This window comes from Rhinoderma darwinii, chromosome 5 (genome assembly GCF_050947455.1).
Source record: "Rhinoderma darwinii isolate aRhiDar2 chromosome 5, aRhiDar2.hap1, whole genome shotgun sequence".
Classification (NCBI taxonomy): Eukaryota; Metazoa; Chordata; class Amphibia; order Anura; family Rhinodermatidae; genus Rhinoderma; species Rhinoderma darwinii.
Window position 1 is genome coordinate 270,284,738 of NC_134691.1, and position 72,089 is coordinate 270,356,826.

At 43.0% G+C, this 72,089-nt stretch overlaps 1 protein-coding gene across 1 annotated transcript; it reads left to right on the forward strand.

Moving 5' to 3' along the window:
- Positions 1 to 5,298: 5,298 nt before the first annotated feature.
- MTURN (maturin, neural progenitor differentiation regulator homolog) lies at positions 5,299 to 29,644 on the forward strand. Its single transcript, XM_075827135.1, has 3 exons — positions 5,299 to 5,725; positions 12,615 to 12,737; positions 23,638 to 29,644. The coding sequence occupies exons 1-3, from the start codon at positions 5,564 to 5,566 to the stop codon at positions 23,746 to 23,748; spliced, it is 396 nt and encodes a 131-aa protein (XP_075683250.1). The 5' UTR covers positions 5,299 to 5,563; the 3' UTR covers positions 23,749 to 29,644.
- The last annotated feature ends 42,445 nt before the right edge of the window (positions 29,645 to 72,089 follow it).

Here is a 72,089-nt window from a genome sequence, read left to right on the forward strand (position 1 = left end):
GGACTCTCCCATTATTCCCCTCCATCTCCCCTTATAGAATTTCCCCTTTTGGACTTTTCCATGCGCAGGAGGCGTGGCTGGTGTTGATTGACAGTTGGTAAGAAAAAGCAGTTGGAGGTTGGAGTCAGCCATTTACAGATGGGGTATCCAGGGTCCTGAGTAAAGAAAGAAAGCAGAGTATTTACCATCAACCAATAGACTTTATCACAGCGAGTGGTATGTGCACTGTGCCCCTCTGTGTCTCCCTCAAATAAACACGCTGTTTTAACTGTTAGGCTGGGTTCACACGACCTATTTTCAGACGTAAACGAGGCGTATAATGCCTCGTTTTACGTCTGAAAATACGTCTCCAGTACGTCGGCAAACATCTGCCCATTCATTTGAATGGGTTTGCCGACGTACTGTGCAGACAACCTGTCATTTACGCGTCGTCGTTTGACAGCTGTCAAACGACGACGCGTAAATGGACTGCCTCGGCAAAGAAGTGCAGGGCACTTCTTTGCCACGTAATTTGAGCTGTTCTTCATTGAACTCAATGAAGCACAGCTCAAGATTTACGAGCGTCTCAGACGCCTCGCAAAATGCGAGGAGGAGCATTTCCGTGTGAAACGAGGCAGCTGTTTTCTCTTGAAAACAGTCTGTCTTTTCACACGTAAATGACAGCTAGCGTGTGCACATACCCTTAAACTATTTTCTGCGTCCGCCTGGATTATTTCACCCACAACGGCGATACCAAACAACCGGTATCACCACATTTGGTGGCAGCGGTGGGATAATAATCCAGCCCATAAAACGGGGAAGCGGCAGGGGACAAGTACTCCCGGTACCATCCAGCGCTTCGCAGCCAGATAGTCAAAAACAGCAGAAGGAGTGCACACGGGATACGACGCATGCTTTGACCCCAGAAATGTCTTCCGACAGCCAAGGTGTTCCAGTGGAACCCAGCAGCAGCCCCTACCTCAAAAACACAAAGAGGACATTGCAGGAGCTTTGCCAAGGTTGATGGATCCAGTTCGAGTTGACTGAGGTAAAGGCCAGGCTGGCAAGCAAGCTCATTGTGTGGGACAGAGCGCACCACGAGTTGAGTGATGAAGAGAATGACGAGAAAGAGGGGAACGGCTCCAGTGACCGATATGACAGTCGGGGGTCATTACACAGAACCCCCTCTTCGGACACCGCCACTCTCATAGGTGAGATGCTACCCTCCCTGGGCCCTAATTGTACCGAGCACGAGAGAGCCTGCGTAATGGAGTCGGTGCTCCGGATCCCTTCCAGTGGGTAGCCATAGATACCCTGACGCCGTGGCTCTCTCATCCCTGACTGCAGAGCACGTCGCCCAAGGTCTGATGGACATATTCAGTAGGGTAGGGTTCCCAACCAATGCTCCCAATTCCATGGGGAACTGATGCAGTCCCTCTGGAATCGGTTCGGGGTACGTCCACTAAGGACTACCGCCTATCACCCCCAAACGAACGGACTGTACGAAAGGTTCAATGGAACCCTCAAACAATTGCTGCTCCGGTATGTCCACGCGGAGGGGTAAGGACTGGGAACGATCTCTGCAGCAGCTACTCTTCGCTTATAGAGAGGTGCCGCAGGAGTCTACCGGGTTCTCCCCATTCAAAATGATATACGCGAGGAAGGTCCGAGGGCACTTGGCCTTAGTCCGGGAAGGTTGGGAGGGATCTTTCTCAAGCCCGGAGGCCCCAGTAGTAGAATATGTGCACAACCTGCGGAAACGCCTGGCCAAATTGCTGGATTTGGCCCATGAGAATTTACGTGTCGCTCAGGGATGCCAGAGGCAAGGTTACGATCAGCGAGCCAGGCCCTGCGAGTTAGAAGTGGGAACGAAGGTATTAGTTCTGGTGCCCGGAAAGCGTAACTAGCTGCAAGCCAACTGGTCAGGACCCTTCTCAGTAGTTGGACAGCACGGGGAAACTAACTACTCAATAGACCTAGACCAAGAAAGAACCAGGATACACCTGTATCATATTAAAAGATTAAAAGCTTACGTGGAGCGGGAAGTCACTGCCATGGCCGTCTGTTGTCCGCCCATAAATTACCCCGATGCCGATCACATCCCTGACCTGCTAGCCGAACCCCGACAAGGTCAGGAAGTAGCAGAAGTACAGCTAGGGTCCCAATTGTCCCCCGCTCAGAGCAGACAGATGGGGGAGGTGTTGGATGCATAGGAACCCCTGTTCACCACGCATCCAGGCCGTACCTCCTTGGTCTCCTATCAGGTTGACACTGGGGCTCCCGCAGTGTTAGATATGATGCGAAAGGAGGAGGATGAGATGCTGGAGATGGGGATCATTGTACCATCTCACAGCCCTTGGGCGGCTGGCATCGTGCTGGTCCCCAAGAAGGACAAAACCATGAGGTTCTGTGTCGACTATCGGAGGCTGAACGAGGTAACCGTTACGGATGCCTATCCCATGCCCTGGATCGACGAGCTGCTTGATAGGCTGGGGGGGGGGGGCACTCTACGTGTCTACTCTGGACCTCAGCAAGGGCTACTGGCAGATTCCCCTGACCAGAGAGGCCCAAGAGCGCTCCGCCTTCATCACCCCGTTTGGCCTGTTCGAATTTACAGCATGCCGTTTGGGATGAAGAATGCGCCCGCGATCTTTCAGAGAATGGTCGACCGGATTCTCGTGGGGTGTCAAGGCTATGCCCAGACGTACCTGGACGACATAGCCATCTTCAGTGAGACCTGGGAGGAACACTTAGTTCATGTGGTGCAAATTTTAGAGCGCATCAGGCTCGCAGGCCCTGACAAATGCCAAATGGGAATGGCTGAGGTTTCCTATTTAGGTCACCGGGTAGGAAGTGGGCGCATCTGCCCTGAGCCGGCCAAAGTGGAAGCCATTCTCCAGTGGCCCCGGCCAACTAACCAGAAACAGGTCAGGCATTCCTAGGGACCACAGGGTATTATCGAAAATGTATACCTCACTACAGCTCCCTGGCCAAACCCCTGACAGACCTCACAGCCAAAATGTTCAACAAGAATATGCCCTGGACCACTGACTGTGACCAGGCTTTTGAGAGTATTGGCCGCCCCTGACTTCCATCGGCGGTTGCTAGTACAAACAGATAGATGCCTCTGATGTTGGACTGGGAGCAATAGTAAGCCAGGTTGACCAAGCCGGTCACAAGCACCCATTGCCTGCCTCTCCCGTAAGTTGCTGGACCGAGAGTGGGCTTACGCTGCAATTGAGAAAGAGTGCCTGGCCATTGTGTGGGCCCTCATAAAACTGCAACCCTCGTTTATGGGAGAGAATTCACTGTCATTACGGATCATAATCCTCTTAGTTGGCTGCACCAGACTGCAGGAGACAATGCTCGGTTGTTGCGATGGAGTTTGGCTCTGCAATCCAATAATTTTGTTGTTTTCCCCAAGAAGGGCCGAGACCACGGAAACGCTGACGGTCTCACCCGGCAACAGGGCACTGATAGGCGTAGAACCTCATTACCGGGCCCCCAGGTGACCGTCGACCCGACAGAGGTCCCTTTATTCCCCTCTCTTTCCCCTCCTGGACTCTCCCATTATTCCCCTCCATCTCCCCTTATAGAATATCCCCTTTTGGACTGTTCCGTGCGTAGGAGGCGTGGCTGGTGTTGCATGACAGTTGGTAAGAAAAAGCAGTTGGAGGTTGGAGTCAGCCATTTACAGATGGGGTATCCAGGGTCCAGAGTAAAGAAAGAACGCAGAGTATTTACCATCAACCAATAGACTATCACAGCGAGTGGTATGTGCACTGTGCCCCTCTGTGTCTCCCTCAAATAAACACGCTGTTTTAACTGTTAAACTATTTTCTGCGTCTGCCTGGATTATTTCACCCACAACAGCGATACCAAACAACCGGTATCACCACAGGCTGTATGGCACTATCGTCAAGGGGAGGTGGGGGGGGGGGGGCTGTATGGCAATGTCTACAAGGAGGAGGTGGGGGGCACTGTATACAAGAGGGAGGTGGGGGGCTTTATGGCATTGTCTACAAGGGGGAGGTGGGGGCTGTATGGCACTGTCTACAAGGAGGAGGTGGGGGATTACGGCACTCTCTACAGGGAGGCTGTATGGCACAATCTACAGGGGGACACTATCTACAAGAGGGGGCTGTGTGTGGCAGCCAGGGGAGGGGGCATTATATTGTGTGGAGATCACAAAGCAGACATTATATTGTGTAGGGCCACTACAGGGGGGCAATATACTGTGTGTGGCACTTAGGGGGCATTATACTGTGTGGGCACAATTAGAGGACAAAATACTGTATCCTTGAAGGATAAATATTGTTAATATACTATATAGGACCTTATACTGTGGGGGAGCATTATACTTTTTAATGGGGCATTGTTTTATGATGGTGTGGGCGCTGAAAAATAATTTTGCATGGGGCGCCACCTATCCTAAGGCCGGCCCTGGATGTTTTCCCCTAGTACATATGGAGTCCAACGGAGCATGAAATTTTTTTCTGCCAGATTCGTGTGGAATCTGTCAGAAACACCTCTGCCGTCTTATGGCTCCTAACTACTCAGAGGCTGTATGGAGTCGCCATACTTCTGTGTCCATGAGCCATACGTCAGTACACCATTGCCAGTTTATCCAACCTTAGGGAACCTGTCATCCCCATTATGCTTCCCTCACTGTGGGCACCATAATGTAGTGACGGACACGCAAATTTCAGCGGTCTGTCACTTATGTGCTATTTGAACCCTTTTATGAGGACTTACATTCAGAGCCAATGATGAGTTCTACATATTCATGAGCGGACACTACCTCTGCCCACTTTCTGCTGATTGACAGATGCCACTAATACTATGCCTAGGGAGACATCTGTCAATCAGCGGAGAGTGGGCGTAGCTAGTGGCAGCTCATGAATACGCTGGACTCCTTTTTGGCGTTGCTGCCTGTGCTATGAATGTAAGTTGTCAGAAAAGAGTTCACATTAGCACATAAGGGCGGGTAGCATAATGTGGATGACGGGTTCCCTTTAAGTGTTTTATATACGACTATATAAGGTAATTGCCCTTTATAGATTCCATAAAGCAGCTTCAAATGTGGCGTTTCCCTTTAAATGCAGCATTAGTTCATATGAAGATGCCTGCGGCATGCGTGCGATATTCATTATTATTAGCGGGTCTCAGCCGGGCCTGTTGGGCACTGACGCCCCGTTTTTTGGGTCCTGCACATAGGTGGAGACAGTAGGACGCCGCCATCCATCGCAAGGTTATTACCTCGAGGATGCTGCATCTTTTATCCTCTCAGCAGCGTAGAACCTGGTTGGGCACCGCCTTAATGACGTCACGAAGGCTGACAACTCAGCTGTTCACAAGGCAGGGCCTGCTGTGACGTCACTGACCTGCATTATCTTCGTCACACGGTTACAGCCCAACCCGCAGCTGTGTTCTGAGCGGCCGGGGAGGTGAACAATAACCCAGCATCCGCTGCAACGCCGCGGCCTTCCCTGCCCCCATTCTCCTCACACCCTCCATGAACAGCATGTAAACAATGCATACATAGGCTGTCACCTGGGAGATCGCAGCGTGGGCATAGGCCAGGATGGATTTTCAGCAGCTGGCAGACGTCGCCGATAAATGGTGCTCGAACACCCCTTTCGACCTGATCGCCACCGAGGAAACGGAGCGCAGGATGGATTTCTACGCCGACCCCGGGGTCTCCTTCTACGTGCTGTGTCCTGACAATGGCTGCGGGGACAATTTTGTGAGTGTCGTGCGGTGTGTGCTGTGTGGTGTGCCAGGTACCCTGCCCAGCAGTTCTAACAAGGGCCTGGTGCCCGAGGTGGGCATGACACAGGGTGTGCTGAGGAGATTAACCTTGTGTGAGGGTGGTATCGCTACTTATAGGTGGGCATTGGTTATGTATACTGGGCCTAGTGTTTACATTATGGGAGCTGGCATATGCAGTCGAGTCTGGTGCACTGCAGGCAGCACGGGAGGCTGGCCAGCCGACAGCCAGGCCTGGTATTGTCTTGTCGGTCTGTGGACACAACATACCACCGGCCATCATCATTTCTCCATACGTGGAAGCATTTACTTTACGTTGTTCTGCTTTGCCTCCACCCTTGGATTCAACAGCTGCCCCCCCTTGGCATGAAAACAATTCTGGCCACTGCCCTGCTCTCCCTTTATTGATGAAACACTTTAACAATTACAATAAATGCCCAGCACAGTGTCAACACAACTATGGGCAGAGTATGGTGGCTTCTCATGTAGAATTATTAATGGTGTAATATATTCCCATATTTACACACCAGGCACACTCACATACTGGCGTTTGTTACACATGTGCTTGATGATCAAGAGTGGATGGCATGGGGATCGGTGGCACCCTGGCGCAGAGGTGTGGCATGCACTTAGCAGTACATTTTGTTTCTATTCATAATTAAAGGGCTGTTAACTCCTTCATGCCCAGAGGTTGGTTGATATAAATATGGAGAACAAGGAGTGTTCATTATTGGAGTATCGGATGTGTATATAAAGGTTGGGCTTGCTCATCTCATTTATCTGTTTCACATCGCAATGTTGGTTTTCGCTACTTTTGGGTCAGCTATTCATACCCTTCCACAGGGCTTATAGTCGGTCATGCATAACTAAAGTTAAAGGGACACTCCAGCCAAAACAAAACTTCCCCATGTGTACCATTATGTTATTCCATGTGCCAGTCTCTCACCTGTCATTTTTCTTGCTGCTTCTATCTCTATATATCAGACTGGGATGGTTGCTTAGCAGCAGTGTGAACCAGGCTCGGTGACATGCTTTCTCTACTTGATTCTATGTGTCACCCAACACAGGCTTCAGTAGTTTCTGTACCACACTAGTTTTGCACAGGGGGGGGCAGAAACTCCTATCATCCGCTGCCACTGATACTTAGACAAGCTCCTGTCACACGGGTATAATGTAGAAGAATATAGTGCAGCCTCCCTGTCTGTATACTTATAGTTTCACAGTGTCCCCCATCATGCAGAATTGGTATGGTCTTTAGCTAGTCATGTGATGCTGTGCTGAAGCATCATGGGATTAATAGCAAAACAGAGAGGAAAAGAAAGCTGTGGAATTCTAAGAATCGAAGATGGAGTTTTTTTTAAAGCACAGGCAAGGCAGCAGTTCAAAAAGTAAGTCCAGTATACATAAAAGAAGTGTAGGGTATGGTATACAGTCAGGTGGGGAATGCAGACATGGAAAGTTGTGTTACCACTGAAAGACTTCTTTAAAGGGTATTGACCTGAGTTGCCATCTTGTGTAAAGTTCTTTTTTCGAGAGAATCTGTAAGGGAACTTCTCGGGAGTATTGATCATGCTGCTGGTAATGTCGGAGGTCGGGAGACTCCATGCCATGTGTAAGATGTTGGTCAGTTTCTTTGTTGTTCTTATGAAGAGGCTGGTCATGTGCATATAACGCAAGGTCTGATTTTTGGTCCTTTTACTCATATCCCCCAACTGTCCTGGATTCAGCGGGACAGTCCCGGATTCCGGGCGCTGTCTTGCTGTCCCGGGCGGTCGGGGGTATGTCCCGCTGTCAACTGTATCTGTATCCTCAGGACGCAGAAACAGTTTAACCCAATTCTGAAGCAGGGCACCATCCGCTCCCTGCTTCAGAATTAGTTCAGAGCAGAGGGAGCTTCTCCGCTTGCCAATGACTCCCCGGGCACAGCGATACTTTATGCGCTGTGCTCGTGGAAGCCCTTGACGTCACTGTCCATATATGGACAGTGACGTCAGTGGCTACTCCTTGAGCCGAATCCTTGTTGCTGATCTGGCAGGGGATTCCGCTCCTAGAGGAAACCCCTGGGGTCACTGTCCATATATGGACATTGACGTCAGGGGCTCCTCCTGGAGCGGAATCCCCGGCCAGAGTCTACTACGGGGATTCCGCTCAAGGAGTAGCCACTGATGTCACTGTCCATATATGGACAGTGACATCAGGGCTTTCCTCTATGAGCGGAATCCCCAGCCTATGCTCTGGCTGGGGATTCCGCTCCTAGAGGGAGTCCCAATGGAGTGATCTACGGGGGGGGGGGGGGGGGGGGGGTGGCTCTATCTTCAAGGGCGGTGTGGCACAATCTAAATGGACAATGTGGCACTAAATAGGGGCACTATCTACAGGGGACACTGGTGCCATCTACATTTGCACTGTCTACATGGGCACTGTCACTACCAAGGCACTGGCACTAGGGGCAGCTAAGGGGGCATTATACTGTATGGGGTCATCTGTGTGGGCATTATACTGTATGGGGCACCTATGGGGGCATTATGCTGCACGGGGCAGCAAATGAGCATTATGCTATATGGGCGAATTTGTTTGGGCATTATACTGCATGGGGGCATCTGTATGGGCATTATACTGCATGGGGGAGTCTGTGGGCATTATACTGTATGGGGGCATCTATGGGTCAGTATACTGTATGGGGGCATTATTCTGTGTGGGGGCAGATTTTTGGTATTCTACTGTGGCACTATGGGAGCATGATACTGTGTGGGCTGAACCAGGTGTGTATGGGTGTGGATTGGGTGGGATTACAGGCGTGGCTTAAAAGAAAAGAAAAATCGCCGTGCTCCGCATTGGTTGTCACTCTTTGTGATACTTGAAAGTTGGGAGGTATGCTTTTACCTGCGCCAGGAGAAGGAGCTCCAGGTCACAGCACAGAGTTAATTCATTTTTAAATGAAGCCCCTTCCTGTACCAGGATGCACATCTATGACACAAGTCCGGGTAGTTACCACATTGAGACGTACATTTGGTTTGCGGAGATCACACCGCACCATGTTACTGCCCTCGCAATCACCAGCAGGAAAGTGTCTGACTTTGTCAGTCAAAGCGTGGCTGACATCATAAGGGGAACCCCAGTGATGCAATCTCCAGGGCTTCACTATATGTACAAGCAACATGAGGTCGTCCTGCTAGATGGCTTGTTATAAAGGCCTATTTGGTGTGCCCTAAGATTATAAACTAATACATTGGCATATCAACATATGCCGGTACAATATAGGTAAAAAGTAAACATCCAAAGGGAAAAAAAATCTAATAACATAGTAATTGTTTATGTAAAAATTGTGGTTTTTTTTTTTTGTTTTTTTTTATAGTGTATTCGGTATAGTTCACACAACAACAAATAACATACGCTTAGGCCCTGTTTACACTGCCGACACAGCTTTCCTTTCTAAATGATCCATGACGGATCCATTTTGTAATAGATCTTAATGAATCCCATTGACTTTGAATAGAACAAAAAGGAAAGAACCTATCTCTCTATATACTCTGTACGTCATTGTTCGATCCTTTGGGGTGCACTCACATGTGTCGTACTTTCTCTCTATTTCACAATGTAATCCTATGGGAAAAATATTCTGCAATGCAAGAACTAGAGAACTCTGTCGGAGTTGCAGAATAATTTTCCCATAAGCATATATTGTAGTTTTCTAGGAGATACAAAGCAAGTACATCACGTGTGACTGCACAATAACAGAGTTTTTAAAGGTGACTCTGGTTAATAGCCAAACCAGTTACACCCATCTGTGGCCAGCACTGTTCTGGAACTGTTGATCCTTATCAGTATAGGGTTCAGGTTGAGTGAGATGCTCTTGGAAGGCACTGATTCTCCTTGCGAAGATCCAGCTGGTGGGAGTCTTAGGTCCCATTCACACTGAGTTTTTTTTGCCGCGGTTTTTGCGAAAAATCACGCATGTCTGAATAGCCCCATTGAGTTGCATAGGTCCATGTGCTGTCCATTGTTTTCACGCACAGCACATGGACGTATACAACGTTCGTGTGAAGCAGGCCTTACACTGATGGGTCAGAGGCTCAGTGGTCGCTCTGCCCTAGCCAGCGGGTCACTTTCATATTAGTTGCGAACTATAGAGGGGTCCATAGCTCAGCAACAGGGGACGCACAAGTACAGGACAAACACCGCTGGACTCCGACACAGCGACTATTAGGTGGGACTACTAACTCACTTTGTAGGACCTAGTGACCGGTCCTCTTTTTAATACATTTCTTCCTTTGTGTTGATGGAGAAACCTGTCTCATGACACAAAAATGGCTGATGCTTTTTTTCCCAAATGTAGTTCGTGTGTAAAGGCCCTTTTACGCAGGCCAATGATCAGATGAACTAACGTTCATACAAACGCTCGTTTCCAATTATTGCCCTGCGTAAACGGCAAAGATCAGCCGATGAATGAGTGTTTGCTCCTTCATCGGCTGACCGCATCTTTTATGCGGCCAAAATGGTGGTTGCTAGTCACCAGCACATTTCCCACAGACGTTGAATGTAGCGTTAGTGCACGTTCGTGACCAACGTTCCATTTAAACAGGGGACACGGGACCCTCGTTCTCGTGATTGGTTGCGGTCTCCCAGTCATCATACAGTTTTCACCTATCCTGTGGATAGGTGATACATTTTTTTTTGTACCCTTTTAAAGCTCCTTCTAGTGGTGACTGCAAGCCGACAGAGTTCATTTATAAAATGATGTGTGGGATTTTGAACTCTGTATTAATAAACAGATCTCCAACCGCTATAAAGATATATTATGAAATAATAAACACACAATGTTGAATTTTTTTGGGGAAAAAAATGGCTTCCAGGGCATTCATTTTATGGTCAAGTTCTTGTGGTGAAGAGAAAGTATGCAGCACACTTTTTTTAAATCCTGAGGTTGAAGCAAAAACGCAACTTTCCTGGATGTTCTATACAGTCGAGTCATGTTATTGTGACCACCACCTACTTTCGATGTCGGCAGCGCATAGCCCATGAAGGAAGTGGTGTGTCGTGGGTATATAAGGTGTGTGATAGGTTGTCTGGACACATATCACTCGTTGTTGCCATGGGTAAAAGGGGCGATTTATCAGGGTTGCAATGAGGGATGATTATTGGCTTTTGGGCCAAGGGTGGCATATTTCTCATACAGCGCAGTTTGTGAACTGTTCGCATGCTGCTGTGGTGAAAGTGTATCGTGAGTGGACAAATGGCACCATTGTGAATGACCGACGTGGAAACTGCGGAGCAACACGTGCCATTGATGTGAGAGGTGAGCGTGTGCTACGAAGGTGCGCAAGGGCCGAACGTGATGCTACAGTGGAGCAGCTCACCGTGAAAATCAACCAGGGGGCTACCAGATGTCTGTCTAAAACTACAGTTCTGCGAACCCTACTGTGTATGGGACTCCAAAGCAGACGAATGGTCACTGCTCCTATGCTATCAAAGGTGCGTCGGGGAAAAAAAAGGCTTTAATTTGCATGGCAGTATCAGAATTAGACCACTGATGATTGGCAAAGGGTTGCCTTCTCCGATGAGTCATGTTTTTAGCTTCATCGAATGGATGGACATTGGTGTGTCAGGCGCGAAACATCAGAGAACAAACACCCTGCAACCATTGCTGGAAGAACACAAGCTGGTGGCGGCAACGTTATGGTCTGGGGAATATTTTCATGGCATTCTCTGGGCCCACTCATCCATGTGGACGGCACTCTGAACCGATTTGGGTATCAATCCATCGTTGCAGATCATGTCTACCCATACATGCTGTTTGTCTTCCCTGGGGCAGATGGAACATTCCAGCAAGACAATGCGATGTATCACACGGCTAGAAACGTCTGACAGTGGCTGGAAGAGCACGACCAAGACTTCCAAGTACTTCCCTGGCCCCCTAATTCACCAGACTTGAACCCAATTTAGTATCGTTGGGACCACCTCGGTCGTCTTGTTCGCACTATGGACGCACACACGCACTCTACAGCAAATGTGGGATGCACTGCGGTCAGCATGGCTCCAGATACCGGAGACAACCCACCAGCACCTGAGTCACTCCCACCCCGTCTAGTTGCTGTTCGTGCTGCACACGGCGGTTACTCTGGATATTAGCTGGGGGTCATAATAATTGGACTCGACTGTGTAGATCATGCTGAAGATTTTATAAACCACGGCGTTCTTTTACTTCTATGCAGATTTTTCCGTGGCGTGTGGGGTTCTCTAAACACCATTCGAATGCATTATACTGCACATTGTGGTGGATTTTACTACGAAATTCCACATGTAAATAGCCTATGTATTTCCGGTTATCTGTAAAATTGTATTGAAGTACAGTTTTTTTGATGTAGTGAAGTAAGGAATTAGCAAAAAAAAAATGATTAAAAATAACCGTTGCTGTCCAGTAGAGGTAACCAGCTGTGCCAGCGCTTGATCTCATTTTGTACGATGTCGGATGATGAATGCTCCATTATTAGTTTGACAAAAGCCTTAGACACACAAAGATCATCTCCTTTAGCTGTGCGAGCAAAACCCTATAATCAAGTACCACACAAATGTCATTGTTGGGGCCTAGCTTCATTGGTGTAATTATCCAGTCATAACCACGGACCACAATGGCACATTCTCTGTACTTAGTGCCTATGTAGGCAGAAGTACTGACAGTCCAATGGGTAAAAATAAACATCCTCTCGTGTTCTTAAAAAATGTGATGAGATGCAGTAACCGGAGAGCGGCGGCGAATGACCTTTCACCTCTGCCATGTTGTCTGCCTTTACTGTGTTACATAATGTATTTTATTGTTGCTGGAGTATAATAGTTCATTGGTATTATTTCCTTTTATTGCCTTGCAGCATGTGTGGAGTGAAAGTGAAGACTGCTTGCCTTTCCTGCAGCTCGCTCAGGATTACATTTCTTCTTGTGGGAAGAAAACGCTTCATGAAGTACTGGAGAAAGTCTTCAAGTCTTTTAGGCCAGTAAGTTCAATGTTTTGTTGTGTGTTTTTTTTTTTTTTTTTTTTTTCTTTTTCCTTTCCTTTTTTTTGCTCCGTAAATCTGACTACTATACATTGTATGTGTAAATAACAAATACAAAAAATAAATGTTTAAAAAAACGAAGTAAAATATATATAAAAAAATTATATACATTTTAGTATCACCATAATTATCGACACGCAGAAAAAAGTAAATTTCATTTATAGCGTACGGTGAACGCTGTAAACAAAAAAATTTAATAAAAAACATTGTTTGAATTGCTTGTGTTTAGTCACCTTACTTGCCAAAAAAATTGAATAAATAGCGCATGTACCCCAAAATGGTGTTAATGAAAACTTCAGATTGTCCCGCAACAAACAAGCTCTAACACTGCTCCGTTGGAGAAAAAATAAAAAAGTTCTGTCTCTGAGAATATGGCGACACAAAATGTGCAGTGTGTTCCAAAAGGGGGATAAGATTGGGCACCATTTATCAGTGCGACGCTACCCACACATCTGCGGATTATTTATTTACTGCATTATTATACCCTGATGTACCCCACAGTTTACGTATACCCTGATGTACTCCGCACTGATTACATGTACCTCCACATTATAAACGAAAATACTAGCAATACCCCAAACAGAACAACTACCGAGCGAAATCTGCTCTGCAAAAGCCAAATGGCACTCCCTCCCTTCTGAACCCTACAGTGTGCCCAAACAGCTGTTTATGTCCACATATATGGCATCGCCATACCCGGAAGAACCCGCTTAACAGTTTGAGATATTTGTCTGCACTGGCACAAACTGGGCACCACATATTGGGCACTAAAATAGTAGATCAGTGGAAAATTGCAATTTTCACTTTGCACCATCCGCTGAGCGTTCATTTCCAATAAATAAAAAAATAATCCCTGTGGGGTCAAAATGCACACTACACCCCTTAAAAAATGCCTTGAGGGGTGCAGTTTGCAAAATAGAGGTCACTACTTGGGGGTTTGTTCTATAATTTGACATCAGAGCCCTGCAATTGTGGGTCAATTCTGTTAAAATCACCAAAGTAGACCTCAAATGCACATGTTGCTCTTCACTTCTGAGCCCTGTCATATGTCCAGACAAATGATAAATGCCTTGTAGTTTCCAAAATGGGGTCACTTCACAGGGGTTTCTATTGTACTCTGGTACCTCAGGGGCTCTGCAAAGGCGGCATGGCGCTCGTACACCAATCCAGCAATATCTGCGCTCTAAAAGCCAAATGGCGCTCCTTCCATTTTGAGCTCTGCCAAGTGGGGTGTTTTAAAGGGTTTCAAATATATGGGCCCCTCAAAGCCACTTCAGAACTGAACTGGTCCCTGAAAAAATAGCCTTTTGAAATTTTCTTGAAAATGTCAGAAATTGCTGCTAACGTCTTAGAAAAATAAAAGGACAATCGAAAAATGATGCCAATCTAAAGTAGACATATGGGAAGTGTTAATTAGTAATACCACCCAAAATAGTTACTATAGGTTTTTTCAAGCCGATACATTTAAATTTAGAAAAATCATAATTTTGGCAAATTTTCTCAATATTTGTGTTCTTCACAAATAAGCATTGAATTTATAGAACAAATTTTTCCACTATGTCACGAGAAAACGGCCAAGTTACGTCTAAAAACGCATCGTGTGATCATACCCTTATTTGGCGATTCCAAAACACAAATCCTCTTCTGTTTCAACTATTCAGTTGACTTATTTCTGGTCTTTGGGTTGTCTTGTTGATTTACCCAACATCTCTTCAGCTTGAGGTCATGGACTGCTGCCCTTACTTTCTCCTGTAAAATGTTTGGACACTCCTTTCAAGTCATTGTTCCCTCAATGATTGCAAGGCATCAAGGCCCTAAGGCAGAAAAGCAGCCCCAAACCAAGACGCTCCCTCCACCAGGCTTTGCAGTTAGGATAAGGTTTTGGTGCTATTGGTGTTCGGTGTTCTTTTTCCTCCAAACATAGTGTTGTGCATTTTGAGACATACAGAAAAAGTGTTTTTGGGCAGCAGCTGCTCCCTTTGGGACAGCAGCTGCTGCCAGAGGTTTTTGCAGTTTGTAGAGTCTTCAGTAAGTCTTTTGCTGTTACCCTTGGGTTATTTCTCACCTTTTTCAGGATTGTCCCTTTTGCTCTTGGAGTAATCTTAACAGAATGCCCACTTCCAGGGAGGGTAGCAGCAGTCGTGAATTTTTTCCATTTGTAGACTATTTGTCTAACCAAGAGTTAATGTACACCCAAGTCTGTAGTAGCCTTTTCTAGTTTCATGCGTCTCCATAACATGTCTTCTTCAAGAAAGATTGGTTAGTATGAACCATGGCAAGAGACAAACAACTTTCATTTGTCAGTGACCAGGCTTTGTGTAATTTTACTTAATGGTAAAAAGCACCTGTGAAGCCCACACTTCCAATCTGACCCCCTTAATTATAACACCTTTTATCTCGTGGAGAAGTAATTAACACAGAGGTTCACTTAGTTTATCTCCCAGCACACTGGATGTTTGCTAAATGTGGCAGATATATTTTGCTTGCTAAGCCTTGGTTCTCTCTAGTTGTGTGTGTGTGTGTGTGTGTGTGTGTGTGTGTGTGTATATATATATGTTACTTGCATAAGCTTTATTATTTGCGTGTGCCAGACAGAACTGCATTTTGCACCATGCTCAACATGGTAATCTGTATTTGTAGGAAATTGTCGTAATTTTGTCTTGTCTTGTTTTAGTTGTAACATGTTTTGGGCGTTTTTTTTTTTCTTACATTTTCTGGTGCAAATATCTTGCGCAAACTAAACCGGCTCCAAGGTGTTTTAAAGTTAGACAGAAATGCCTAAATATGCGCCATTTATCATGCAGCAGGCGCAAATTTTCAAACTGCTTGGCAAAATGTATGCAGTTTAAGGCTCATATAGATGATTTGAGGTTTTTCTGTCTAGACTTGCAGGTAGAAAATCTGCAGCTGAAGTCTGTTGTGGGTAAGATTTAAAAAAAAGTCTCATCCACATTCTGCTGAACATTTTCGGTATGGAAATAAGAAGAGCAAGCTGCGCATTTTCAAATCTTGCAACTCATTCTGCTCTGGATGTTCACTTTGGATTTCACTCTTAAAGGCGATGTACAACTGTAGATAGATAATATTTTATATATTTTTTTTATGTCTGTCCGTGTGATTGGAGCAACTTTAAAAATACTTTTTTATTAAATTACTTTTACTTTTTGAGATACGGCTGCTTTGTATCCTGTATACAGAGCAGCTGTATCTAGAGCAGAAACCTGTATCTGTCAGGTCTGCGGGACTGATGGGTTCAGTGCCAGCAGGTCCTGCGTGGCTCTGACAGGCAGGATCCACCTGTAATCGATAACATCTAAGTTATAAACTTCTATGTGATCGATAGGAGCTCGATCCTGCGTGTCAGAGTATTTTGAAAGTTGAACCAATCACACTGATAAAAAAAATTCTATCTATCCAATCTATCCTCCAGAGTAGAATGAGTTGCAAGGTTTGAAAATGCGCAGCAGAATGTGGATGAGATTTTTTTAAATCTTATCCACTTGCCCGCAACAGACTTCAGCTGCAGATTTTCTACCTGCAAGTCTAGTATGTGTATATGTATTAGAGATGCATCGAAACTTCGATACTGTTTCGATATTTTGCATCCCCAAACGGTTCGATACCGCTATTTCATGGATTTCGATACATAGCTGCGCAGCCGCACAGCTCAGTATAGTAACACATGCATGTATGTGAGCGGGGCTGCGGCTGTGTAATACAGTCATTGCCCCGCTCCTGAGAAGCGCGCGGGGTCAGGATGATGCGATGCGGCCGGCGCTGCACTAATGAACCGCCGCTCATTAGTGCAGCGCCGGCCGCATCACCTCATGCTGACCGTGCATGCATTTCCTGTCAGGAGCGGGGCAATGGCTGTATTACAGAGCCGCAGCCCTGCTGGCGGAGATCAGAGAAACCTCCTCTCCGCCGCTATTCCCGTAAATGCTGTGATCACAGCGGACTGCAGCATTCAGGGGAAAATGAGAAGGGGGGATGCCCCTTGGATCGCATCACAGGAATTCCTGTGACGCGATTGAGGGATATACCATATATGGGCAGACAGCCTAGGGTCCATTGAAGGACCCCAGGGCTGTCTTACCATATTTCCTGTTAGGGCATACTTAGGTATGTCCTAACCACTGCCTGTGTACTATCCGTACACAGGCTGATGTACTGGCATATTGATATATGCCAGTACATTAAAGTTTAAAAAGAAAGTAAAAACAAAGTAATATTAAATTTAAAAAAAATACACATACACATTTTTTACAATAAACATTAAAATAAGTCGCAATACATAAAATATAGACATTCAGTATCGGCGCGACCGTAATAACCTGCACAACAATTTTTTTGCATCATTTATGATGTATACGCTGTAAAAGAATAAAATAAAAACTGCTTTCTATCACTTATTGTGGGGCACGAGGTGCGATGAATTTAACCTCCATGTGCCTCACATTAATAGTAATTAACCCCATCATGTACCTCACACATTAACCCATTATGACTGAGAAACATGATGGAATTAATTACTATTCATGTGAGGCACATTCAAAATTCATCATCGCACCTCGCGCCTCACATCAGAAAACGGAAGAACTTTTTTTTTTATTACTGTTGGCAAAGTATCGAAATCGCAATGCTACACGAAGTATCGGTATCTAAGTCCAAATTCTGGTATCGTGACATCCCTAATATATGTGTGTGTGTGTGTGTGTGTGTGTGTATATATATATATACACATACACACACTATGTGTTTTATCTCAAAGGTGTATGTAGAAGGGGTGAAATCCGCCGCAAAATTTGCATGCAACAGGTGTGGATTATGCTGCAGAAAATCCACTACGTGCATGGGTACCCTAACTATTAGGATTTGTTCACATGTGGGCTCGCTTTACCGTTTCTCTATTCTGTCATAGAAACAGAAACACAGAAGTGCCCAATCCGTCACATGACTGAAACCAACGGCGCTCAATGGAACCCATGGACTATAGTGGAGTCCTTTTGGGTTTCCGTCATTTAGCTGGACAAAAAGGTGCTACAATGGAGGCTCCGAACAGCCTCAGACACAGATGAGAACATAGCCCTGGACAGTATTAGTAAATCTGTGCACAATAAAAGACATGAACAGTCCTTACAGAACAGGAGCAGCTGCAGTCCCTCCATAAGAAATTGCCACGCAGAAACTATTAAACCCCCACCGTGTTCTGTGCCAGGAGCAATAAAGAAAAGTGCCAGTTTTTGCTACTTCTTGGCTATAGTGCAGAATGGAGAGAAATGGGGCTGTTCAGATGATAAGTCCCCTATTCTTTATAATCAGACACAGTGCTCAGTATACAGTAGCCTGATCACCACACAGTACCCACACCAATTAAATAAGGCGAGGGTAAGGCTAGCCAGACATTAGATTAAAGATGGCTGAATGTGCCTATTTCAGACTGTCCCCCGCCTTGCTGGATCCTATGCGACTACAGGAGATAACCTTCTGTCACTGCAGCTTATTCCTCCTTCATCTAAAGGAGCCAAGCGTGAATGTCGATGGAGAGGTCAGTGAAGAGAGCCGTTCACCGGCAAGTGCTTAGCCAACGTCTATGTATGGCCAATTTAAGACTTAGTTGAAATTCTTGCTAATGTAATCCCTATTGTGAATTATCAGAGATTCTATTAATTGTGTCTGCATTTTCAGGATTGCACGCTGAAGTAATTTCCATCCGATTAAAGGGCTATTCCCAAAGTAATCGCATCTTGCCAGGATACACCATCACTTTCTGATCGGTAGGGGTCCAACCTCTGGGACCCAATTATGTTACAAGGAAAAAAAGTGCTTTAGCACGGCATGCCTTTGACCGTTTTTTTCAGGAACTGCGATGCTACTGGCTGTGCAGAGAAATTAACATATCTCAGAGTAAAGAAATGAAAGTCACTGTGATGTTTTATGAATCATCTTAAGATGTGAAGTACCTATTTTATCAAAAAGGTTTGCTGTTTACTCACTGTGGTTCTCCCTAGTCACAGGAGTGCCTATTATTCTGCTTCTAGTTCTGATTCCTTCCTACAGCCAATCCAGGCTCTGTAATTCTTGGCTGGAGATAAACCCATGTACAATACTTCATCCCAAACCCTTTTATCAATGTCTGGCCTATTCATAGTGATATCTGAGGCTCGGCCGCACTAGTCTAGATCTTTGACCGAGACTCAATACATGTGATGAATGTAGATGGATCTTGTCAACATCTTAATGATCATATTACATTATCCCTGAGTATGACAAAGAAATAAATAATTTCGCTAAAGCTTTGCCCACAAAACACTGATTAAGGCACACTTATTATATTACTGGAATTTGTTACACACCTGATTCTGCAGTGCCATGCGTTTTTCACTAGGCACCGTGCTTTATAACCGTTTTATCTTTTACAGAGGAGTTCCACTTACATTTAATTCCTGGCATAACTTTGGACCCTCCGATTAGAAAATAAAGCTTTGTAGAAAACCACAGAAATCAACAATGCTGTGTTACAAATTCTGTGTTGAAGATTTACGTTGCTCTCTACAAAGTGCATGGGATCTTAGGTCAAGGCCTCATGCACACGGCCGCCGACGCCCGGGGGCCACATTTTCGGGCCGTGCTCCCATACAGCGTATGGGAGCACGGCCCGTAAAACGCAAAAGATAGAACATGTTCTTTCTTTAGCGGTACAGTTCTACGGCATGGACACCTATCCGTAGCGATACGGAATGTGTCCGCGGCCAATAGAACCGAGTGGGTCCTACGGTCGCCAATTACGGAGATTTTTTTTTTTACGGTCGTCTGCATGGGGCCTATCCGTGTGGTTCAGAGCTCAGATGCTCCCCTGTTATTGTCTTATGTCTATTTTACATATCAAAAGATAAACTTATACCAAATATACCTTTAAATAATGCAGACCGTCATGCACTTTGAAAATATGTTCTGAATTAGGCAAAGGCGGATCATTCAGCTTTTGGCCAGATTTATGAAGCCCAGTATGTCCTAACATTTTTGTTAACTTGCATGGCCCCATTTTAGGGATCCCCTACATTTCTCAGCTGAAGCCTGTGCTGGCCTTGGTAAAATGACAACTGAGCAGCACTGTCAGGGAGTTGGCAGTTTGAGTAAAACCAGCATTTAGATGGCTATGATATGGCTTAATTCATATGTATATGTATATATTATATATGTAATATATTATACAGTACTGTGCAAATGTGTTAGCCAGTTGTGGAAAAATGCTGCAAAGCAAGAATGCTTTCAAAAATAGAAATGTATCTAAAATCAAACCAACATTTGGTGTGACCAACCTCGGCAGGCAGGTTATTCCACACATATTGGAGAACTAACCACAGATCTTCTGCGGATGTAGGCTGCCTCAAATCCTTCTGTCTCTGCATGTAATCCCAGACAGACTCGATGATGTTGAGATCAGGACTCTGAGGGGCCATATCATCACTTCCAGGGCTCCTTGTTCTTCTTTACACTGAAGATAGTTCTTAATGACATTGGCTGTATGTTTGGGGTCGTTGAATAAATTTGGAGCCAATCAGACGCCTCTCTGATGGCATTGCATGATGGATAAGTATCTGCCTGTATTTCTCCGCATTGAGGACACCATTAATCCTGACCAAATCTCCAAACTTACAAGGAGCCTCCACCATGCTTCACTGTTGCCTGCAGACACTCATTATTGTACCACCCTACAGCCCTTCGGCGATAAAATTGCCTTCTGTTAGGGTATTTTCACACACAGTGGTTTCAGACGTAATTAGGGCCATTTACACCTGAAAAAAAGGCACCTTTACGCCTCCAAACATCTGCCCATTGCTTCCAATGGGATTTACGGTGTTCTGTTCCCACGAGGCTTAATTTTACGCGTCGCTGTCAAAATACAGCGCGTAAAAAGACGACCGTGAAAAAGAAGTGCAGGACACTTCTTGGGATGTTTTTGGAGACGTTTTTCGACTCCATTGAAAAACCGCTCCAATAACGGCCGTAAAATACGCCGTGAAAAAAGCGAGTTGTTACAAAAACTTCTGAAAATCAGGAGCTGTTTTCGCTTGAAAACAGCTCCGTTATTTCAGACGTTTTTTGATAAGCGTGTGAACATACCCTTACAGCCAAATATTTAACAGTTTTACTCATCGGTCCAGAGCACCTGCTGCCATTTTTTTTCTGCACCCTAGTTCCTATAATTTCATGCATAGTTGAGTCGCTTGGCCTTGTTTTCGTGTTGAAGGTATGGCTTTTTGGCCACCATTGTTCCATGAAGACTACTTCTGGCCATACTTCTGAACAGTAGATTAGTATACTTGGGTCCCACTGGTTTCTACCCGTTCTGAGCTGATGGCACTGCTGAACATTTTCCGATTTCGAAGGGAAGTATTCATGATGTGTCTTTGATCTGTTGCACTAAGTTTCCTTGGTCGACCACTGCGTCTACGGTCTTCAATGTTGCCCGTTTCTTTGTGCTTCTTCAAAAGAGCTTGAACAGCACATCTTGTAACCCCAGTCTGCTTTTGAAATTTTGCCTAGGAGAGGCCTTGCTGATGCAGTATAACTACCTTGTGTCTTGTTGCTGTGCTCAGTCTTGCCATGGTGGATCTTTACATGAAACGGTTTTCCACAACCTCACCTTTTTGTAGCAGAGTTTGGCTGTTTCTCACCCAGTTTTAAGCCTCCTCCACAGCTGTTTCGGTTAGGGTATGTTCACACGGCGGGGGTCCGTAACGGCTGAAATTACGGGGATGTTTCAGCCTGAAAACATCCCCGTAATTTCAGCCGTACCGGCATGTGCAGGCGCTTGAACGCCGCGTCAATTACGGACGTAATTAGCGCTGCTATTCATTGGAGTCAATGAATAGCGGCTCCAATTACGGCCAAAGAAGTGACAGGTCACTTCTTCTACGCGGGCGTCTATTTACGCGCCGTCATTTGACAGCGGCGCGTAAATATACGCCTCGTGTGAACAGACAAACGTCTGCCCATTGCTTTCAATGGGCAGATGTTTGTCAGCGCTATTGAGGCGCTATTTTCAGACGTAATTCGGGGCAAAAACGCCCGAATTACGTCCGTAAATAGGCCGTGTGAACATACCCTCACAGTTAATGACAGTGTTTCAACCTACATATGAAAATGATGATCATTATAACCTGTTTGGTATAATTAGTTAGTCATACTCCTGACCGTAATCCTACAAAATCCATGACTTTGTGAAAGTGTACCTAGAATAATTGATGCTGTTTTTGAAGGCAAAGGGTGGTCACACAAAATATTGATTTGATTTAGATTTCTCTTCTGTTCATTCAGTTTGTATTTTGTTAGGCCTCATGCACACGACCGTAAAAATCGCCCGTAATTGCCGACCGTAATTACGGTCCGGATTACGGACCCATTCACTTCTATTGACCACAGACACCTTTCCGTATATTTACGGGAAGGTGTCTGGGCCGTAGTAGAAGTGTCCTGCAAAAGACAGGACATGTCCATTGCTTTGCTTTTTATGGGCCGTGCTCCTATACTTTTGTATGGGAACACGGCCCAAAAATGTGAATGACTATCTGCGGCCGGCCGTGGCCGTGTGCATGGGGCCTTAATTGATGAAAAAAAATATATTAACACTTCTATTTTTGAAAGCATTCTTACTTTGCAGCATTTTTCCACAACTGCCTAAGACTTTTGCACAGTACTGTATATTTATATTCGTGCCAAGAAGGGGATCGGGTTCCCCCGAAGGCAAAGCAGGGAAATCTTTCCCTACTTCGTCCTGATGAGAACCGATTTTGTTCTTGGCACCAAATATATGCAACCCTATGGAGCTGTATTATGGACGTTGATGTGCAGTCTGAGGGTATGTTCACACGGGCTATTTTCAGCCGTTTTTTGAGCCGTAAACGCCGTAAAATTGATTTCAATCGGGAATACTGCGTTCCGTTCCCACATTTTTTATGCCTCCATTTTTAAAAACGGACGCTTAAAAAAAACGCCTCGTAAAAAGAAGTGCATGTCACTTCTTGAGACGTTTTTGGAGCCGTTTTTCATTCACAATAGAAAAACAACTCCTAAGACGCCGCAAAAAAACCAAGTTGCTTAAAAAACGGCTGAGAATCAGGGGCTGTTTTCCCTTGAAAACGGCTCCATATTTTCAGCCGTTTTTGTTAAGCGTGTGATTGTAATTCTGATACAAGCTAGCGGGTGGCTCGTGACAACGCACCTCTGGTGTCATGGCGAGTACTGTAGGCCAAAAGATGATAGCAGTGGATCTCCAGAATTGCACCATCTATGTAAGTGAGACTTTGGGTGCAAGAAGAAATATGGCCAAAAGCTGAATTTTTAGATTTTGCCTGAATCTACAGTATACTTAACCTATAAGTTACATCTTTCTTCCATTGATCTATTTGAAACGAGATGGAGAAATTCCATAACCACATTTTTATACATATGGCTTTAGTATGGGGTCATGCGTGATTAGCATGTTAACACTACAGTAATCCAGTTTCCCTGTTCTCCATATGTCTACTTTTTGTTGACTGTCTGCATGTCACATTGTTGCAGAAAGAAAAGAACCTCAGAACAGCTGTCACCCCACAGCTGTTTCTTTCCCTTTCTTCTGTCATGTGACACACACCATTTCTGCTGGATGTTCACTCCGATTAACCCTGCTAGGCAGGGGAGAGCTGGAGACCCAAGCCTGCTATTGTCAATGTAGAATAGTCAGATTTGCTGCTGGCCATGTATGTTACATATCTGCTATTAGACCAGAGCTATTAATAATTTGTGTACTGGGACCTGGTCTCTAATGGGGTCAATCTTTTATTTCCTACAGCTACTCGGCCTCCCAGATGTGGATGATGACACTTTTGAAGAATACAATGCAGATGTGGAGGAAGAAGAACCTGAAGCAGATCACCAGCAGATGGGGGTCAGCCAGCAGTAGAATACCTAGGATATTCCCTATAGAAAGGAAAAACAAACCAACATAATGTAATAGTAAACACATTTGACAAAAATGCAGAAACCCTCACAGCGAGCAGAGCATCAGGCTTGCCGACAGCAGCGTTTCCATGGGAGTTTTGTTGCTTTCCATCATTTCTGATTCTAGAATCTCTATCATTGTTTTGAGGCTGTTGGGCTCATTTTGGAATGGATCTGACTAATAGGAATTGAAAGTTCTGATAACTGATTCAATATTACTGGATAGGGACCCCCATAGGGAATTGGTTGTACACAAAATAGCCCAAACTTCGTATTCATGATCGGTTTTTATCTAAGCATAGTGAGCACTGAATATTATTTCTATTTTAAGGAAGACCAAATAGAAACCTCTCACATTTTGGTGAATATTCCCACCTCCGTAGTGTATAATAGGCATTTTGCAGGCCCCATTATTAGTGATTAAGTGCTTGTATTTTAGTAATTAACATCACGATCAGCCAGAGCACTATGGGTGCTGACCATATCCGTACAGGTGCAGGGGTGTCACATAGTGTTTTATATGGCCAGCTCACCTATATCCCCTAACTAAAAGATTGATCAATTTTGGTAAAAGTTATAGCATTTTTGTGGTCTTACCCCCACTAAGAAGCAATAGAAAAACATTGACGTACTAAGTAATAACTGTTCCCTCTCAGATGAGCAAATCAAAATATTACCATATAAAGTTTATGGTGGGAAATGGATTCCTACTTTAACTCTTTCTGTGTTCCTGAACTTAGAGGGGTTATTGTTTAAGGCCTAGTTAATGAGCTCTCTTTAACACTGTGTGTATGGCAAGGGAACTTTTTATTTTGTTTTGTTCTGATGATACATTATACATCATAGAGGCCAATGACTATTGCATCCCACAAATTATTTATTGTATTGCAAATGATGTATACGTTATTTATTATTGCTCATTAGTTCAAGAATGGACAATACTAAAAAGTACAAAACATTCAAATATTTGCACATGCAGAAGTCCCTTCAAAATGCCAAGTGAAATCGTACAATTGGATTAGTTCACTTCTTCCTTAAGTATTCACATTCTGATGAGGAGCGGCAAGGAAATACTGGTTAGCAATTAGAGGCGCCATACACTTTTTTTTTTTAACCACTTCTCGCTTAGCGAGCCTATACACATTGTTGAGTTTTGTTTCATGTACACACATATACATTCTGCTGTTACTTAAACCTCATGGCTTCGTGTGAGTAGTGTCATCCCTCCATGATGTACTTGTTTCGAGTGGGGCACTGCATTGCACCGGAAGAGGGAATGGTGATGATAGAAGATGTAAAGTATAAGAATATCTTTCCATTGTCACAGGTTATCAGCAAGTCGCCCTAGGATCTTCTGCAGACATATGTCAGATGCTGGTGCCCCCTGCTGGGCTGCATAATTTGCACTGTTATGGTTGAACTGGAATTCATTACACAGAGCAGGAAATATATATCTTGATATATTTAGCAGATTACACTCATTATTAATGTCTCATTGTATTATATCCGAACACTTTCTGCGACAAGGACCTTGTGACAACAATGTCTAAGTTTGCCATACTCGTATAGCATGCATAGATATCTTGCATTCCAGTCTCCTGTTGCTTTTTTGCTAGCGGGGCTGACACCACATAACATACATCTACAATTATGTGGGGGGAATATAACAATATTGCATGTAGTTCAACTGCATACCAATGTGATATAATTTAACATGATATATTTTGTTCTTTTTATTTTATTCACTGGGTAAGCTGTACCCTGCAACTTCCACACTACAGGTATTGTCAGAGTTTGCCTATTTGAAGTAAGGCCTCATGCATACGACCACATTGGTTTTGCGCTCTGCAAAACGACTGGTCCGTCAGACCACAAGAGACCCTTGTTTGCATTTGTGTGTCACCCGGACTCACGGATCCACAACAATTCACCAGTATTGGTGAATCTGCAAATCCGGACCGTAAGACGACTTGTCCTGAGTCTTTGAGGTCCAGATCCCCCCCCCCCCCCCCCAACACACACACCGATCCGGGTAAATCACGGTTTTTGTGCATGGGGCCATAGAAAAGAATGGGTCTGCAAAAATGTGGTTAAATTGTGGCTGCAAAAAAATAGCCATGTGCATTAGGCCTTAGCAGTCTTTAATATTGAAGCAAGAACAGGCTATAAAGGTGACAATGTAGCAAGATTTGTAAAATATTATGACTAATAAGGAAAACACAACATGTTCATGTCCTAATCATTAAAGGGGTTTAACAGAAACAGCGCCACGGTTGTCCTTTAGGTTGTGCCTTGTATTACAGCTAAAGCCCTTTTCACGTCACATTTATGTCCTTTGCTTAACATTATACACCAGGAAAAGTTCCTCATGCATACGTTAAATGGATGACTCAGACGGATGCCATACAGTGGCATACGTCGTCCATCGGGTCCCATTGTAAAAAAAATACTGCATTTTATATAATATATAATATTTCTTTACTGGATACTGTTGTATGGAACACTGTAGTCTTCGATGCTTTTCCATACTTTTTTTTTTTTTTTTACTGTGCAGTATACCAGCTAGGTGGAGTCGAAGAGGACACTTTTTGGCCTCCGTCGGGTTTAACATAACTCTGTGGACACGTTTAGCATGTAAATCGGGAGCTTTTCCACTTTTTCACACTAAACGCACTTGACAAACGTGATGTGAACAGGGCCTAAGCTCCATTTACTTGAATGGGGATGAGATGCAATACCAGACACTCCCCATGGACAAGAATGCCGCTGTGTCTGGAAATAAAGTAGACTCTAATCTAATGTAACTATAGATTTAAAATTAATATAACTATTTTTATAAGGGAGTTCTCTCTCTCTAAATCTACTTTTAGAAAAATATGATTGATAATGCATTAAAAGTATGGAAATTGGATGGCTTTACTGCTTCCAAGAGCTTTTCCCCTTCTCTGTCAGCATAGTGGCAGACCAGCTATAAGCCGAACACCTGAGTCATGTCTGACAGCTTGGTTGCTAGGATACTTTACCGCCTAACAACTGGATTGTCGGGCAAATGTCCTTAAGTAATCTGAGACAAACCGTTTGCTGAATCTTACGTTTGAGGCATAATTGCCAAAGGACAGATAAAAGTGAATAGACAAGGAGGCTAGGGAAGACTTAAACTACACATTTTCCTAACTATTTCTGACAAGTTAACTATTTTTTTATAAAGTAGATTCAAATGGAGAAGCTCTTCAAATGTCGGTACAATGAGCAGTAGTTTGTTCTTGACAACACTATCATGGAGAAGGCAGCAGAAAGGGACAGTTGTTACAATCTTTCTATCAGGAAGTCTTATAAGAAAACGTGCTGAATAAAGTGTAGCTCCCGGTTTAGACAAAAAAAGGACACGGGCAGATCCTACTTATTGCAGTTCATGTGCCATATTCTACATTAACCTTTCATGTTCTGTTTCGTTACAGCCGCTGATCCTCTTAGTCTCTGCTGCATGCTGTGTAAATCTTCAGTGTCCCCTCTGCCTTGTTAGTGACCTTTCCTTGATGAACGCCAACTATTGACTCTAAGGGTTTGTTCACACGCAGGGGTTTCAGACGTAATTCGGGCGTTTTACGCCTCGACTTACGCCTGAAAAAACGCCCCTAATACGCCTACAAATATCTGCCCATTGCTTTCATTGGGAATTTACGATGTTCTGTTCCCACGAGCCTTTATTTTATGCATCGCTGTCAAAATACGGCGCGTAAAATGACGGCTCGTTAAAAGAAGTGCAGGACACGTCTTGGGACGTTTTTGGAAGCTTTTTTCATTGACTCCATTGAAAAACCGCTCCAAAAAACGGCCGTAAAAAACGCAGCGAAAAATGCGAGTTGTTAAAAAAACGTCTGAAAATCAGGAGCTGTTTTCCCCTGAAAACAGCCCCGTATTTTCAGAAGTTTTTGCTCACTGCGTGTGAACATACCCTCATAGGTTGCCTGCCAAAAGGAGGGTTCAGTGAGTGCAAAAACTATAGAGGCAGAGAGAGCGATCTGTGTATTTACATTGGACGCAAAAGGAGTTTCCGAAGTTAATATAAAAATAAAAAAAAGGGTATGGTAGGTTTAATAAGCATATGGCATATTTAACTGCTGTAAGATTTGCCTGCTTGTCATTTTTATCTAAAACTTGAAGTGCACTTTAAATGCAAAAAGTATTCTGGGGGTCATCCAAAAAAAACTAGAGCAGAAAACAATGGTAAAGCCCAAAAGTCTATTCTTCACATTCAAAATGCCACTTGGCTCTTGTCTGCTCTACTTTTTAGACAGGACCTTCTCCTCCTGACAAGTCCTTTTATGTCAATCTGAATTATAACGTAATATTGGAAAGATTTGTGGAAAAGAGAATATAGTTGATCTGGGAATCATTTGTAGCTAAAAGAGTATTCCATTATCCTCCTTTCAGTCCACCTAATAGTAAGTCCTAAACGTTCCTAAATATGATTTCTGGCTCATCCACTACTAAAGAAGCCATAGTCTATTAACAGGTTGTCTGACCGAATGCCAGAACACATATGACTACTTATATCAACATACTGACTGACACTTGGCACCAGGCAAATGCTAATATCCACCCAGAAGATCTTCCATCTTGTTTTCAGTGTCCTTGTTCTGTGCGGCTGACGTCTCTTCCTTTAGTCTAGAATTGGTCGACATAGTAAAGACTCTTTACAAATGTTTATTTTCAGCCCTTGAAATATAAAGTTAGGTGGGATTAGCTGCCGTTTTGTGTGTAAAAACCAGAGAGGATAAAGTTGAGGGCTATGTGGACCTTTTTATTTATTTTTAAATATTCTTTTTATTCTATATAGATAAATTGTATACATGCTCATTGACATGATTCAGATTTGTAGTGCCTCTCCAAAGTTAAACATGTTCATATCCATTTTACAATCCAAGGGATACTACACCTATAACGTGTTGGGCTTCATTTGACTGAGTTGTTTTGATAAATTTAATTTTGTATTGTAAAGTTCTAATCGGAATATGTTTAGAGGTTGTGTTCACTTTTAAACACCAGTTTACTTATAGAATTATTATACATAAAAAGTTGAGTAACTTTGCAAAACACTTGTACAGATGCAAAGTTCCTACTTGTACAGAGCTGCATTCAAAATTCTGCTGGCTGAAATGTCCCAGCATTCCTTTCTGGCTCACGGTCTATACAGATCTTGCTCTAGTGATGTGTATCTTGGAAAGTGTCGTCTATATACCGCACACTATCCAGTAATCTTATCTATGACAACTAACAGTGCCCTGGTTAGACCAGCTTGTTGACTGTTTCCAATAGCAGCCACAATAACTGAATAGAGCTCTGGACAATAATACAGGCTGTAACTCGGGATCAGTACAAGATAATTAATCAAATATGTTCTCAAACTTTTTATGCAGAATTACTATTTTAAAATGGTGTTCAAAGATGAATATATTCTTTAACAACATAGTCACTGAAGAGATGGCACAGTAGGCTGACATTTTGTTAACTAAAGTTAGTTTAAAGGTAACCGATGCCAGAAGAAGGCAGAATATTGCATATTATTGAGACACAAGTGAGCCTAACCTCCGGTTTGGGTGTATTTTTCCTTTACAAGCCTACTGTATTCATAGCTCAACTCCATATTCAGATTTGCATTGTTTCCAAAGTTGCTTCCAACAACTTAATCTTTTGTGTAAGTTACCAAGCTGTGTGTAAAAAAAATAATAATAATAATAAAAAAAATGCTTTGTATTTCATGTAGACAAAGGTTTGTGGTGGCATTGCATGTAAAAGATGTTTGCTTCTATCTGTGGACTGGGGTCTTGGTTAATAAATCATCTACACTGAGAAAACGTATGTCTGTTATTTCACAAAGTGAACAAATTGAGTGATTTTGAAGGGGTTTTCCAAGCCTGGTAGCCAATGTGCCTAGACATCTGCCCCTAACTTTTAGGCTGAGTTCACATGGGGCAGATACGCTGCACGACAGCACGCAGCGTATCCGCCCTGTGCGCTGCAGGGAATGCCGGGCGAAAAACTGCACTAAACTGTGGTGCAGTTTTTCGCCCATGTCCGCTGCAGAAAACTGCAGCACTTAACGGCCTGCTAGCTGCAGCGGTCTCCTGGGTTGAAATGTCATCGCAGGAGGCCGGCCTGGACAAAGAAACAGACTCCTGGGTAAGTATAAGATTTGAATTATTTTTTTTCTGAGTTGAGTTTTTTGCAGTGGAATCGCTGCGAACCCACCGCAAAAAAACGCAACTGCTATTTGTTCCGGGTTTTACCTCCCCATTGAATTCAGTGGGGGAACCTGCAAAAAATAAGCAGCGTTTACGCAAATACAATTCACATGCTGCGGAATAAAATTCCGCCCCACGGGATAAATTTCTGAGCGGTTTTTACGCAGTGCATTTTGTTTTAGCTCATCCACTTTGCTGCTACTGTATTCGCTGCGGATTTTTCCGCAACTGATTCCGTTACAGAAAATCTGCATTATTTACGCAACGTGTGAACTGATCCTTATAGTTTTGTTCTATTGATGTCTTTGGGAGCTCTTATTCCATGGCTACGCGAAGTCTACATTTACCACCATGTGACCCTAAAAAAAAAGTAATGTAAAAAAATTAAAAACATGTTCACTTTATTGTAGGGGATTATATGATGATGGTGTTTTTTTTTTTTTTGTTACCACCCAAAAAATTAATTGTTAATTTTTTTTTTTTAAGTTTCATCACATTCTGAGAGCCATAACCTTTTTTAATTTTTCTGTCGCTTTTAGTGGTGTGATGGCTTTTTTTTTTCTTGCAAGACAAGCTGTAGATTTTATTTGTACCATTTTGGGGTACATGTGACTTTTTGATTACTTTTTATTCCATTTTTGTGGGAGCTAAAGTGACCAAAAAACAGCAATTTGGACATATACGTTTTTTTTTTTCTTATGGCATTCACAGAGCGGTATAAATAACGGTATATTGTAATAGTTATTTTACAGACGCGTTGATACCAGTTTAACTTTTTTTTTTAATTAGGGAAAAAAATGGGAAGAGGCTTTTTTGAACTTTAAATATAAATATTTTTTTGACATTATAAAAAGACCAAAACACTTCCAGCGATCGCTGAATTGCTTGCAATATATACTGCAATACTAATGTATTGCGGTATATAGCGATTTTGACAGGCTTCTATTAAAGAGGCTCTGTCGCCAGATTCTCAAATCCCTATCTCCTATTGCATGTGATCAGCGCTGCAATGTAGATAACCGTAACGTTTTTTTTGAAAAACGTTCATTTTTGGCCAAGTTATGAGCTATTTTATTTATATATATATATATGCAAATGAGCTTTGAAATGGACAACTGGGCGTGTTTTTTTCCGTATGTCCAACTGGGCGTGTATTGTGTTTTTAACTGGGCGTGTTTACTTGTTTTACTAACTGGGTGTTGTGAATAGGAGTGTATGATGCTGACGAATCAGTGACCAATCTGCATCATGCACTCCTCTCCATTCATTTACACAGCACATAGTGTTCTTACTAGAACGATGTGCAGCCACATACACAAGTGTCCTGATAATGAATACACATGACCTCCAGCCTGGACGTCATGTGTACTCAGAATCCTGACACTTCTGAATCTTTTCTCGTAATCTTGCGAGATTACGAGGTAAACGAGATTTCGTTTCCCTTGCTGGAAATCTCACAGAAAAGATTCCGAAGTGTCAGGATTCTGAATACACATGACATCCAGGCTGGAGGTCATGTGTATTCATTATCAGGACACTTGTGTATGTGGCTGCACATCGTTCTAGTAAGAACACTATGTGCTGTGTAAATGAATGGAGAGGAGTGCAACACACAGTTCTTGTGCTGATGTCACTTCCAGAGCAGTTTGGAACTCTACAGTGATTGATGCAACAGGGGATAGGCTTTAAATGGGATTTTTATGCACCCAGTCAGGGCCAGCCTCCAGGTTTATGTGGGCCCTTGGGCGACACAGACTTAGTGGGCCCCTTTACGGGGGAAATCACAGCGGCAGTAAAATGGCAGAAAACTTCACTTTGTGCCCCCATAAAGAAGTTAGGCCCCCAGTTTGTACCCCCATAAATTTAGTGCCCACTGTAGATCCATGCAGCCCCCTTCCAAGGTAGTGCCACACAGCCCACCCTCCCTGGTAGTGCCACAGAGCCCCCTCCCCGTAGGTAGCACCTTTTGGGGCTCCTTTTAGGAGTGGAATCCCCAACTAGAGCATTGCCCACGCTCTGGCCGGGGATTCCGCTTCAGGAGGAGCCCCTGACGTCACTGTCCATATATGGACAGTGATGTCAGGGGCAACCCCAGAGCCATAGTCCTGGGCAGAGCGCTACCTCTCTGCCTGGGACTCCTGCTCTGCTCCTGACATCCCGGGCAGAGCGCTAGCAAAGCCTGTGGGGAAGCCCCTAACATCACTGTCCATATATGGATAGTTATGGATAGTGATGTCTGGGGCAATACCAGGGCCAAAGTCCCAGGCAGAGCGCTACTAGCAATCTGCCTGGGACACGGCTCTGCTCCAGACATTACTATCTATATGTGGACAGTGATACCAGGGGCTTCCCCCGAGACGGAGTCCCGGAGCAGAGCCACGTCTAGTGTTCTTCCTGGTCGAGCAGCTGCAGGCAAGCTTAAGATTACCAAGCACAATACCATCATTAGACTCCAAAGCGTGGAAGCTTGTTCTCTGGAGAGATCAATCACGTCTCACAATCTCAAAGTCTGATGGACGAATCTGGGTTTAGCAAATGCCAGGAAAATGCTACCTACCAGAATGCATAGTGCTTACTGTAATATTTGGTTGAGGTGCTATAATGGGACAGTATTAGTACCCCCACTCAGTAATGGTGCCCCACACATAGTACGGATGCCCCCTTAATGCCCCACATATAGTAAGGATGCCCTCTTAGTGCCCCTACACAGTAAGAATGCCCCCTAAGCCCCTTCGATTCTATTAGGCTCTGTTCACATCACGACATAGCCCTATATTGGGCGTATGGCCCCTGTTCACCCAGTGTGTTTTTTTTGGCATATGCAGGCCAGAAGGCCGACCATTCTTGGAACCTTTTAATCTAATACAGCTGTCTGCAGGCACAAACAACATACTGTTTGTGTCGAAATAACTTTTACAGTCTAAAATATGATATTGTATTTCTATACTAGGATCAATACTGACAGAGCAGCAGAGTAGAATAGGCATTAGAACCATTTCACGTTGTTTCACTTCCAAAAGATTTCCTCTAGAGGTCACTAATTAATAAATAAAAGCTCAAATACAAGACCATTTTAAATGCATCATTGAGTCTTAATAGAGTATTTAACTAAAAACTTACTTGATTTTCCTGGAAATGGGTTACTCAGTGATTTGGCTTTACTCGTTTTAGAACTAGGCCTTGCTAAGCATGCAGCAAAAATGCTGAGCCCGTACTTAATAAGCACAAAGGAGTTTTGAGGTGTTTTCTTTGGTTGTCCATTCTCGAGATTCTTGGCAATGCCTATCTATTCCCGGCTGGCAATTCTCCAACAATAGAGGCTGCTAAATAGTATCCTAAATTTTACTGTCAGGGATACAGACTGTACATGTTTTTGGGCACTCTATATTTGTATTGACTGAGCAGTATTAATTGGTAGTGTTACTTGACTACTTTACAATATATTATCAGGGAAGTGTAGGGTTCTATTATTTTGGCTTTGTATATGGGCCCTTTAACACCGGCCAATTATTGGGCAAACGAGTGTTAACAAAAGCCCCGTTCCCGATAATTGCCCTGTGTAAACAGGGCAAGGATCATCCGATGAACAACCAAACGCTCATTCATCGGCTGATGGTATAGTTTAGGCAGCATAAAATATTATCGTTGTCGGCAGCACATCTCCCTGTGTAAACAGAGAGATGTGCTGCCGACATGATAGAAATGTATGGGAACGAGCAATCGGAGTAACGAGCACTCGACCCCATCCATAGCTCCTTGTGAAAGGAGCAAACGAATGCCGATCAATGAACCTTAACTCTGTTATTATTTGGGCAAATATGTGGCAATGTTATTTTGGCTCTGTGTTGCATTGTTATTTAAGAGGGTTTTCCTGCTCTATCGTTTTTAATCATTGTATTATTAACAGTTCTACAACTTTGTGTTTTAAGGACCTATTACACGGTCCGATATGGGCCGTGAAAACGAGTGCCGATCAACTAGGCAGCTTGCTAATCGGCACTCGATTTGCTCCTTTCACAAGGAGCAATGTTTGGTTATGCATGGGGACGAGCAGTGGTTACTACGATCGTTCATCCCCATACATTTCCATCATGTCGACAGCACATCTCCCTATTTACACAGAGAGATGTGCTGCCCACAACAATAATTTTTATTGCTGCATAAAAGAGCAGATCAGTCGATGAACGAGCGTTTATATGAATGCTCGTTTGCCTGATCATTGGCCCATGTAAAAGGGCCTTTACGTAGGACAGTTGGATGCAAAGGCTCTGTGAGCTAAATATATCAATATCCCTAATCTGTAATCCTAATTGAATCCAATGTACCCGTTTAGGTAAAATGTATAAGCCTGGTGTCAAGACTGTTTAGTTCATAGAGTATAGCCTAGGCGGGACTAGGTCTATAAGGCCGGGTTCCCAAAACTGAAACCTAGTGGAACGGAAGCAAACTGAAAGAAAAAATTCCTTCTTTCGGAACAGATGAACGGAAAGAGCAAACTGAAGGCAAACGTGATGTGAAAATTGCCTAACCCGAGGAAAACGCGAGAAATCATAGTAATTAAATAGCTGTGATGAGTAGTATTAAATAATACAAGGTCACACAAGAAAACAAGAACAAGATAGGACAAGGAAAGGGGAGACCACCACTGGGTGTAGGAGGGAGAGCATAAGACAGACCGAATGGGAAAAAACAATGCAATTTGAAGAGAGGTCTAGCAGGGCCCATAGAAAAACTAAAAAAAGGATCAGTGAGTTCCTGAAGTTGTAGAAAGGTTTGTGTCCCATAGGGACCATACTTTGTCAAATAATAATTCTAGGGTATTACAAATCCAAGCAGTGAGAATTTCCATGGACCTGACATCTGCAATACATTGATATAGGTCTTGTAAAGACTGTATGGTGGCCCGTTCTCAGAACAAGAAAATTAGACATTCAGCTGCAGTTAGCAAGCATGGGAGCAACCTAGGGGCGTGTTTATGCAAATGTGTAATTTAAGAATACACTATATGGACAAAAGTATTGGGACACACCTCTTAATCATTACATTTAGGTGTTTCATTCAGTCCAATGACCACAGGTGTATAAAATCAAACACCTAGCCATAAAGCCTACTTTTACAAACATTTGTGAAAGAATCGGTCATTCTAAAGAGCTCACTGAATTTAGGCGTAGTACTGTAAAAGGATGCCACCATTGCAATAAGTCAGTCTGTGAAATTTCGTCCCTCCTAGATATTCCACGTTTAGGAATCACAGCAACTCCGTCACAAAATGGCAGACCACGTAAAGTTACAGAGCGGGTTGCCAACGCTCTGCTGAGTCAATAACTGCCGAGTTCCAAACCTCCTCTGGCATTAACTTCCACACAAAAACTAAGCGGTGGGAGCTTAATGGCATGTTTCCATAGCCAAGCAGGTGCATGCAAGACTTACGTCACCAAGCAAAATGGCAAGTGTCGAATGGAGTGGTGTAAAGCACGCCACTACTGGACTCTGGAGCAGTGGAAACGTGTTCTGTGGAGTGACAAGTCACTCTTCTCTATCTGGCAGTCTAATGGAGTCTAGGTTTGGCGAATGCCAGGAGGACATTTCGTGCCTGACTGAATTGTGCCAGCCAACTGTAATGTTTGGTGGAGGAGAGATAATATTATTGGGTTGTTTTTCAGGGGTTTGTCTCTGCCACTTAGTTCCAGTGAATGGAAATCTTAATGCTTCAGCATACCAAGATATTTTGTACAATTGTATGCTTCCAACTTTCTGGGAACAGTTTGTGGAAACCGTTTAGGCCTTTATGGACCTCGCACAAAGCAAGGTCCATACAGGCATGGTTGGATGAGTTTGGGTGAGTTTGGTGTGGAACAACTTCACTGGCCCACAAAGAGCCCTGAACTCAACCCCATCAAACACCTTTGGGTTGAACAGAACGGAGATTATGAGCCAAGTCCAACATCAGGGTCTGACCGCACAAATGCTCTTCTGGATGAATGGGCTAATATTCCCAAGGACACACTCTTGTAGAAAGCCTTCCCAGAAAAGTGGAAGCTGTTTTAGCTGCAAAGGCGGGACCAACTCCATAGCAATGCCTATGGATTTAGAATGGGATGTAAAAAAAGTTCCTGTAGGTGTAATGTGTTTGTGTCCCAATACTTTTGTCCTTATAAGTGTATATGAAAACCATTTTCAAATACACTATCATAAAATTCTGATTTATTTGAGGGTATGAACCCACATTTATTAGCCAGAGAGGAAAGCTGCTAGATGGATTATATCTTGCTCTTGAGGACCCAGCACATCTATGCATTACAATTGATTTCAAAGAGAAGTGTGTAATAGTTCGTTTCCACTGCAGTTGCGCTGCAAGGATATTGCACACTTGCTCAGGGCCGGACTTAGGGGTGTAAGACCTGTGCGAGTGCACAAGGCACTGCACCCTCCCAGCATGTAGGGGGCGCCACTGGGCTCTTCCTCTGCTCCTTGTTACACACACATGGAGGAAACAAGAGCCAAGGAGTAAGAGCAGAGGAGGAAACTCCGCTCACAGCTCATCCTGTGAGCCTGTCAGCAAGGAGAAATGGTAAGTGTCTATGTGTGTCTCTGTGTTTCTCTGTGTTTGTGTGTATATATGTTCCAGTATGAGTGTGTATATGTGTATATATGTCTCTGTTATTGTGTATATATGTAGGCCTCTGTGTGTCTTTATATATGTGTGGGTATAGTTATCACTGTGTGTTATCTGTCTTGTTACATAGGACTGCAGGTAACATCTACATTATCTGTACCAGTGGCGTAACTATAGGGGTCACAATTGCTAACGGACCCTGAAGCCAGGGAGCCCATGGCCCCCCCAACCACATCAATAAAAAGTTACTATAGTAACTGGGGCCTATGTCATAAATTACATGGCCCCTGTTACTACAGTAATTGACAGTACTTACCCTCCTCATTCCGGAGTGCAGTGGAGGTCCTGACATCACAACGCTGTGCGCAGGGCATGACGTCACGACGCTGTGCGCCGTGCACAACATCCCGACCCTGGATGGAGTCAGGACCTCCGCTGCGGCCGAAGAGGAGGGTAAGTTTAATATCACTGTCTGCTGGAGCTAATAGGTTGGGGTCCGACTCCTGGGACCCTTGCCAATCATCTGTTTTCAAGGGGCTGCAGCGCTCGTACAAGCACTACTTCTACTTCATTCCGGGAGGTGTCGGCGATTCACAGTGTGAGCAAGTAAGGGAAATGAAGGGGAAGCAGCGCTCGTATGAGAGATGCACCCCCTTCAAAACTGCTGAGTGGCGGGGGTCCCGGGAGTCGTACCCCGGCCCATCAGCTATTGATGGCCTATCCCTGAGGATAGGCCATCAATGTTTAGTGACTGGACAACCCCTTTAAGCCTATAATGTGGTAGGCTTAGATACAGGGCCCATGAAACAGGATCACACATTGTGTGATGCTGTCTGCTGGGCCCTCTATCTTCGCCAACCACATGGTAGGCTTAGATACATGGCCCATGTGTGACCCTGTATCTAAGCCTGTGGTAGGCTTAGGGCCAGTTCACACGTTGCGTAAATACTGCAGATTTTCCACATCGGAATTTGTTGCGGAAAATCCGCAGCAAATACAGTAGCAGCAAAGTGGATGAGATAAAACAAATCTTAGGCCTCATGCACACGACCGTAGCCCGACCGTAGCCGTGTGCACGCCCGTGATTTTCGTGTCGGCCGGCTGCGGACTGTCAGCGGACTGTCAGCCGCAAGCCGCCCGCACATGCACATGGCCGGGCCATTGTTTTCAATGAGCCCGGACCGCAACTCCGGACCATAATAGGACATGTCCGTACTTTCTGCGGTCCGGGTTCCCGGGCCGTGCACGGACCGCAAAAACTACGGTCGTGTGCACGGCCCCATAGAAAAGAATGGGTCCGCAATTCTCCCGTGGATTTGCGGGGGAATTGCGGACGCAAAAACACGGTCGTGTGCATGAGGCCTTATCCACACGCTGCGTAGGCGGAACAAAAGCTCAGAAATTGACCTGTTGTGCAGAATTTTATTCTGCAGCATGTCAATAGTCTTTACGTTAACGCTGCATATTTGTTGCGAGAATTCCCCTTTGAATTCAATGGGAATGTAAATCCCGCATCAAATAGCAGTTGTTCCGTTTTTTGCGTTGGTTTCGCAGTGATCCCGCCACAACAAAAACGCAAATCAGAAAACAAAAAATATATTAAACTTACCTAGGAGTCTGTGTTTCATCCTCCTGGGATAACACTTCATCCCATGTGACCTCCGCTGCAGCCAATCACAAGCTGTACCGGTCTGGAATGAGACGTCATCCCAGGAGGCCAGCCGGCTAAGTGCTCCAGTTTTTCGCAGTGGACATACCAGGAGAAAAACTGCATCACAGTTTTGTGCGCTTTTTCGCCCCGGAAATTCCCTGCGGCGCACAGGGCGGATACGCTGCCGGCTTATTAACCCGTGAAGGTGTTCCCGCAAACCGCAGTACAGTTACATCGCAGTGATGGTGCGGGCTCAGAAGCAGAGCCGCCACCATCACCGCGGGGTGACAGCTGTATTATACAGCTGGCACCCTCCTGTAACTGCCAGGACCGGAGCTATTCTCCGATCCTGCTGATTAACCCCTCAGATGCTGCTCTCAATAGAGCGCAGCATCTGATGGGTTTTAACCCGACCGGCAACCTAGCGACGCAATCGCTGGGTTGCTATGGCAATCGGACGCCAAAAAATTGCGTCCGAGTCTGCCTTGTACGGGAGCCGATGAGGACCCGCCTGCGGCGAGTCCTCATTGGCTTGCTGTCAGTGAATAACTGACAGCGCTAATACACTGCACTATGTATGTAGTGCAGTGTATTAGAGTAGCGATCGGGGCATCACGCCCTCATGTCCCCTAGTGGGACAAGTAAAAAAAGTAAAAAAAAAGTAAATACAAATGTCGTAAAACAAAAAAAACACAAGTTTCAAATTTAGAAAAAAGCTAAACTGCCTTTTTTCCCATAGTAAGTCTTTTATTATGGGAAAAACCGTAAAAAATAAAAAACTATACATAATTGGTATCGCCACGTTCGTAACGACCCAAACTACAAAACTATTAAGTAAATTATCCCGCACGGTGTACGCTGTAAAAAAACAAAACATGAAAAACAACGCCAGAATCTTTGTTTTTAGGTCACATCTCCCAAAAAATGCTATAAAAAATGATCAAAAAGTCACATTTACTCCAAAATAGTACCAATAAAAACAACAATCCGTGCCACAAAAAATAATCCCTGACACCGCTTTGTGCACGCAAAAATTAAAAAGTTATGGCTCTTAGAATATGGCGACACAGAAAACAAATGATTTTATAAAAAAAGTGATTTCATTGTGCAAAAGCTGCAATACATAAAAAAAACTATATAAATTTGGTATCGCCGTAATCGTATCGACCCGCAGAATAAAGCTAACATGTAATTTAGGGCGCACTGTGGATGCTGAAAAAAAAACCAATAAAAAACTATTCCAGAATTGCTTGTTTTTGGTAATTTCCTTTACCAAAAAATGAAATAAAAAGTGATCAAAAAGTCGTATGTGTTCCAAAATTGTAGCAATAAAATCTACAGCCCGTCTCACAAAAAACAAGCCCGCACACCGCTCAATCAACTGAAAAATAAAAAAGTTATGGCACTAGTAATGAGGTGATGAAACATCTCAATGCGCAGGCCGGAGGGGAACATTCCTTCAGTTTCAGGGCCCTAGTATTGAGGAACTAGGAAGGGAAGGGACATAGCACATCCGCTGGAAGCGAGGGCGCCCGTATTATACCAGCGCAAAACTTTCCCAGTAATATTTCCCAAATTACGAAGGAGAAAAAGTCCCCAAAAGGTGCAGAGCGTTACAAAAGGGGGATAAGAAAGAAAAACGTTTATCTGTGTGATACCGGCCTGCGCATAACGGATCGCTTCACATCGTAACACACATCTATGGATAATTAGAATGAATATATAGACTCCAAACAGAGTTGTGTTAATGGCTGGAGACTGCTTTAAAGCACCACTGTCCCCCCAAAAATCATCTAGGCAGCTCCATATACAGATAGTTATAGCACAAAGAGACAAAAGAGTTTTAACGCCAATGTATCAATATATAAAAAGTTATAAATTTTATTTGGACAGACAACATATACATTAAAAATAATACAAAAAGTATGACTCTAGTAAAGTTACAGAGACCGCACTCACAAACTGCTACACACTATAATATATGGGCAAGCAATACCCACCACTGTATGGACCACCCCACAGTTAAAGTCAAAGACAATGCATAACATAGGGTTGAATGGTCAGATCAAGGGACTTACCCATGTGTGAGACAGAAGGTGAAAGAGTGTCTGCTCCGCCGTATACCCCGACACGCGTTTCACCACGAAAAGCTTCCTCAAGGGGATGTGTAACTATGTATGTCCCACCACTACCCCTTTATAGTGTCCATTGATTACAATTGTGCCCAGCGGCGCATGAACGCTGAAGCAGCCGGAAGCGAGGCAAGCCCCACATCCGGCTCCAGGCACGGCAGCACACATCCCGACGCGTGACGGGAGTTCCGGACATGCGCAATGCGCCCACGGAGACGGAGGGGGGATGCCCCGCAGCCAGCCGCCGCAGCGGACATGCGCACAGCACTGCCGAATCAAGGACAATGGGATCTGTAACGGTATGTGTCCCCGGGCCGATAATCACAGACATTCACATGTCAGATGCATCGCCAATATGCATCCCAATACATCTAATTCCTACATGACCCCACTCTCCAACTACATCCCATGATCTGTTCCTATCCCCAAAAAAAGGGGACACTGGTTATTAAATATAATGATATGTAAGGTCATAGAGAGTCAATAAGAATTAATAGGATACAAGTTACTGTTGCTATGGATACTGTAATTTATAAACGTTCATCATGCCCATTATATATTGCTTTGATCCCATAGATACTGTGACAGTGAATACAGAATACAATATTAATCATATTTACAACGATATATAACAAACAAATAACACACGCACAAAATAATAAATATGACTCCATATCAAGATAGAGATAAAGAGAAAAAAGAAAAAAAAAAAGGAATGTACAGTGTAAACAAACAGATAATATAGAATGAATAATTTATAAATATATATAATAAATGGATAAATAAAGTGCATATGTGACCTGATCTAGTAGTTTATCATATAGAATAATATAATGTGAGAACAGTAAAAAATAGTAAAAAATAAAGGATATAAATATAGAATGTAATGAAAAATCGTGAATAAGAATAAAAAATATATAAATACGGGACGGGCATAAGATACGTATATGTGTCAACAGAGAGATCAACAGTTATATATCTATATACAATCGATGTTACGTCAGCCATATCCATAATTCCAAAGAGGTACATGTCAAGGGACCAATGTCATTGTCCCTATTTAGGAGCATTATTGGCAATGCAGTTTTTCTAGGAATGTTGTCCCGCGAGGGTTCATAGGATTCAGGCCGATTCCAAAGGACACAATAGGGGGCTTGGTCAGTTACTCGTCATATCTAATGAAAAGACATATAAAATAGATGTAATTAAAAATACAAATAGAGACATACACGGGTGGTAGGGACTGTGAGGTAAACCTATAGGAATGGAACAAAACTGAGATTCTCATTAAGTCCCCGTGGAGTCATGGATCCCAACATAACTATCCATTTGCTTTCCCTTTGCGCCAAAACCTTCTTCGCATTACCCCCCCTGATGCCGCAATGTATCCTATCAATACCTTTCACCAAAAAGGTTTTTGGATTGGAATCATGGTGAAGTTTAAAATGTCGGGGTATCGTTTTTAATTGTGTCAAATCGTCAACCGTGCGAGCGTTCACAATATCCCGCACATGCTCACGGGTGCAAATTCGCAGTTCTCGGGAAGTCAGTCCAACGTATATCTTGGAACACCCACATGTGGCAAGATAGATAACGTAAGTGGTACTGCATGAGATATAGTCCCGAATCTCAAAGTGACGTACTCCATCTGCTGACAAGAAGTCAGTTGCCCGACATATGTTGGCACAGGCTCTACATTTGCCACAGGGAAAACAGCCCTTTCTAGGTCCGCTTGAGCCAAAGAGCGCCGTCTGACGTGGGACATAGTGACTTTTCACCAATAGATCCCTCAAGTTCCTAGCTCTTCTAGCTGTCATGAGGGGTCTGTCAGACAGATTTTGAGCTAATTGTGGTTCAGACATAAGAATGGGCCAGTGTCTCTCTAAGATGCCACGCATCTTATTCCACTGCCCATTATAGGTCGATATGAACCGTACCCCGGGTTCCTTATCCTGTTGCTGTTTTGATATAAGGAGATCCCGGCGTGGCGTTGTTTTTGCTCTCCTGTAGCCAGATTTTATAGCTCTCTTACTATAGCCTCGTTCCAAAAATCTCTCCCTTAAATCTGCGGATTGATGTTCAAACAGTGCATCAGAGGAACAGATCCGCCTCATCCTGAGAAATTGACCAACCGGGATGGCTTTGATCAGGGATGGAGTATGGGCTGATGAGGCATGCAGCAGCGAGTTAACCGATGTAGACTTACGGAATACATCCCTGTGCAAGTAACGCTCACTATCCGAAAAAATTTGTATATCCAAAAATTCCACCTGTTGCCGGTGGTATTTGTATGTCAATTTGATGTTAAATGGGTTTTGGTTAAGCTGCTGCATGAATCCCATCAGGCCAGACTCCGATCCCTGCCATATGAAAAAAATGTCATCAATGTATCTCAGCCACATCTGCACCTGGTCGGAAGCGTGGGCGCCGTCCCCCAGGAAAACCTGTCTCTCCCATAATCCCAGAAACAGGTTCGCATAGGACGGCGCACACGCCGCCCCCATGGCAGTACCTTGTCTCTGCAAGTAGAAACAGTCCTTAAATACAAACAGATTGTGGCTGAGAATAAACTGTAATAGTTCGAGAATAAATTCACATAGATGGCCATCCCGGTTGCCGGTCCCCAGGAAGAAGCGGACCACCTCCAACCCATCCTGATGCCTGATGCTTGTATAAAGCGACTCTATGTCTGCAGTCACCAGATACATGTCTGTTTCGATTTGGATTCCACTGACCCTCCCAAGCACGTCCGTCGTGTCCCTGACATAGGACGGCAGATCATATACCAGTGGTTTCAAGTAATGATCAATGAATTTACATACTGGATCACACAATCCATCTATCCCGGACACGATCGGACGGCCCGGGGGGTCAATGGGATCCTTCTGAATCTTTGGGAGGAGGTATAGAGTTGGAATTCTTGGATCCTCAGGGATTAGTCCATCACGTATTTTTTGGGGGATAATGCCATCTTCAAAGGCCATGTCTACAATACTCCTCAACTGCTGGGAAAAAAGGTTAATTGGATTCGAGGGTAGTTTCTCATAGGTCGCCTTGTCGCGCAGCTGCCTGAACGCCTCCTTCTCATATTTGGCGGTTGGCCAAACCACGACATTTCCCCCCTTGTCCGCAGCCTTAAAAACCACATCATCCAAGGCCTGAAGTTCCCTCAATGCCTTTCTTTGGGTGTGGGTTAAGTTGTCATTATTATTCCTAGTTGATAACTCCTTGAAATCTTCAGTAACCATTTTTGTGAAGATTTCAACCTGTGGGCATAAGGACAAGGGGGGAAATCTGGTGGATTTGGGTACAACGGCAGATGGAAATGTGCCCTGTCTTTCCACAGTTTGCTCCAGAAGGAGGTCTTCCAATGCTCGTAAGGCATCTCTCTCAGCCTGGCTATTAAATTCATTGGGCCCGCTATTGTGTCGTTTTTTCAAGACTACCTTTCTTGAAAACAAATGCAAATCTTTCAGGGCTGTAAAGAAATTAAAGGAATTTGAAGGTGAAAAGGTGAGGCCCTTCCCCAATACCTCACACTGGGCATAAGAGAGGGCATGCGACGAAAGGTTTATTACCTCCAAGTTGTTTCTGGATTTTTTGTCCCGTTGGTGGTTAAAGGTATTCTTCCGCTTAGCTTGGCGATCAAACTGCCATCGTGGTCCTTGTGTGCTTTGGGTATTCTCAGGATCTCCCAGATTTCTAGTTATTCTCATTCTGGTAGTTCCTCAATAGAGGTACGAGAAGAGGCGGACGATGATCTTGAGTGGGAGACAAAGCTACCATTTCTAGGTCTACCTCGTTCTCTATGCCACTTATAGACCCTGTGTTGTTGGTAGTCTTGGACATCACGTTGAAATTTGCCGGCCTTAACTGAGCAAATCTCCTTCTCCCATTTTATGTACTCTTTGTCAAGATCATCCGACATTTTATTCAGTGCTACACTCGATAATTCTGATCTAAGTGTATTCTGAATCCCCTCTATTTCTTTTTCAATTAGTGCCAGGTTGTTTTGATTGGAAAGAACTAGCAATTCCATAAATCCCCTAGAGCATTTGTCAGAAAGCTCTTCCCACTGTGTTTTGAAGGTGGCATCATTCATCTCAAATGAAGGGAAAACCTGTACTCGTAACCACCGGGGAATAAGATTTTTGGACAGATATTTCTCAAGGAACGCCTTGTTCCACCAAATTTTTGTTCTTTGATGTAGTAAGGTTCTTAATTTTTTGTTGCTCTCTCTACAATCACTACCAGTCCCATCTAAAAACAAGCTAGAGTCATCTTTAAAAATTTCCTCTAATTGCACGAGCCATGATTGCTCACGAACCCTAAAGTCCACCCGCAGAATAAAGCTAACATGTAATTTAGGGCGCACTGTGGATGCCGAAAAAAAACCAATAAAAAACTATTCCAGAATTGCTTGTTTTTGGTAATTTCCTTTACCAAAAAATGAAATAAAAAGTGATCAAAAAGTCGTATGTGTTCCAAAATTGTAGCAATAAAATCTACAGCCCGTCTCGCAAAAAACAAGCCCACACACCGCTCAATCAACTGAAAAATCAAAAAGTTATGGCACTAGTAATGTGGTGATGAAACATCTCAATGCGCAGGCCGGAGGGGAACATTCCTTCAGTTTCAGGGCCCTAGTATTGAGGAACTAGGAAGGGAAGGGACATAGCACATCCGCTGGAAGCGAGGGCGCCCGTATTATACCAGCGCAAAACTTTCCCAGCAATATTTCCCAAATTACGAAGGAGAAAAAGTCCCCAAAAGGTGCAGAGCGTTACAAAAGGAAAGAAAACGTTTATCTGTGTGACACCGGCCTGCGCATAACGGATCGCTTCACATCGTAACACACATCTATGGATAATTTTATTATTTATCGCATTATTATACCCCATTATTATGCCGTGATGTGCTCCACACAGGTTACATATGCCCCCACATTATAAACTGAAATACCAGCAAAACCCCAAACAGAGCTACTACCAAGCAAAATCCATGCTCAAAATGGCGGTCTTTCGCTTCTTAGCCCTACAGTGTGCCCAAACAGCAATTTATGGCCACAAGTAAGGCATTACCATACCCGGGAGAACCCGCTTAACAATTTATGGGGTAAGATTCTCTAGGGGCACAACATATTGTCCGGTGAATAGGCAGATCAGTGGAAAAATTTCAATTTTCACTTTGCACCATCCACTGAGTATTCATTTCTGAAAAACACCTGTGGAGTCTAAATTCTCACAACTCCACTTAATAAATGCCTTTAGGGGTGTAGTTTCTAAAACAAGGTCACTTTTGTTTGGTACATCAGTGGTTTTGCAAATGCAATATGCTGTCCGCAAACCATTCCAGCAAAGTCTACGCTCCAAAAGATAAATACCGCTCCTTTTCTTCTGAATGCTCCCATATATGTAAACAGCTGATTATAACCACATATGGGGTGTTACCGTACTCTGAGAGAAATTTCTTTACAAATGTTGGCGTGCTTTTTCTTCTCTATTCCTTGTAAAAATGAAAAATGTTGATCTAAAACTACATCTTGTTGTACAAAAAAAATATTTTTCATTTTCATGGCTTAATTCTAATTAATTCAGCAAAAAACCTTTGGGATCAAAATTTTCACTATACTCCTAGATGATTCCTCAGGGGGTGCAGTTTCCCAAATGGAGTCACTTTTGGGGTGTTTCCACTGTACCAGTACTACAGGGGCTCAGCAAATGTGACATGGCGCCCAGAAACCATTCCAAAATCCAAATGGTGCTCCTTCCATTCTGAGCCCTACCGTGTGTCCAAACAGATGTTTATGACCACATGTGGGGTATTGTTTTACTCGAGAGAAATGTCTTTACAAATTTTATGGTGCTTTTTCTCCTTAGTCCTTGTGGAAATGAAAAAAAATTAGCTAAACCTACATTTTATTTGAAAAAATATAGATTTTCATTTTCACAGCCTACTTCCAAAAATTTCTGCAAAAAATCTGTGGGGCCAAAATTCTCACTATACCCCTAGATAATTTCCTCAAGGGGTATAGTTTCCAAAATGGGGTCACTTGTTGGGGGTTTCCACTATTTTGTCCCCTCAGGGGCTTTGCAAATGCGACATGGCCACCGCAAACCATTCCTGCTAAATTTGAGTTCCAAAAGCCAAATGGCGCTCTTTCCCTTCTATGCCCTGCCGTGTGTCCAAACAGCCGTTTATTACCACATGTGGGGCATTGTTTTACTCGGGAGAAATTTCTTTACAAATTTTATGGTGCTTTTTCTCCTTTAGTCCTTGTGGAAATTAAAAAAAAATTAGCTAAACCTACAATTTATTTGAAAAAAATGTAGATTTTCGTTTCAATAATTTTTATTAAGATTTTGCAGAGTGATTTTACAGAATAATAAACAAACAAAGAAATGTGCATTGTCTTAAATCAACATATATCAAGACAGGTCAAATATCTGTTACCATCTTGTGTATTGGTCACCAATGTGTAATATTCCGACCTTTATAGGCACTTTCAGAAAATGGCAAAAGAGCACATGAACAGCAGAACAAGAATAACCAAAACAAGGTTAACCCCTTAATGACCAGCCTATTTTGGACCTTAATGACCAGGCTATTTTTTACGTTTTTCAATCGTCGCATTCCAAGAGCTATAACTCTTTCATTTTTGCGTCGACATAGCTGTATAAGGTCTTGTTTTTTGCGGGACAAGTTGTATTTTTTAATAGCACCATTTTTAGGTACATATTATTTCTTGATTAACTTTTATTAACTTTTTTTTGGGGGGGAATAGAAAAAAATCTGAAATGTCGCCACTCTTTTTTGCGTCCGAAATCTACGCCGTTTACCGTGTGGTATAAATAACACAATAACTTTATTCAGCGGGTTGTTACGATTGCAACGATACCAAATTTGTATAGTTTTTTTATGTTTTACTACTTTTACACAGTAAAAACGCTTTTTTTTCTAAATTATTTGTTTTTGTGTCTCCATATTTGAATAACCGTAACGTTTTTATTTTTTCGCCGATGCGGTTGTATGAGGGCTTTTTTTTTGCGGGAAGACTTGTAGTTTTTATTGGTACCATTTTGGAGTAGATGTGACTTTTTGGTCACTTTTTATCACATTTTTTTAAAGTCAGTATTCACAGAAAACAGCAATTTTTCCATAGTTTTTTATTAATTTTTTTACGGCGTTCACCGTGCGGGTTAAATAATGTAATAGATTTATAGTCGGGGTCGTTACGGACGCGGCGATACTAAATATGTGTAACTTTTTAACTTTATTTAGTTTTTTTAATAGTAAAGCATTGTGTAAGGGGAAAAGCTGGGTTTTTCATTTTTTTAAAAAAAATTTTTTAAATTAACTTTATTAAACTTTTTTTTAAACTTTTTTACTAGTCCCATTAGGGGACTATAATATGCGATTCTGCGATCGCATTTATAATACACTGCAATACTTTTGTATTGCAGTGTATTATGCCTGTCCGTTTAAAACGGACAGGCATCTGCTAGGTCATGCCATTAGGCCCCCGGCTGCCAACGCAGACACAGACACTCGGCGATCGTATCGCCGGGTGTCGGTGGGAGAGAGAGGGAGCTCCCTCCCTCACTCCAAAACCACTCAGATGCGGTGCTCGCTATTGAGCACCGCATCTGAGGGGTTAAACGTGTGAGATCGATACTAATATCGATCTCACACGGCAGAGCAGGGACGCTCCCAGCCCTCAGCTGCCTCCAGCAGCTGAGAGCAGGGAGATTTGACAGCTCCCTGCTCTGTAAACATATTCCGATGCCGCGACGTAAAAAGTCTATGGCATCGGAATAAGGCCCGTTAGTGACCGATGTAGAAACACGATGGGCCGGTCACTAACGGGTTAAAATAAACAAAACAATGTTAAACCCACATCAGCTTATATATCACTTGCGATAAGACAGTATAGAGGTCTTTACAGAGAGAAGATGGACAGGTCATCAGGTGGAAATACAGTAAGAGCTATGAGTCCACGCATTCCATCTCTTAGTAAATGTACCAGAAGTGAAATTCCCATATGCAATAAACCTCTCGTGTACATAAGACATATTGATCAGCGCAACCAGCTCAGGTAGGGGTGGGGTCGTAGGGGATTTCCAATATCGAGTTAGAACCAATTTAGCCATGACCAATATTTTACATATCAAGATCCGAGATTGTGGAGGAATCTCATCCATCTGAAGGAAAAGTAGGGCTATCTGTGGTGACATGGGGATCCGAATCCCAAGCAGCTCTCTCAAGAGGTCAAACACCCCCTTCCAGTAGCTACCGATAACAGGACACTCCCATAAAACATGGATCAGCGTACCCTTAGAAGCACAGTTTCTCCAACATTGGGCAGTAGTATGAGGGAATATCTGTTGGAGGCGGTCTGGTGTGTAGTACCACCGTAGGACAGTTTTGATCGCAGCCTCTGCATGGGACGAACATGATAAGGAGACATGCATGAGTTTAAAAGCCTTGAGCCATTCTTTGTCTGTAAAGCTAGTCCCTAGATCCCTTTCCCAAAAAATGTAGATTTTCATTTTCACAGCCTACTTCCAAAAATTTCTGCAAAAAACCTGTGGGGTCAAAATGCTCACTATACCCCTATATAATTTCCTCAAGGGGTATCGTTACCAAAATGGGGTCACTTGTTGGGGGTTTCCACTGTTTTGTCCCCTCAGGGGCTTTGCAAATGTGACATGGCCTCCGCAAAGCATTCCTGCTAAATTTGAGCTCCAAGAGTTAAATGGTGCTCTTTCCCTTCTAAACCCTGCCGTGTGTCCAAACAACTGTTTACTACCACATGTGGAGTATTGTTTTACTCGGGAGAAATTGCTCTACAAATGTTGTGGTGCTTTTTCTACTTTAGTTCTTTTGGAAATGAAAAAAAATTAGCTAAACCTACATTTTGTTTGAAAAAAATGTAGATTTTAATTTTCATGGCCTAGTTCCAAAACTTTTTGCAAAAAAACTGGCGGGTCAAAATGCTTGCTACAACCCTAAATAAATTCCTCGAGGGGTGTAGTTTCCCAAATGGGGTCACTTTTGGGGGGTTTCCACTGTTTTAATTCCACAAGACCTCTTCAAAGCTGACATGGTACCTAAAATATATTCTAATAAAAAGGAGGCCCAAAATCCACTAGGTGCTACTTTTGCTTCGGAGGCCGGTGCTTCAGTCCAGTAGCACACTAGAGCCACATGTGGGATATTTCCTAAAACTGCAAAACCTGGGCAATAAATATTGAGTTGCATTTCTCTGGTAAAACCTTCTGTGGTACAAAAAAAATGGATTCAAAATGAATTTCTGGAAAAAAAATAATGAACTTTGTAAATTTCACCTCTACTTTGCCTTAATTCCTGCACAATGTCTAAAGGGTTAAGAAACTTTCTAAATGCTGTTTTGAATACTTTGAGGGGTGCAGTTTTTAAAATGGGGTGACTTATTGGGGGTTTGTAATATCTAAGGACCTCAAAGCCACTTCACAACTGAACTGCCCCCTGTAAAAATAGCATTTTGACATTTTCTTGAAAATGTGAGAAATTGCTGCTAAAGTTCTAAGCCTTGTAACGTCCTAGAAAAATAGAAGGATGTTCAAAAAACGATGCCAAACTAAAGTAGACATATGGGGGATGTTAATTAGCAACAATTTTGTGTGGTATAACTGCCTGTCTTACAAGCAGATACATTTAAATTGAGAAAAATGCTAATTTTTGCAATTTTTCGCTAAATTTTGGTGTTTGTCACAATTAAATACTAAATGTATCATAAAGTCCAATGTGTCACGAGAAAACAGTCTCAGAATCGCTTGGATAGGTAAAAGCATTCCGAAGTTATTACCACATAAAGTGAAACATGTCAGATTTGAAAAATGAGGCTCTGTCAGGAAGGTCAAAAGTGGCCACAGCGGGAAGGGGTTAAAGGGAATGTGTCGCTAGAATTTTTTTTTATTTTTTTTATAGTTAAACAGTTAGTGTATAAATGATTAAACATTGTTCTAATTTTTTTAATTTTTTCACGAGTCAGGAAATATTATAAATTAGATTCTAATTTATAACATTTCCCAGTGCTGATCACTAGATGGAGCAATTCCCAAAATTGCAGCATTGGCATGTGGTAAAAGCAACCACATTGCTTTATGCTGCAAAATTTGAGAAGACACACTCGCTCTTGTGAGCTCACAGAATCCCCCCTCCCTTATCCTGGCTAGTGGCAGGAGAAAGGAGGGGATTGAACGTTCAAACTTCCTACACTGTGTGCCGCCATTTTTTGAGCGAACACACAGTGTAGTAGGTTTACATACAGTAGTAATCACATACTAAAACACGTACATACACAGAAATAACTTACCTGCTCCTGCCGCCGCCGCTCCCTCCGCTCCGTCTGCTCCCTCCGCTCCAAGTGCTTGCATTAGAACACAAGTCCGGAAGCCGCGACCGGAAGTAGTAATCTTACTGTCCGGCCGCGGCTTCCGGTCCACAAGAAAATGGCGCCGGACGTCGCTCGGCCGAAGACCTTTCATTTGGACTGTGTGGGAGCGGCGCATGCGCCGTTCCCACACAGACGGCGTACAGCATAGTGAATGGAACGGGTCCCGTTCGCATTCACTATGGGGCTGTATGTGCCATATTCCATGTCTGTATGTGTCGTTAATCGACACATACAGAGGTGAAAAAAAAATGGCAGCCCCCATAGACAAGAAAAAGTTCAAAAATAAAAAAAAGTAAAACACAAACACACAAATAAATAAAACATTTTTTAATAAAACACTAAAAGCAAATTGATATAAAAAAAATAATTGTCGCGACACCATTCCTTTAAGCAGTGTATCTGCCCCGTGTGAACTCAGCCTTAGATACAGGGCTCCAACAGACAGTAATATTATACTGTATAAGATTACTGTCTGCTGGACCCTGTGTCTAAGCTTACCTTGTGGTAGGCTTAAATACAGGGTTCAACAAATAGTATCGCACATGCACATGGGCCCTGTATCTAAGCCTACCACATGGGTTACTAATGGTTTTGTTTGTATTTGTGTTTTTTTACAGGTTCGGTCTTTGGACTATGTCAGATTCTAGGACTACTTCGATGACGGCTTTTTTTATTATCAATAAAATAGTTCTCTAGTGTTGTGTGTTTTTTTTCTATTTCAATAAAATATTTTTTTTATGTCTTTGTATTTTTTTTAAACTTTATTACTACCTCCTTGGTAATGGCTGTTGGCTGACTGTCAGCGTCCTTTACTAAGGCGCTTAATGTTAGCCAGTGAAAAGGCTTACACTAACCCCCATTATTACCCCGGTACCCACCACTACAACGGGTGCCGGGAAGAGCCGGGTACGATCCACTACCCGGCCATCTGTAGTGATGGTCGGGCACTTGGGTGGCCGCAGGCTGGTATTATTAGGCTGGGAAAGCCCAAAAACTGGGCCTTCCCACCCTTGTAATGCTTGCCTGCTGCTGCTATGTTGTGTCTGGCTGGTTATAATTTTAGCCTGCAACCGCCCCAGTGCCCAACTGTGTGATACTGTCAGCTGTGCCACTGTATCTAATCCTATCCATAGCTATAGCGTCGTAGTGCTATAGATATGCTGTCTCATATATATATATATATATATATATATATATATATATACACACACACACACATATACATACACATATACAGTTAGGTCTAGAATTATTTGGACAGTGACACAATCTTCATGATTTGGGCTCTGCATGCCACCACATTGGATTTGAAATGAAACAACTGAGATGCAATTGAAGTGTAGACTTTCAGGTTTAATTCAAGGGGTTGAACAAAAATATCCTGTGAAACGTTTAGGAATTGCAACCATTTTTCTACACAACCTCCTTATTTCAGGGGCTCGAAAGTAATTGGACAAATTAACATTACCATAAATAAAATGTGTTTTTTAATACTTTGTAGAGAATCCTTTGCAGGCAATGACTGTCTGAAGTCTGGAACCCAAGGACATCACCAAACACTGGGTATCCTCCTTTGTGATGATTTGCCAGGCCTTTACTGCAGCTGTCTTCAGTTGTTGATTGTTTGTAGGTCTGAGCAGAAATTTTAATCTGAGTAGAAATTATATCCCTGAACACTTCATCCGGCTGCTTCTGTCATCAGTCACATCATCAATAAACACTAGTGACCCAGTGCCGTTGGCAGCCATGCATGCCCATGCCATCACACTGCCTCCACCATGTTTTACAGAGGATGTGGTGTGCTTTGGATCATGAGCCATTCCAAGCCTTCTCCATACTTTCTTCCTGCCATCATTCTGGTACAGGTTGATCTTAGTTTCATCTGTCCAAAGAATGCTGTTCCAGAACTGGGCTGGCTTCTTTGGATGTTGTTTGGCAAAGTCTAATCTGGCCTTTCTATTTTTTAGGCTGATTAATGGTTTGTACCTTGTGGTGAACCCTCTGTCTTTGCTCTCATGAAGTCTTCTCTTTATGGGAGACTTACATACTGATACTCCTACTTCCAGGAGAGTGTTCTTCACTTGGGTAGATGTTGTGAAGGGGTTTTTCTTCACCATGGAAAGGATTCTGTGATCATCCACCACTATTGTCTTCCGTGGACATCCAGGCCTTTTGGAGTTCACGAGATCACCAGTGCGCTCTTTTTTTTTTTTTTCAAGAATGTACCAAACTGTTGTTTTGGCCACTCCTAACATTTGTGCTATGTCTCTGATGGATTTCTTAATTTTTTTCAGTCTAGGGGTATGTTCACACAGCTTATTTACGGACGTAATTTGGGCGTTTTACGCGTGGAATTATGCCTGAAAATACGGCTTGAAAGCGTTGACAAACATCTGCCCATTGAAAGCAATGGGTTTTACGTTGGTCTGTTCCCACGAGGCGTATATTTACGCGTCGCTGTCAAAAGACGGCGCGTAAATAGACGCCCACGTCAAAGAAGTGCCTTGTCACTTCTTCAGACGTAAATGGAGCCGTTTTCCATTGACTCCATGGAAAAACAGCTCCATTTACGTCCATAATGGACGCAGCGATATAGCGCCTCAACATGCCATTACGGCTGAAATTACGGAGCTGTTTTCTCCTGAAAACAGCCCGGTAATTTCAGCCGTTACGGACGCTGCCGTGTGAACATACCCTAACGATGGTCTGTTTCACTTGCATTGAGAGATCCTTTGACCTCATTTTGTGGGTCCACAGCATCAGATCCAAATGCAAATGCCACACCTGTGATTCCTAAACCCTTCTTCAAATTAGGATGTGAATACCCTCAAATTAAAGATGAGAGTCTGCACTTTAAGCCCATATTGATTATATAACTGTATATTCAATATGTTTTGGTAAACAGCTAAAATGCCAAAACTGGACCTAACTGTACATACACGCACACACATTTTCTTGGGGTGGGAATATGTATTGGGGCTATTTCCCCTGACGTTTTAAGACCTTAGTGATACCCCTGGCTGCTATGCTGCATCGTCACTTAGGAGACCCAGCGATGCTGAGAGCTGTGGGCTGCGGGCCGTCGGCCATGAGAAGTTTGGGGGGGGGGGCAAGAAGAACTTTTGCATGAGGACCCATGAGCCTTTCTACTACATTATCTGTGCTGTGTATATATGTGCCTGTGTCGGTATATATAGATCTGTATGTGAATGTGTCTTTATGCCTGTATATATGTGCCTTTTATATATTTGTATATGTTCCTGTCAGTGTATTTATGTGCCTGTGTGTGTGTCTGTATACACAGTATGTATGTATGTCTATATACTTATACAGTGTACAGTGCCCACCAAAAGTTTCGGAACACCCTCATAAATTTTGAACGGCTCGAGGTAGAGGGTTGAAATTTGGTGGGATTTAATGGGGTCATAAAATCTACCAGTTAACAGCAAAAAAACCAGCCCCACCCCCTTGGGGGCGGTGTGGTGGTCAGGGGTAGCAAGATCTTAAATGGCATGGGGGGCTCATTTGAAAGCTATTTTCAATACAAAAACAATGCCGCAATCGATTTTGAGATAGGATTTTTTTTTGCTGAGATATTTAACTTTAAAGTTATCATCTTCATTATCGGCTACATCCGGTGTTAGCATTACCCAAAATGTACCGCGCAGGTAAAATCCAAAATTTGTATGGGTGCGTGTGTGTGTGAGCCTTGGAATGTCACATCAAGGTGACTTTAAATTACGTATTATTACAACCGGCCTCAGCGATACAAAATGGACCTCTTCTACGATTGTAACATGATTTCATCTGTACACATTTCGGTAGTCGCTTGTGAATTTCAGAGAGCGCTAATTCCGAGTCATTTTCATTTTTGTACATTTCTATTGTCATATCACAAAATGCATTTGACCGAAATGGAAAGGATCACTTTATTGATGAAGAGAGGGTATGGCAAAGACAAAATAAGATCCTATTGAGAAGTAGCGGTTTTATTCAATGCCACTTATCCTATCTGTGATCCAATTTCATTGTCAACTGTTAAAAGAATCTGTCTCGAGTGGAGCACAACGAAATGATATCAGCGCCACAACAGTCCGTCGAATTTTGAAGAGGCATCATTATCATCCTTATAAAATACGTCTAGTTCAGGATCTATCCGAAGATGATTATGACAGAAGAGTGGAATTTTGCGATACAATGATGACACGATTTGATGATAATCATCAGATTTTCAACTGGACCTGTTTTTTGGATGTAGCTACGTTTGAACTAAACGGCTCTGTAAATCGACAGAACATGAGGTATTGGGCAGACAAAAATCCACATTAGATGAGAGACATTCATACCCAGTATCCTCAGAAGGGTAAAGTTTGGGCCGGAATATTGCTCAATCATATTGTAGGACCGTTTTTCATTGAAGGAAACATAAATGCAGAAAATGACTGCAATTTGCTAAGAAACCAAGTGATACCGGCTATTCAAAATATTGCTGGAGAAGCTTTCCGCAATGTTTGGTATCAGCAGGATGGAGCTCCGGCTCATTTTTCTCTGCGAGCTCGAAATCTTCTGAACGATAATTTTCCTGATCAATGGATTGGTAGAAGAGGCCCGATAGAATGGCCACCGAGATCACCAGATCTGACCCCATTAGACTTTTTTTACTGGAGGTATTTAAAAAGTAAAGTCTATGAGACTAGGATCGCAAATTTAGATGAGCTGCGGGAAAGAATAGTGAACATTTCGAATTCAATCACACTAGATGTTATAAATAACGTTATCAACATGTTTTACGTTCGCTTAGGACAAATTGTTGAAGCACATCAGTTCAAACATTTGATTTAATACAGTAATAGTTATGTTTGTACTAATACACATAATACATGTCCTCGGTCTTGCTTTGTAAATCCGGCCGTGCGACCTCCGCGCGGTACATTTTGGGTAATGCTAACACCGGCGGTAGCCGATAATGAAGATGATAACTTTAATGTTAAATATCTCAGAGAAAAAATCCTATCTCAAAATCGCTTACAGAATCTTTTTTGTATTGAAAAGAGCTTTCAAATGAGCCCCTACACGACCTCCCCATGCCATTTGAGATTTTGCTGCCCCGCCCACCGCCCCAAGGGGGTGTTTTTTTTTTTTGGGGCGTTAACTGGTAGATTTTATGACCCCATTAAATCCCACCAAATTTCAACGCTCTACTTCAAGCCGTTCAAAAGTTATGAGGGTGTTCCGGAACTTTTGGTGGGCACTGTATATTCCAGAATGTGTGCGTATATATATTTGCCTGTTTGTCTAAATATGTCCCTCTATGTATGTACAGTTTTTATGTTCCAGAATGTGCGTGTCTATATATGTGGTTAATTTTTGGTTTGTGGAGAGCGGCAATAGAGAATCCTGCACAGGGCGCATCCAACCTAAAGCCGGCCCAGCACTTGCTGATGGGTTCCCTCACAGATTGCATCTGATTGCAAGGGGTCCCAGCAGTGTGACACCCTGTATTCTGTATTCGAGAAGTCTTCTAACAAAAAAAGAATTTCCTAAAGTCGCCAGTGGAATTAGCACAGTTGTTTTATAATCGAAAACATTCTACACACAATTTTGGTCCATGACACCCTGGATTGTATATGAAAAAAGTATCCACAGGGATGCTCTTGTGTTGTTACATCAGGTGTGCACCACCAAAATATAGTCTATGTATGAGGGGGAAAAGGGATGAAGATGGGGAATAGCGACGTAACAAAAACAAAATTTTTTTTTTTTAATTTTTCGCTATTCCGACACCCTGGAGTGCCAGTCGTCTCCAGACAACTGATTATGTCTCACTTGTTACAATTCAGAAATTGTAAAACTTGGAACCAATCCTAGACTCTTTGTGTATGGCCTGAATGAACAAGACGCTGAGCACTGTCAGATGAGATTGAATATCCCTCACTGCTTACCTGCTGTAGATAACCTCACCAGCTGCTGCCCCGCACGTCTCTGCTTATAGCCAGTTCACCACTATTAATCCACTGTCTGTAGAATAGACCCAGCAAGATTATTCGTCACTGCTGGTGATATTTGACCATCAACAAAGAACACAGCAAAACCACCAAAAAGGCCATACTTACTAGGTAGGTGGGTGGGTGAAAACCCGTTCCCATCAGGACGCAGACGGGTCAAAGAATGCTGCAGAAGGAGTGTGCATTAAATAGTGATAGCCCCTCCCACTAGTCTTGAGGGGAGTGGCAAACTAAGTGCTCAAAGGTGTGCGATAAATGAGTGTCAGTGTAGTGCTAGGGTGTGAATGGATGGTAAAAAATAAATATGTATGTATGAAAGTGTCAGAACTGTGTAATAATGTAATAAAAATAAATAAATAAATAAATAAATGTGATGAATAGGGGTCAGTGCTGTGAATAGTACATGGGGTGTCAGTACTATGTGTAATACGTGGAGGGATAATGTGCTGGTCGTCAGGCATGGCGTAACTTGCCGAATAACAGCCTATTTGTAACGCCGCTAGTGTTAGCTAAAGCGGGCTGCTCTGCATTCCAAACCAAACGCCAGCACATCATGCCCTCCCAGCATATAAGACCCGGCTGCGTCCTGAAAAAATGTGTAGTATACGTAGTAAGAAATATCCATGGCCTTTTTGGTGGTTTTGATGATATCTATGTCCCATTTTTTCTGTTTGTGTTTTTAAATTAGGAACGTAAAGTTCTGGTTAGGGACTCGCAAGGCACTGGGGACCCTTGACGTTGGGTTGCGAGCTTTGCGTATTTTGGCCAAAATAACAACTAATACCCCATGTTTCATGGATATTTCTTACTACGTATACTACACATTTTTTCAGGACGCAGTTCCTGTATCCTGTTTCCCGTGCTATCCTGATCTAGTACCGTGCTGAGCTGTTGTCGTGTTGTGCTGCATTCCACACCTGTTCCACTACTCCACGCCTGACGTCTACGTGCCGCCTGGTCCCAGCCAAGCCTGCCTTGCTACTGTCCGAGTTGCCACAGGTACCCTTTCTGGACTATAGACTCTGTACAATACCTTTTTGGTCAGCTGCCATCCTGCTACGCGGTACGGTCCAGTGGGTCCTCACCCCGCATTAATGACATTAATGATATGCAAACGATAAAAAAAATGGAAACAAAACAGTCCAAATATATTGATTTATTCAGTATCGGGCACGAGCGCCACGTACAGAAATACACACACTTAAACGACCTTGGCATGCGTTTATTAATGGTTGTGTGAGGAATGTTATGCCACGCTGAATGCACTTGGGCACCCAAATCATCAAGATTGGGTGCTGGCAGATCACTTTGCAATTGCCGACCAATGACGTCCCATATGTGTTTGATGGGAGACAAGTCTGGAGATGCCACAGGCCATGGTAGCACGTTTAGGCCACGCAGGCTGCTCACAATAGCATGTACAATATGTGGCTTGGCATTGTTCTGTTGAAAAACGGCTTTTAGGAAACTTTGGAGAAATGGCCATACCACTGGTTCTACGACCAAATCAATGTAAAGCCGAGCTGTTAGTGTACCTGAAATGAAAGCTAGAAGGATCCGGCTGCGGTACATTATGTCACTCCACACCATAATCTCAAGGGTAGGACAGGTGTGACGTTCCCTTGTAAAGGCCTCTTCATGGCGTTGACCAGGTGGTTTCCAGACCAATGTCCGGCTATCATTACGTCCGAGACAAAAGCAGGACTCATCGCTGAAGAGGATAGAACTCCATTGCCATCTTGCTGTGTGCCATGCTAGCCTTTGAGAGCGGTGGCATGTGGTGAATGGAACACCTGTAGCTTGACGTCTGGCTCATATCCCAATGTCCTGCAAATGCCTTCTAGTGGTTTGTATCAACACTGGTTGCCGGCCTGTGCTTGGAATGTGATGTCTAATTTCACTTGCAGTACAGAATGGTTCACTATGCGCCATTCTTCCAATCAGATGATCCGTCCGTGCCGATGTTCTTCTCCACGCACCTCTTGCTGTCATTTCCGTTCATTGTTGTTCTCCCAACCTCTGGGACACGCAACATTGAACAGAGTGATAAATCAAGGTCTCTCAGTTCAAGGAGTTTGTCCCTCTCAGTGTCAAGTGGCGATAAAGGGCAAGTCGTCAAACAGGAGGCATCGCACAATCATCCCACACCACTTGATCTTATTTTTGAGGTTTAATTTGGCTGAAAAACTGCTTCAATCTGACTTTTATGCCCCTCCCACATGCCACAGATTGGAGCTAGGTGCTTGAAAATTTGATAATTTGCAGATCTTAGCGACACCTGCTACTTCATCGATTTTCATAACCTTACGACTTGCCCTTCTTGGTGTTGCAATTTCAATGTTGAGCAGTGTATGAGCCAAGCACTTCTGTCAACCAAGAGTTCTTACAACTCATTAATAATGGCCATCACTCTTTATTACTAACAAAGAAAGAACGCAACTTTATACCCATACAACAACCATCATTCTTCTATCGCTAAAATTATAATTCTAAAATTCATAAATCAATACCCAATTCCCCATGCCGTACCATCATTTTAGGAATATATTGCTTACAGGAGTTTACTACTAGAAAATCTGTTACATTTTTTGGTGCCGCATTCCCTACGAGTAAGGCCCCATGCACATAAACGTAAAAACGGCCTCCAGTGCGGCCTCCCGAGATGACGTTTCAGCCCATGTGACCGCTGCAGCCAATCACAGGCCAGTCACAGGCTGCAGCGGTCACATGGACTGCCGCGTCATAGAGGGAGGTCGGACTGGATGTCAAGAGAGGGACGCGTCACCAAGACAACAGTCGGGTAAGTATGAATTTCTTTTACTTTGGAAAGGGATAGAGGAAAGGGGCTGCCGATTAGTGCAGTGCAATTTTGCAGCGAAAACGTGCCCGTAAATACGGGTGGAATACTGGCGACACCGGACCCGTATTTACTGGCACGGGACCGTAAATACTGGTGCAATACGGGTCGAATACGTGTGACCAAGGACCCGTATTTACGCCAGTATTTACGGTAGGGAAAAAATATGTTCGTGTGCATGAGGCCTAACATTCAGGAGAGCACCCACTATCACAAATATTTTAGCTCCAAGCAGACTAAAGTCGCAAGGAACCAAAAAATCCATCATAAATCCAGGATGCCACAAATGCATTAAAATAAGAGGTGTCTATGCTGTCACTGAGGCTACATTCACACGACAGTGAAAAACAGCCGTGTGACGGTCGTTTTCTGAATAGCCGTCACACGGCCATATTTAGAACGATAATGTTCTATGGGTGTATTCACACGGCCGTCTATTTAACGGTCCGTGAATATTGGCTGTCAAAAAATAGGATATGTCCTATTTTTGGCCATTTTCATGGCCAGACGGTCCCCAGAGAAGTCAATGGATCAGTTTTTAACGCCCGTCAATTCATGTAACAACTGTTAAAAATGGGGATTCAAAAGGCAAGGGAACTATTGGTTGGCTATCGGTGGCACGATGACGCTGAATGCCCTACACACTCACTGATGCAGTTCCGTATTCAGCTGTGGTCTCTACTCTTCACGGGTTCTGCGAAGGCGGCGCGATGATGTCATCACACCACCTTCGCAGAACCCATGAAGCCTAGAGAGCATACCTGAAGAAGATGGCGCTGCATTGGTGAGTGTGTCATCGCGTCGCCTTCGTAGAACTCGTGAAGACTAGAGACCACACTTGAAGAAGACGGCGAAGCATCGGAGCGTGTGTAGGGCTGTGTGGCATAATCTACAGGGGGTCTGTGTGGCATCATCTATATTGGAGCTGTGTGGCATCTACAGGGAGGCTGTGTGGCATCATCTACAAGGGGACTGTGTGGCGGCATCTACAGGGGGCTGTGTGGTATCATCTGCAAGGGGGCTGTGTGGCATTATCTACAGGGGGCTGTGTGGCATTATCTACAGGGGCTGCTTGCCATCTATATGGAGGCTGTGTGGCATCATCTACAGGCGGCTGTGTGGTATCATCTACAGGGAGGCTGTGTGGCATAATTTACAGGCAGGCTGTGTGGCATCATCTACATGGAGGCTGTGTTTCATCAGATACAGGGAGGCTTTTTGGCATCATATACAGGGGGTCTGTGTGGCATCATCTACAGGGAGGCTGTGTGGCATCATCTACAAGGAGGCTGTAAATAGTGTCTAGGTGAACATGTGACCTTCCTTTGGGTGTTTTCAGGGGGATGGGACAAAAATAGCCTGACAAATGAATTTTGGGCCTGTTCACATCACCATTCGCTTTCCGTTCCGGGGTTCCGTCAGAGGTTTCCGTCAGGGGGAACCACGCAACAGAAAGTGAAACTGAAACCACAGCTTCCGTTTCCGTCACCATTGATATCAATGGTGACGGAAACATTGCTAATAGTTTCCGTTCATCACCATTCCGTCAGGTTTCCGGTTTTCCGACGGAATCAATAGCGCAGTCGACTCCGCTATTGATTCCGTCATTAAAACGGAAACCTGCCAGAATGGTGATGAACGGCAACCATTAGCAATGTTTCCGTCACCATTGATATCAATGGTGACGGAAACGGAAGTTTTTGTTTCAGTTCCACTTTCCGTTGCGGGGTTCACCCGACAGAAACCTCCGATGGAACCCCGGAACGGAAAGAGAACGGTGGTGTGAACAGGCCCTTCATCAGTTTTTTTAACGGCCATAAAAAGCGGATGCAAAACGGATGTCAAACGGCCATTAAAAACGGATAGACGGACTGCAAATTGATGAAAATGAAGAGACACACTAATGCAAAATAGCCATGAAAAACTGACAGTTGATCAGTTTTTTATGGCCAATTTTTTTTTCACTGTCGTGTGAATGTAGCCTTAATCTCAAACAGGACAACCAATTTCCAGTCTGCCATTACAAAATAGAAGTTTCCCATAAATTTCCTTCGCACTTGCCAATCACGTTTTGTTATTTATCTATTACAGTGCCCCTGTCTCGTCCAATATGTGGGGCATACAATTTAGCTGCAACACGCCGTACCTAGGTCCTCTATGGATTTTTTTAAGATGACCAAATGAAGCTCCTTTTATATTTTATGGATGTACTGAGGAACTTTCATTTTTTTTACATCCTACAATTTAGCCCTTACATTGCCACATCAATAAACCCTGTTTAAATTGTGCAAAACAATTTATGAAACAGTGTATCCAGACACAATGCCATAATAGAAACTTTGAACAGCTTACAGTAACTCCTATCGATCACATTCCAGGGACAATAATACACAATTGCTTTGAAGCGTTAAAAAAGAAATGTATTGGATATAAAAATTGCAAACTCTGACTCTAGACAGACTAAATGTAATATATGAAACGATTGTTTAAATGCAAACTGATTGCCAATACACAGAGAGTTGATTGGGTAATGGTCAGAATAATGTCTTTGTACTCTGTATATTATCTGTGTTTAATATGTTTGTTACATATTATTATATTTATTCCTTTCACGTATTTATACAAAACGCTTTAATCTTTTTACACAGTTACCCGATTCACCCATCTCCTCGCCCCCCTTTACCTCCCTAAATCCTTCCACTACTTTCAAACATAGCAAATACATCAAACTTCCATTCCAGCCCGCTACTCCAGGGGTGGGATCTGGCCGGTTCGCCCCGGTTCCCCCGAACCGGTTGTTTAAATTACAGCCAGTTCGCAGAGCCAGGGTGAAGCGGGAAACCGGAACCGGTCCCCTGCACTCAATTGTATCCGCGTCATTAGGACGCGGATACAATTGGGTTGGCTAGCACTGCCCTGGCGAGGCACAGGATGTCTCGCCATTCGGCGCTTTAGTCAAGATTAAGTCATTGCGCCGCTGCGTCGTTCCGCTGGACGAGGACTGGCATCGCTGGAGGACGGAGCGGGAATGGGACAGGTAAGCATATAATGTTTTTGTTTTATTTCTCTTCGACAGTGGGCAGCGTTGGGGGTCTTATCTGTAGGGGACTATATAGGAAACACTAACTACAGGGGACTATATAGGGATCACTAACTACAGGGGACTATATAGGGAACACTAACTACAGGGGACTATATAGGGGGCACTAACTACAGGGAACTATATAGGGGCACTAACTACAGGGGACTATATAGGGAGCACTAACTACAGGGGACTATATAGGGGCTCTATCTACAGGGAACGCCTCAGGGGGCACTATCTACAAGGAGCGCTACAGGGAACGCCATAGGGAACACTATATACAGGGAAAGCCACAGGGGGCACTATCTACTAAGAACACCACAGGGGGCTCTATCTACAGGGAACGCCACAGGGGCCACTATCCACAGGGAACGCCACAGGGGGCTCTACAGGGAATGCCACAGGGGGCTCTGTCTACAGGGAACGCTACAGGGGGCCCTGTCTACAGGGAATGCTACAGGGGGCCCTGTCTACAGGGAATGCTACATGGGGCCCTGTTTACAGGATACGCTATAGGGGGCTCTATCTACAGGGGATGCTACAGGGGGCCCTATCTATGGGGAACGCTACTATCTACAGAGGGCTATATGGGGAGCACCATCTACAGAGGGTTCTACGGGGAGCACTATCTACAGAGGGCTCTATGAGGGGCACTATCTACAGATGGCTGTATGAGGGGCACTATCTACTGTGTGGGTGTGGTGCATTACTTTACAGTGTTTGACACAATTTTATTCATGGGCACAGTGTGTGGTGTAACGTACACGGCTGCGGACAGTTGTTCCGACTTACCCCTCAACGGCCATGGGCTTGTGAGTGCTGGCCGACATCTCCTTCCTAGTGTATTATTCTATTATATTTAGGAGCATAGTGTGGCACCATGATAATTTTCTCCTCGTTTATAGGTGCGGAAATATTGCAAAAGTGAGGAGCTGAAGACATCTGAGGGCCAAACTCTGCAGAAATGGGTCGTGGCCGGGAGAAGTCATCATAGAGGTCTGGACCAAATGGAAAAGAAAAGAGAAAAAGAACGACTCCAATCTGAGAAGTCGTCACCGGTGAGTCACTAAATGTTTAGGCCCCATGCACATGACCGTAAAAAACGTCCGTAATTGCAGACCGCAATTACGGACAAATTCACTTCTATTGTCCACAGACACCTTCCCCTGCTTTTACGGGAAGGTGTCCGGGCCGTAGGAGTGTACCTCAAAAGATAGGTAGGACATGATAGGTAGGCCGGTTGTGCCCGCAATCGCAGACTGTTATTACGGGCACGGCCGTGTGCATGAGGCCTTATTCTCCCTGTGACTGAGCAGTACTATATTCACTGTATGATCTGCAGCGAGATGATAGGTGTATCTTTTTTTGTGAAACAGCAACTCCCTGCATATCCTTACCGTCGTTCTGGCTATACTGGGAGCTGTAGTTTTATGCCGTACAAACTTATATGGAAGGGGTTAAATTGAATTTGCAAATGATCTCTGTACTGAGCTGTATTGGTGCTTGTACTGGTGCTTTATATATATATATATATATATATATATATATATATATATATATATATACAGTGGAGGAAATAAGTATTTGATCCCTTGCTGATTTTGTAAGTTTGCCCACTGTCAAAGACATGAACAGTCTAGAATTTTTAGGCTAGGTTAATTTTACCAGTGAGAGATAGATTATATTAAAAAAAAAACAGAAAATCACATAGTCAAAATTATATATATTTATTTGCATTGTGCACAGAGAAATAAGTATTTGATCCCCTACCAACCATTAAGAGTTCAGCCTCCTCCAGACCAGTTACACGCTCCAAATCAACTTGGTGCCTGCATTAAAGACAGCTGTCTTAAATGGTCACCAGTATAAAAGACTCCTGTCCACAGACTCAATTAATCAGTCTGACTCTAACCTCTACAACATGGGCAAGACCAAAGAGCTTTCTAAGGATGTCAGGGACAAGATCATAGACCTGCACAAGGCTGGAATAGGCTACAAAACCATAAGTAAGACGCTGGGTGAGAAGGAGACAACTGTTGGTGCAATAGTAAGAAAATGGAAGACATACAAAATGACTGTCAATCGACATCGATCTGGGGCTCCATGCAAAATCTCACCTCGTGGGGTATCCTTGATCCTGAGGAAGGTGAGAGCTCAGCCGAAAACTACACGGGGGGAACTTGTTAATGATCTCAAGGCAGCTGGGACCACAGTCACCAAGAAAACCATTGGTAACACATTAAGCCATAATGGATTAAAATCCTGCAGTGCCCGCAAAGTCCCAATGCTCAAGAAGGCACATGTACAGGCCCGTCTGAAGTTTGCAAATGAACATCTGGATGATTCTAAAAGTGATTGGGAGAAGGTGCTGTGGTCAGATGAGACTAAAATTGAGCTCTTTGGCATTAACTGAACTCGCCGTGTTTGGAGGAAGAGAAATGCTGCCTATGACCCAAAGAACACCGTCCCCACTGTCAAGCAAGGAGGTGGAAACATTATGTTTTGGGGGTGTTTCTCTGCTAAGGGCACAGGACTACTTCACCGCATCAATGGGAGAATGGATGGAGCCATGTACCGTCAAATCCTGAGTGACAACCTCCTTCCCTCCACCAGGACATTAAAAATGGCTCGTGGCTGGGTCTTCCAGCACGACAATGACCCGAAACATACAGCCAAGGCAACAAAGGAGTGGCTCAAAAAGAAGCACATTAAGGTCATGGAGTGGCCTAGCCAGTCTCCAGACCTTAATCCCATCGAAAACTTATGGAGGGAGCTGAAGATCCGAGTTGCCAAGCGACAGCCTCAAAATCTTAATGATTTACAGATGATCTGCAAAGAGGAGTGGGCCAAAATTCCATCTAACATGTGTGCAAACCTCATCATCAACTACTAAAAACGTCTGACTGCTGTGCTTGCCAACAAGGGTTTTGCCACCAAGTATTAAGTCTTGTTTGCCAAAGAGATCAAATACTTATTTCCCTGTGCACAATGCAAATAAATATATATAATTTTGACAATGTGATTTTCTGTTTTTTTTTAAATATAATCTATCTCTCACTGGTAAAATTAAAGGGGTTGTCCCAAGTTGACTCAAATTTTTTTTTTTATACATTCTAAGCAGGAAATGAATTTTAAAACATTTGGTGTTAAAAAAATGTAACAATTAATTTCCTAAGTGCCTTTTTTTTACACTTGATAACTCAGCAAGTGCTGGTTATCTTTTCTAAAAAGGGGCGTGAGCGGCTCGATGTCAATCAAGCCGCTCCGCTCTGCAGTGTGCGCGCTCCCGATGTTGCTAGATACTGTAGTTCTAGCAACATCGGGAGAATGTTCGTCTCAAGCGGGCATGGTAAGCCCGATTGAGACGAACTTACCGTGAATGTACTGTACATTACACTACACTACATTCACCCCGTTTCGGCAAGCCACTTTTCCCTCACCCCCTCCCTGTCACTACATTTTTGTACCCGCCGCATCGGTGCTGCATCAGCACCCGGCGAACAAGTAAAAATATATAAAAAAAAATAAACTCACCTAAGACGTTCTAACGGCGCTCTGAACGGTCCCGTCACTTGCCATCTTCCTTCTTCTTGGCGCCGCTCGCATTCATAGTAAGGGTATGTGCACACACACTAATTACGTCCGTAATTGACGGACGTATTTCTGCCGCAAGTCCCGGACCGAACACAGTGCAGGGAGCCGGGCTCCTAGCATCATACTTATGTACGATGCTAGGAGTCCCTGCCTCGCTGCAGGACCACTGTCACGTACTGAAAACATGATTACAGTACGGGACAGTTGTCCTGCAGCGAGGCAGAGACTCCTAGCATCGTACATAAGTATGATGCTAGGAGCCCGGCTCCCTGCACTGTGTTCGGTCCGGTACTTGCGGCCGAAATACGTCCGTCAATTACGGACGTAATTAGTGTGTGTGCACATACCCTAACAATGCGTTGTGGCGCAGATGACGTAATCATATCAGGCCCACGTGATTACGTCACCTGCGCCCACCGCTCTGTTAGTGTGAATGGGAGAAGAAAAGTGACAGTACCGTTCAGCTCTTCGTGGGAACGTCTTAGGTGAGTTTATTTTTGTATGTATGTTGTCATGTATGTATGTTTGTATGTATGTATGTATGTTGTCATGTTTGTATGTGTATGTATGTTGTCATGTTTGTATGTGTATATGTGCATGTATGTATGTTTGCATGTATGTATGTTTGCATGTATGTTTGCTTGTATGTATGTTTTCATGTATATATGTTTTCATGTATATATGTTGTCATGTTTGTATGTGTATATGTGCATGTATGTTTGCATGTATGTATGTTTTCATGTATGTATGTATGTTTGCATGTATGTATGTTTTCTTGTATGTATGTATGTTGTCATGTTTGTATGTGTGTATGTTTTTATGTATGTGTTTTCATGTATGTATGTTGTCATGTTTGTATGTGTATATGTGCACGTATGTTTGCATGTATGTATGTATGTTTTCATGTATGTATGTTTGCATGTATGTATGTTCTCTTGTATGTATGTATGTTGTCATGTTTGTATGTAAGTATGTGTTTTCATGTAGGTATGTTTGCATGTATGTATGTTTGTATGTATGTTTTCATGTATGTATGTTTTCATGTTTGTATGTGTATATGTGCATGCATGTTTGCATGTATGTATGTTTTCATGTATGTATGCATGTATGTTTGCATTTATGTATGTTTGCATGTATGTATGTTTGCATGTATGTATATATGTATGTATGTTTGCTTGTATGTATGTTTTTTGCTTGTATGTATGTTTGCTTGTATGTATGTTGTCATGTTTGTATGTGTATATGTGCATGTATGTTTGCATGTATGTATGTTTGCATGTATGTATGTTTTCATGTATGTATGTTGTCATGTTTGTATGTGTATATGTGCATGTATGTTTGCATGTATGTATGTTTGCTTGTATGTATGTTTTCATGTATGTATGTTGTCATGTTTGTATGTGTATATGTGCATGTATGTTTGCATGTATGTATGTTTTCATGTATGTATGTATGTATGTAAGTATGTATGTATGTTTGCATGTATGTATGTTTTCTTGTATGTATGTTGTCATGTTTGTATGTGTGTATGTTTTCATGTATGTTTTTTCATGTATGTATGTTGTCATGTTTGTATGTGTATATGTGCACGTATGTTTGCATGTATGTATGTATGTTTTCATGTATGTATGTTTGCATGTATGTATGTTTTCTTGTATGTATGTATGTTGTCATGTTTGTATGTGTGTATGTGTTTTCATGTAGGTATGTTTGCATGTATGTATGTTTGTATGTATGTTTTCATGTATGTATGTTGTCATGTTTGTATGTGTATATGTGCATGTATGTGTATATGTGCATGTATGTTTGCATGTATGTATGTTTTCATGTATGTATGTATGTATGTTTGCATGTATGTATGTTTGCATGTATGTATGCATGTATGTTTGCATTTATGTATGTTTGCATGTATGTATGTTTGCATGTATGTATGTATGTATGTATGTTTGCTTGTATGTATGTTTGTTTGCTTGTATGTATGTTTGCTTGTATGTATGTTGTCATGTTTGTATGTGTATATGTGCATGTATGTTTGCATGTATGTATGTTTGCATGTATGTATGTTTTCATGTATGTATGTATGTTTGCATTTATGTATGTTTGCATGTATGTATGTATGTTTGCATGTATGTATGTTTGCATGTATGTTTGCTTGTATGTATGTTTGCTTGTATGTATGTATGTTGTCATGTTTGTATGTGTATATGTGCATGTATGTGTATATGTGCATGTATGTTTGCATGTATGTATGTTTGCATGTATGTATGTTTGCATGTATGTATGTTTGCATGTATGTATGTTTGTATGTATGTTTTCTTGTATGTATGTTATGTTTGTATGTGTATATGTGCATGTATGTTTGCATGTATGTTTGCTTGTATGTATGTTTGCTTGTATGTATGTTTGCTTGTATGTATGTATGTATGTATGTATGTATGTTTGCTTGTATGTATGTTTGATGGTATGTATGTTTGCTTGTATGTATGTATGTTTGCTTGTATGTATGTATGTTTGCTTGTATGTTTGCTTGTATGTTTGCTTGTATGTATGTATGTTTGCTTGTATGTATGTATGTTTGCTTGTATGTATGTTTGCTTGTATGTATGTTGTCATGTTTGTATGTGTATATGTGCATGTATGTTTGCATGTATGTATGTATGTTTGTATAAATGTCTGTATGGCCATGTATGATACTGTCTGCTGGCTCCCTGTATCTAAGCCAACTTTGCCGCAGGCTTCTATACATGGTATAACAGTCAGTATCACACATGAAAGTGAAACTAAGCCTACGACATGTTTTATTTCATTTTTTTTTTTTATATTTTTGATTTTTTTACAGGTTTGGTGTTTGGACTACGTCGGTTTCGAGGACTAATTAGATGCCGCTTTTTTTTTCATCAATAAAATGGTTAATGAGTGTTGTGTTGGGGGTGCTTTATTTCAATAAAATATTTTATCTATATCTTTGTCTTTTCTTTTCAAGTTTTATTACTATCACTTTAGTAATGGCCGCTGTCTGAGTGACAAGGTCCATTACTAAGGGGAGGCTTAGTGTTAGCCGGTACAGAGGCTAACACTAAACACCATTATTACCCCGGTACCCACCACCACCAGGGGTGCCGGGAAGAGCTGGGTACGATCCAGTACCCGACCATCTGTAGTGATGGTCGGGCTCTGGGGTGGCCGCAGGCTGGTATTATGAGGCTGGGAAGGGCCAAAAACAGTGGACCTTCCCACCCTTGTAATGCTAGGCTGCTGCTGCTGTGTTGTATCTGGCTGGTTATAAAAATGGGGGGGACCCCACGTCATTTTTTTAAATTATTTTTATTAAAAAGACATGGGGTTCCACCCAATTTATCATAACCAGCCACAAACAACAGTGTTATTAGCCTGGGAATGTACTAAACCAGTGGCCCCTCCCACCCGGCCTTGTATATGGCTGGTTATTAAAAATGTGGGAGACACAACGTCTATTGTTAAATTTAAAAAAAAAACAACGTGGGGGTCCCCCACATTTTTATAACCAGCCCGATACAACGCAGCAGCAGCAGCCTAGCATTACAAGGGTGGGAAGGTCCACTGTTTTTGGCCCTTCCCAGCCTCATAATACCAGCCTACGGCCGCCCCAGTACCCGACCATCACAACAGATGGTCGGGTACTGGATCGTACCAAGCTCTTCCCGGCACCCCTGGTGGTGGTGGGTACCGGGGTAATAATGGGTGGTTAGTGCTAGCCTCTGCACCGGCTAACACTAAGTACCGCCTTAATAATGGACGCTGTCAATCAGCCAACTACCATTATCTAGGTACTAATAAAGTTTGAAAAAAAAACACAAAGACAATTCTTTTTTATTGAAATAAGAAATCCCCAACAAAACCCTCGTTAACCATTTTATTAAAATTTTCAAAATACGTAGATCTACACAGTAGTCCAACGAATCGAAGACGTAGTCCAATTGGTACATCAAAATCTGCAACAACATTAAAAAAAAGTTATCAATGTGAACAATACCGATACTTATACTCACCTACACACACACAAACAACCACACACAAACATATACACAAACACACACCCATATATTACACAAACACACACATAAACACACAAACAAACATATAAACAAACACACACATATACACACAAACACCCACATATACACAAACACATGTACACAAACACCCATATATACACCAACACATACACAAACACACACACACACATATACACAAACACACACACACATATACACAAACACACACGTATACAAAAACACACCCATATATACACAAACACACCCATATATACACAAACACACACACACACATATACACAAACACACACACACATATACACAAACACACACGTATACAAAAACACACACACACATATGCACAAACACACCAATATATACACAAACACACACATATACACACACACATATACAAAAACACACAAACATATACACACAAACATATACACATATGCACAAACACAACCATATATACACAAACACACACACATATACCCACACACATATACACACAAACATATACACACAAAAATATGTACACAAACACACCCATATATACACAAACACGCATACACAAACACACAAACATATACACAAACACACCCATATATACACAAACACACCCATATATACACAAACACACCCATATACACAAACACACACGTATACAAAAACACACACAAACCTATACACATATGCACAAACACACCCATATATACACAAACACACACATATACACACACACATATACATATACAAAAACACACAAACATATGCACAAACACACCCACATATACACAAACACACACACACATAAACACACAAACACACACACACACAAACACACACAAACATATACACAAACACACACATATACACACAAACATATACACAAACACATGTACACAAACAAACCCATATATACACAAACATACACATATACAAACACACACACACACACACACACACACACACAAACATATACACAAACACATGTACACAAACAAACCCATATATACACAAACATACACATATACAAACACACACAAACATATACACAAACACACCCATATATACACAAACACACCCATATATACACAAACACACACATATACACCAAAACACACACATATACACCAAAACACCCATATATACACAAACACACACACACACACACACACACACACACACATAAACACACCAAAAAAACACACACACACACATATACACAAACATATACACATATACACACAAACATATGTACACAAACACACCCATATATACACAAACACATACACAAACCCACACATATACAAAAAAACACACACACACACACACACACACGCAAACATATACACACAAACACACCCATATATATACACACACACACACACACACACACACACACACACACAAACATATACACAAACACAAAAATATACACACAAATACACCCATATATACACTCACACATATACACAAACACACCCATATATACACAAACACAGACACACACACACACACACACTTACCTTTAGCGGAGCGCAGACTTCCCGCGACGGGTGCCTTCCACTGCATCTCCTTGCATCTCCTGCGCATGCGCCGAGATGCGCGTTCATGAGTAAATGACATCCTCGGCTCGGGACGCA

What these genes read in the sequence shown, in the direction of transcription:
- MTURN (XM_075827135.1), top strand. Translation starts at nt 5,564, where the DNA reads ATGGATTTTCAGCAGCTGGCAGACGTCGCCGATAAATGGTGCTCGAAC. An exon ending in ATGGCTGCGGGGACAATTTT is followed by an intron (nt 5,726 to 12,614) that starts GTGAGTGTCGTG and finishes ATTGCCTTGCAG; the next exon opens with CATGTGTGGAGTGAAAGTGA. An exon ending in TCTTCAAGTCTTTTAGGCCA is followed by an intron (nt 12,738 to 23,637) that starts GTAAGTTCAATG and finishes TATTTCCTACAG; the next exon opens with CTACTCGGCCTCCCAGATGT.